General features: G+C 42.6%; 2 protein-coding genes and 1 pseudogene across 4 annotated transcripts; 1 reads left to right on the forward strand and 2 right to left on the reverse strand.

The window, feature by feature from the left end:
• The first annotated feature begins 17578 nt into the window (after positions 1-17578).
• MUS81 (Restriction endonuclease, type II-like superfamily protein) lies at positions 17579-38201 on the forward strand. Its single transcript, XM_087400419.1, has 14 exons — positions 17579-18110; positions 18195-18280; positions 18378-18456; positions 18523-18609; positions 18705-18830; positions 19064-19191; positions 19296-19618; positions 19707-19870; positions 25910-25967; positions 26074-26232; positions 27221-27300; positions 27403-27637; positions 27808-27894; positions 37903-38201. Exons 1-14 carry the CDS (start codon positions 17677-17679, stop codon positions 38026-38028), a joined length of 2172 nt encoding a protein of 723 aa, XP_087256545.1. The 5' UTR covers positions 17579-17676; the 3' UTR covers positions 38029-38201.
• Positions 38202-58148: 19947 nt separating this feature from the next.
• On the reverse strand, positions 58149-60865 carry LOC147882867 (aquaporin NIP6-1-like). 3 transcript variants are annotated; one of them, XM_087400655.1, is made up of 5 exons: positions 60386-60865; positions 59905-60045; positions 59565-59759; positions 59228-59289; positions 58149-58588 (listed from the first exon to the last, which is right to left on the reverse strand). In XM_087400655.1, exons 1-5 carry the CDS (start codon positions 60515-60517, stop codon positions 58429-58431), a joined length of 690 nt encoding a protein of 229 aa, XP_087256781.1. In that variant the 5' UTR covers positions 60518-60865; the 3' UTR covers positions 58149-58428. The 3 variants fall into 3 exon arrangements, with proteins under 3 accessions (XP_087256781.1, XP_087256780.1, XP_087256782.1); XM_087400654.1 differs by having other exon boundaries at positions 58156-58588; positions 59905-60129; XM_087400656.1 differs by lacking the exons at positions 58149-58588; positions 59228-59289 and adding an exon at positions 59319-59455 and having other exon boundaries at positions 59540-59759; positions 59905-60129.
• A 10129-nt stretch (positions 60866-70994) lies between these two features.
• The window catches only part of LOC147882868 (uncharacterized), a 3009-nt pseudogene continuing 1914 nt past the window's right edge, over positions 70995-72089 (reverse strand).

The following is a 72089-nucleotide window of genomic DNA, read 5'->3' on the forward strand; positions in this document are numbered from 1 at the left end:
TAAATCCCATGCTTGTTTTTAGTATATCCCAACAACCACCGCACTGGTTTCCCATTACAAATCCACACATCCTACAAATCCATTCATCTTATAATAATAGAAGCAAACCATGGTTGTTAATATCCTAGTGCAACCAACCACCACGTTGGTGATAACTTATCCTGCACTACTACCATGCTATCCCTACACTACGGCCGTGCTATCCTAAAATCTATTGCATAGTGCTATACTAAAACAGTGCCCTTTAGACTATTTATCCTTTCGTTAACCATTAGATTTCATCCCATGCTTGTTTTTAGTATATCCCAACAACCACTGCACTGGTTTCTCATAATGAATCCACACAAATCCATTCATCTTGTAATAATGGAAGCAAACCACCGCATTGGTGGTGGTTGTTAATATCCTAGTGCAACCAACCACTTTGTAGGCAATAACTTATCCTGCATTACTACCGTGCTATCCCTACATGATTGCCCTATTATCCCTACAATATTGCCATGCTATCCTAAAATTTATTGCACAGTGCTATACTAAAACAATGCCCTTTAGACTAGTTATCATTAACCATCAGATTTCAAACATCAAGCTACTTAAAACATTTAAGTACTAACATCAAAGCAGGCGATACAAAATCAGGTATTACGACGAGCACCATGAGAAAGTCCACAAGTCTAAGAAATGTCTACAAGATTTTTATTTTTTCAAAATACAGTGACATTTTGCGACTCAAGGAAATTCCAGACTCCCAACTATCTTATCAGCCTCTCTATAACAAGCATCTCCTAGCTCTTTAGGCTAGTCTAATGCACAATTGCAGACCTCTTCACACACTCAGATTACACACTGCTTGCTTGACTCTATCAATTTATATTCCCATAGTAACTCTTCCTTTCGTTGGGCGTCTGGTCTTTGCGCTCTATACATCTTTGTGCCTCTATCATGTCCTGCCAAAAGAAACCTACATCATGAGCTTGACAAGTACTTTAAAAGAGTAGGAAAAACAATAGCCAGGGAAATTAATATTCATCGTCTCTTCCAACTCCAAGTAATACACCCACCACTGAAGCATGTCCTCATTGCAACTATTTTCCTCCTTCTCCGGGTCTGTTTCTATGAGGATGCCATCCAACATCATTTTTAGATAGAACAAAAGAACTCCAAACTTATTTTGGTATGCCATATATTTGTTGTAGGTGGCTTGGTACTAGGTGGATCGGTGTACAGAGTTTTGGGGATAGATTTCATAATGGGCTCTTAGTTGTGTCTGCAATGCACTTAAATAGGGAGAGAGTTCATTGAGCCCGACCTTTTCGATCTTCAGTCTCATGTTAGTTTGTTAATCAAAATCTTTGAGCTCATTGAGCCCAACCTTCTCATTCTTCAATCTCATATTAGTTGTCTAATCAAAATCTTTTGCCTCACATTAATTGTCTAATCGAAATCTTTCATCTCACATTAGTTGACTAATCGAAATCTTTTAGTCTCACATAAGTGATCTAATCAAAATCTTTCATGTCACATTACTTGTCAAATCAAAATCTTTCATCTCATTATTATCACCACGCTGGCATGGATCAAAGGACACTATCTAGTCAAATAGCTGAGAAAACATTGCCCAAGTAAACTCTAGAGAAGATTAACAATTCAATAGATTACACACAAATTACATAGATTACATCTCAAAGACTCCTTTACTTCAAATTATGTCTCAAGGACTCCTTGTTGAGCTCCCTGATTGCAGGCTCAGCCCTCCTTGATCCTTTCTAGAATGGGGCTGGTTCCTTCCTGTAGGGGCCCGGCCCCTCCCTTCATGCTGCTTCCTCTTTCCTTGATTTGAACTTCCTAGTTGCAGGCTCAGCCCTTCTTGCTCCTTTCGTGAAGGGGGCTGGTTCCCCCCTTCAGGATTCTTTTCGTCACAGTCAGGCTCAGTCTTGGACTTCTTCAATTTGAGCTCCTTGTCTTTTTGTATCTTTTGCCTAAATGGCAAATTGAGCTACAGTATCTACTTTCTCATTGTAGATAGTTGTATAGCAAGTAGGCACATTTGATCTGTCCACGACCTGGGTAATGGCAAATGGCATTCTCTACTACAGCTAGATTTTGTATGCACAAACACCCCAAAGCAAAAGCATGCACAGGGTGGTAGCACACAGGCCATCAGATACAGTAGTCATCTATGATGGGGGTATGGTAGACCATGCATTTCAGACCCTATTGCATAGCAGGACAGGCATCCGATTTAACTATTGTGGCTGTCAATACCATAGTCTTTCTCTATACATGATGAAGTTGCTTCTTGATTCCTCTCTCCCTCATCCTAAAGCTACAGATGTTCTCCTTCATCTCCTCCACTTTTTTCTCACTCTGTGCAGCTTCATCTGAATGCCTCAGCATCTATTGAAGTTGCTTAAATTGCTCAAAAACGTCTTCATGGGCCGTTTCCAAGACTTCCACTCTAGTTTGGAAATCTCTCAGACGACAGACTGCTTTTCATAACTGTCGAAAGTCACAGCAAGCTCGTGCATAGCCCTATTGTAATCTTCTTGCAAGGTCTTGTAGCTTACTCTTTAGACTTCCAACAGTGTTTCGAAAAAAGAACCCTCATCATGGCTGCTGCAAATTGCTCCACCATGGCTACTACAACTTGCTCCATTGTGGCTACTCTCTACATCGTTCCTAGCCTAGAGAGCTACCTCGTTGTCTTCTCCACCCTAGCTACTCTCTGCCCATCCTTCTTGGCCTTAAAGCTCTCTCGCAGCTCCTGCATCACCTTTCTAGTTTTTTGCATTCTCCCTTTTCAGCTTCTCCATCATCTGGTCTTTTTCAATGTTCAATGTGTTCTGCATGTTGCAGAGCCATTTCTAAAGACCCTTCTTTTCGGCTCTCTGATCTTCAAGATCCTTTCACATCTTTTCCAGCTCCTTGTCTGCCATGTCCTCAACATTTCTCACTTCTTCAAGCCTATCTCAGAGCTCCTTCATGTGCTTCTCTACTTCTTCTCTTCTATGCCTTTCCAAATCGACCATTTTTGTAGCATCCTCATCTTGCTCTTGTGCTTGCAAGGCCCTCACTTGTGCCTCCTCTACCTTGGCTTTTGCACCTTCCTTGAGACTTTTCTCAAGTTATGTTGCATTGGTGGCTTTCTCTTGTAGAAAAGTCACCTTTTGAGACATCTGCTTATCGTATTGCTCAAAAATCCCTTTGAGGTAGATGCCATCAGGTGCATTCCAACTCCAATGGACTGAGATGACAATTGGGATTTGTCATCCACACAATTCTTTAGGTTGGTTAACATGCTCCTGGAGATCGCCCTTGAGAAAGATACATCTCGTCCTTTCAGTTGCTCTACTGCTACTTGAACCTGCCAGAACTTGCAAGTTCCTCTCATATTAGGAAAGAAGTGAATGGTCTTCTTCAGCACATCTTGGAATTCTATTGGCAAGATCAAAATCTTGACTCCACCATCTTTACTAATCTAAGCATTGGGGTATATGTCTAGAATATCCTATCTCTTCCAATGCTTCTCGAAAAAGTGTGCTTGCAAATTGCCTCTAGAAATTCCTAGAACATTTTCAATCATGCTTTCATTGATGGTAATCATCTGACCTTGATAGACTAGTTGCCCCTCCTTCACGTTCACCTCCTGTACCAACCTGGTGAAGTTTTGGAGAGCATCCAAATTGGGCTTTTGAAGAGCGAGAGAGGAGCTTCCATATGTCATGATTTCAAGATCAAGGGAGGAGGGGACTCTCACACTATGCTGCAGAGGGGGATGAAAGACTATGTGAGGAGCTCCCGGATTGTGCAGGGTCCATTATGAGAGGGGATAGAAGTTGCAGGAAGAGTGCAAGGGAGATAGAAATGGTCGAGAGGGATAGAAGATGAAACAATGAAGGAAATGGAATAGTGAAGGCTTGAGTTTGCAGTCGGATTGCAAGGGAGAAAGAAATGGTCGAGAGGAATAGAAGATGAAATAGTGAAGGAAATGGAATAGTGGAGGCTTGAGTTTGCAGTCCAAGGGAGAAAAAAATGGTTAAGAGGGATATTTGCTCTGCTTGTCCTCCCCAAAATCTAGGTAGTTGAAGTCACCTCCAACAACCCAAGAGTTAATGTCCATGAGGTTCTCAGTTAGCTATTGGAAAGCTGAAAGGAAAGCAAAGAGTGGACACAAACTCAGAATACTTGAATTACTTGGTTGTAGAATGAAGAAGAGTGAGGTCCTTAAGTAGGCACCTCATACATGCTCACTGACATCACTGATGACTTCAGAGCTCCACAATCATCTCCTCAATCTGCTCCTAGATTCTCTCAATCATCCTATGTGGCTCTCCACCACCTAACTGTGCTTGTGGGCACCTAACTGTGCCTTTAGCACTCACACATAGAAACATAAGGTGTGCCTGAGGCATACACCTTGAGATATCCCAACGGAAAGCTGAAAGGAAAGCAAAGAGTGGACACAAACTCAGAATACTTGCATTACTTGGTTGTAGAATGAAGAAGAGTGAGGTCCTTAAGTAGGCACCTCATACATGCTCACTGACATCACTGATGACTTCAGAGCTCCACAATCATCTCCTCAATCTGCTCCTAGATTCTCTCAATCATCCTATGTGGCTCTCCACCACCTAACTGTGCTTGTGGGCACCTAACTGTGCCTTTAGCACTCACACATAGAAACATAAGGTGTGCCTGAGGCATACACCTTGAGATATCCCAACAAACCCCCCCTCAAGGAAATGCCTCAGGCTATGTCAAGGATACATCTAGTCTCATAGTTTCTCATGCCATCTCATGGTGGTCAAGGATAAATCTATGGCTAGGTTCTCATGCTAGCAAGGGTTCCCTTGGGTGTAAGGTAAACAAAAAGGGATACAAAAAGACCTTCCAATGGTTATCTCCCCTGCATGTACATGCACACTACAATGTCTGCAGGAGGTACCATGGAACAAAACATACACATGGCCTACATCATAAGGTGACCAGAGGTGTTTACAAAACACAATAGTTTATTTTCATTCATTTTGGAGGACTATCCAGGCTGAGTACCTTGACATAAAAAGAGAGATCTGGAGCATACATAGAGATGTGTTTAAAATGCATAATCTTCAAAGGATGCCTCATCTTGTGGAGGCTCATTAACTGTAAGTAGATTTGCATTTTCTGTCTTTGCTTTGGCTCTGCAAAACTTCTCATTATGGTTGTTCTTGCCACAGTACTTGCATGGATTAACTTTGAAGCAGTCCTTTGAAAGGTGATTTGTCTTTCCACAGTGATTGCAAGGAGTATACTTGCCCTTCTGGAATTTCATAACATAAGCAGTGTCATTGCCTTTCCTTAGCTCCATATGCCTTTCTTCTTCTTAGAGAGCAGAGATAATGCCTTTAAGGTTAGGATTGGGAAGATTCTTCAAAGTGCTAACAATGTGATCAAATCCTTCAGGCATACTCTTAAGTAACACTGCCATAGCATCATCAGGAGTGATAGGAGAGTTGATAGAAGCTAATTGAGTCATAAGACTCCGCATATAGTTGACATGAGCTGCTAAAGTAGTACCACTTGCCATCTTTAATTTAAAGAAAGAGATTTTGTGTGATAGTTTAGAGATGTGAGAGCTTGCACCAAAAATCATGTCAAGCTTCTGCCAAGCTTCCGAAGGAGACTCCAAGTCAGAGATATGGTGTATATAATCATCACCTAGAGCAAGAGCAATTATACCATATGCTTTTTCTTCTCTAGCTGGATCCCTTGCCGGTCATGTCGGTGTTGAGGATTCTCCAGCATTGGAGGCTGTAGAAGAAGCGGTAGGAATAGGTTTGACAAGTCCCCATAAGTTCTCCCTCATCAATGCAAATTTTACCTTCATTTGCCATGTATGGAAGCCCTTTCCATTGAACTTCTCAAGATTAAATATGGTAGCCATGAGAGGGTCTAACCCAGATATTGGGCAGTGTCTATCTCTCTTACAAGGCAAAAATAACTGAAAGACTTCCAAAATATGAGCACTTGATGTAGCAAAGAGTAGTGACCAGATTTCAAACAATGATGCTTCTTCTTACATGCTTCATAGAAGTGGGTGAAATAAACACTTTCCAATCAAAACCAGGTCTAGCAAGTCAAAACAAAACTGAAGCAACACTTGTACTGAAGTTATTGAAAACTTCAAAAGACCAGAAATGCTAGAGTAGCATTTTATGTAGCATCATCTTTAAAAGCTTGTCAAAACTGTCAAAACTAGAGAGCTGAACTTGGAGGGCTTATAGCTCACTCTTCAAAGCAAAAGAAAGGGGGCTGTCTGAGGCAAAAGAAAGCTGGTATACCATAGTAGATCCTCTGGGAAGAAGAGGCGAAAAAACGCGTCAGGTCGCCTTCTCTTCCTTCAACAAAGTCAACTGGTTTTTCTCTGTTTTCTCCTTCAATATGCAGCCATTGCTGCTCAGATTTCAGCACAAGGTAGCCCAAGGTATGGAGAAGCTTGCCCTGAAAGGAATTAGAGAAAGAAGGACAGGCGCAGAGAAAACGCAGCAAGAAAAATCGAAGAAAATCGTACAATGGCGACCAGCAGAGGTGGAAATACGTCAATTCCTTGCAGCCAGAAATTTGCCCCAACAAGATGGATCTCTAGCTGGAAGGGCGTGGGAAATGGCTGAGAACCGGAGGAGAATAGGCTTAAGCAAATTTTGGGAAGAAGAGGGAGAGATGGTGAAGAAGAAGAAGAGGAAGAAGATGATGATGTGGCAGAAATGGGCTCAAGGGGGATCAAAGGGCTCTGATACCATGTTGGAAAGCTGAAAGGAAAGCAAAGAGTGGACACAAACTCAGAATACTTGCATTACTTGGTTGTAGAATGAAGAAGAGTGAGGTCCTTAAGTAGGCACCTCATACATGCTCACTGACATCACTGATGACTTCAGAGCTCCACAATCATCTCCTCAATCTACTCCTAGATTCTCTCAATCATCCTATGTGGCTCTCCACCACCTAACTGTGCTTGTGGGCACCTAACTGTGCCTTTAGCACTCACACATAGAAACATAAGGTGTGCCTGAGGCATACACCTTGAGATATCCCAACATTAGCCACCCTAGAAAGAAAAGCACTCTATCTAAAATAAAAGGCACACATGTTTAAGATCTTGACCTTGGAGGCATCCAATCATAAACAAATCCATAATACCCCCCTATGATAAGCTTAGATTGATCAAACCATCTAGGCCAAATCTTGGCAAATAGAAATGGAGACTCCTCTGCTGCTATCTACTAAGAGGGACCAAACTTTAGGGCCCCTCCCCAGAAGAAGCTAGCGTTGGCATCTAATAACCGGCTGGTGAGAACATGTGCTCCTAAGTCAAAATTGCCCATCCTACCATAGCCCTCTACAAGTTGTGGTGAAGTATCATATGCTATGGCTACTACTGTGCATGATCATGAAGCCTATGCACGTTCCAATTCACCATGGTCCAACTCATGGGGGGAGAGGGTTGGAGAAAAGGACCTCCTTTGGGTGGGAGCATGCACGACAATCATCAATTTCTATGACTTCAAGGGGGGTATGGAAGGGGAGTAGTCCTCATCCACATGACGATGCATTAAAGGATGGACATGCTTAATGCTTACCTTTAGTGCCCAATGCACCATGAATGAGACCTCTATACCAAGACAACTAGTGCACTAATGTAATGTCTAGTGTGTAACCTACACAAGCTAATCCTCCAACCTCAACCAAAGCATTGCTACTATGAGCCTAGTCCTCATCTACCCGTGGTAATCCACAACTCCTTCCTTGGGATCCCATGCATTCCTCCATCATGTGAAACCTATGGTCCCCAATCATAAGATCAAACAACACGAGGCTCCACTCGTCTCTTGTGGAGGTGAATTTGAAGCCCAATAAGGATGAGAAGAGGAGCCAACTATGCCCCATGGTCCCCCCATTCAGTACAGGATCAAAAGCATAACCTCCAGGGTGTGGGGGTAATCGTCCAAGACATTGAGTTAATTTCAAGGTCCATGCCTCCATAACTCATGTGGAAGGGGCTGTTTTGAACTAAGAAACTGAAAAAGCAAGACATCTACCATCAACTACTCCATAGGAGTTATATTCTATGGACTGAGGTAGGACTAGGAGGAAGAAGCTTGAGACTAGGAGGACGAAGCCTTAGCTTTGCATGTGGGTTAGTCATCAAAGACGGTTGCGAGTTTGGGAGGGGGCAAGTGGAGGAAGCAAAAGGGACTGTTGCAGCAATCGGTGGGGGAGGAGGGGAAGGTAGAGAGAAGGAGGGTGGAGGGTGGGAGCTAAGAGTGCTTAAGAGTAGTAGGCGAAAATGACTACATTGGCAGGGGTGAGAAGGTAGAGGAGATGAGGAAGGGGGCGAAGGGGGGAGGGGGGCAAAGGGAGATCCGAGGAGGTGGGGGGCATTGAGGAAGTGGGGGATGGGTATGAAGGTCCCTTTTGCAACTTGAGGTGGGGGGGATTGGCAAAGTGGGGGATTGGTATGATGGTCCCTGCAACTTACCCACTAAGCAAAATCCTGAGAGCTCTAGGCCACCGCCTCTAGTAGGTCTATTGGGAGATCAAAGAAAATCTCACTCTCAGGAGTCTGGGCACATCTGGAGCCACCTGTCTACTCCCCATGTTGCAGGGAAGCTAATATCCAATCTTCCACCCTCTATCTAAGTCTGGCTCACTGCCTATGATTCTTTTTGGCCCTCTTATTGGGCTTCTTTCTCTCCACCTTGATCCAAGCCCCATTGGAAGGCTCAACCCACCAAGGGGTTTGGAACTCATGCTACTATCTGGATGGATGTTGGGCACTGTCCATATGAAACTCCTTGTGTTTCTCATGACAAGCTTGAAAAGGAGGGGAAGCCCTACCGTATCCCCTAGTATAGGCCTGTGCCAAATGCCCCATCTATTTGCAATGAAGGCACTAACCTAGAAGCCCAAAACTCTCAACCCTCAGTTTGAGCTGCCCTCCTCCAATGTCTCAAGGAGGATCTCATCCAAAAGAGTCTCAAGGTCCTCCATTATCACCTTGAGACAAGGGACCCCATCATCTACCACAATCGAGGCTACTAAAATTGACGAGGACTCTAACATTGTGCCAAATTAGCCTCGATGAAGGTAAGGAAAGGTTCGTACTTTTTTGAGAGCCCCAAGAACTAGTGTCACTGGGAAATGTGATACATGATGCATCGAGTCCATGTCATTAACTATGAACCCATGACATGAAGGGATGAAGTAGACAAAGTGCACGCCAAGCGACCAACTTGTTGAGGAAAGCCCAAAAGAGCCAAGAAAAGGCTTGCAGCAAAGCAAAGAAGGCTTGATCCTTCGAACATTGCTCAAAAAAACCCCATAAACTAGGCCCAAAAGGAGCTTAGTTGGGGCTATTCCCAAACCAAGAGAGCAAAGAAAAGGTGCACCATGCACACCCAAGTCTACACTTGGAGCTGTTGGAGTTCCCAAAGAAATCTAAAAGTGCCAACAGCTTCAAGAAACTAGTCATGATTTAGAGTAGCTAGAATAGAACTTTTGAGACAAGCACAAACCCTTGAAAACTTCAAAGGTAGACGCTTTGAACTAACGGCAACCTCCAATAGACAATGGTGCACTAAAATTTTTTTTAAAAAGGTAAAAAAAGGGGTGGAATGAAGCAAGATTAAAGATGGAGTGAAGCAGGGAAGGGGCAAGGGTGGAGGCAAGTGGAAATAAGGGGGGCAAGGGGTAGCACAATGAGCAAAAGAGGAGTGATAGTAGACTATTTGACTTCCTACATTTAGTTCTTTTAGCATTCTTTAGCTAGACTTGTCTTATGAGATAGGGTTTGGTTGACACTCTTGATCACGTGTCCCTATTAGTTATCCCAAACGATCACATAGCATCACTTGGATGCTTAGTCTAACTTCTAGCATGTCAATTAGATCCTAGTGCCTTCATGCATCAATGAAATGCTACCTTTTCTTGTGATTCGACTCTATTTCTTAGGTGTTAACCATGATGCCTATCCTTTAAGGATTTTACAACTCACACATTCCCATGCTTAAGCAACAATCATCATGTCACATTTGACTAAATCTTTGGGAACCCTAGAATTTTGCACATTACCTTAGCATGTTTCCATGCCCAATTTTTCCTAAATCCTTTGGCAAATGTTTAGTGCCTCTTGAACTCTGCATTCCCAATGGTATCAATTATGTTAACCCATAACAAGTCAAAACACCAAGATAGGTAGAACATCTTTAAAAGCTTGGGCAAAACAAGCATAACTAATGGGATCATTAGAGATAGCCATAGGTCTTATCCCTTGATGTATCCCTCTTTCCTACCTAACATTAGGTGGTAGCCATACGTCATACCCATTTTTATGAGATCTCCATCTAACCTAGTCAGCTTGCCCCATTCTTTTGGACATGCCTTTTCATAGCAAGCTAGCATCCAATGATGCATCATATTTATCCATGGCATTAGAGGTCCCATATGCCCTAGTGACCATAGGTGGTACCACATGTGCATTATTCTTTTTCTTTGTTGTTCAATTGTTGGCAATCATTGCATCATGTCTTTGTATATCCAACAACACAAATATTCATGCCCCATATGATCCTTTAAAATACAATATAAATTCAATAGCTTAGTACTATTTGCTTTCTTATGCCAACAATTTAAGTAATAATTGCAAAATTTCATTGTGCAAGACTAGCTAAATTAAAAGAAATGAAAAAAAAGGGCGAAGCATCAAATGAAGCATTTAGAAACAAAACGCATTTAGATATGCCTTAAAAAAACTTTACCATGAAATAAAAGGAAAAGAATCATTGCAAAGGGATATACGTGTGGATACCATGTATACACTTTGCATTGTGTTGTCTTTTGGATTGTAACAAGACTTTCATCCTTTTCAATGGATAGGAAGGCTTGTATTCAAAACTTGATGATAGATGGATTATGAGATCAAGAAAAAGAATTCTTTGATGTATCGTTTTCATTGCATGTTGCCTTTGAAGTCTTGTACTCTTTGTAACAAATAGGAAGGCTTGTATACAACTTCATGATGTTAAATGATTTTATTATATTATCAAATCTTATACATAGCAACAAATAAGGAAGTTTGTTTGATGTCTTTAGAAACTTAAAAGACAATGAAGCCAAGCTGCTTGAAGAAAGGATTAAGAAGCACTAGCCATTCCCATAACTAGGGTTCCTAGAAAGATAGATTACCTCATATGCCACATTGTCAAAAGGAGTTTTGAATGCTTGTTACTAGTTATTATATTGTGAATTGTGTGTTGCTTGTACAATTATGTATTGCTTGTTTGATCATTATGTTCTTGTAATGACCAAATGTGAGATGATAGAAAGCAATTTCTTTTACTAAGCTCGATAAACGAGTAGCACATCTCAGCTATATAAGCTAACGTATGGTAATATGAGAATTTAAGCCATATAGTCTTTCAATGCTTTGGTGTGAAGGTTTACACATATAGCAATGTTTGCAGTAGCAGAGTGAAGCTTCATAATCATCACAAACTATATGAGTTATGTTATAGGGGTAATTTTGTGGTTTAGTTTTCTAAGAATCTTGTCTTTATAATGATTGTGATTGATGCCCTTTGCTTTCTTCTTCCACCAAGTAGCACATCTAGTATGCAACATGTTAGTGATGGAAAGTATGCATGCAATTATCTATAGTTCAACTTGAAGAGCAAGGTGTCTAAGGCCTAATCCTAATGACTAGTTTATTATTCTTATAACCTAATTACAACAGTGGGTCAAGAGTTTGCATGGGACATAAAGTCAAGTCTAAGCCATACTACAAGAATATACATGCGTTCGCATTGAGAATTGATAAAATTTTACTCAATACAATAAACATCACTAGTTTATCTAAAGAGGGGGAAAACTTTTTCCACCTTTCAACTTAATAAATTGATTAACTAATGAATGCCTCATTTTGAAGACCTAGTTGAAGTCTTGAACCTTGACCACCAAGGTGATTCCATCTTGAATAAGGGACATAATGATAGAAATCCATGCTTTCCACAACAAGAATGGTCTCATTGGGAGGAACTTAGAAACTAATATGTTCATGTCCTTCCCTTTATGTGCTTCAATTGAATCCAATTCCTATGCCACTTCAATAACCATAGGTGCTTAAAAGACTCAATCAACCTTAAGACCCAAGAAATCGATAGTTGTCTTTATTTTAGCACATGGGGATGGGGATGTAGCAATATGAACCCCATGATCACTACCTTGCACAACATTGCTTTCAATTTCCTTGCCTTTGTGTGTATATAATGTAAACCCCACATGCTTAGTCATGTTTACTTCTGAGTATAGTATTTGTTTGAAGAAGTGAATGCAAGTGTGTGTCTGTTTTTGAAAAGTCAACACACACACACACACACACGTCCGTGCACACATACACACACAACCAAATAATGATTGAATACATTTCCAGTTTCGGAGAGGTTCATAGAATATATTGCAAATTGATAACTTGCTTTTCCAAATGTGTAGAAACAATAAAGTTATAAAAAAACACACTCTATACTGATGGAGCTACTACATGATAGTCTTAAAACATTCATATTTGGTGATATCCATAGCTTCTAAAATTACTAGAAGACATTCAATCCACATATGTGACATTCTTTTTTAATAATCCAAGATTATATACCGTTTTTCTTTTCCGTGCACTTTGTTGCAATGAGGCCCATAAAAATGTCAAAGGTGACTACTTTTCTTGATTTGTAGCATCAAACCTGCTAGCATGCCATTTTACCTATGGCTGGAGAAGGCAAACCATGATTGTCACCTTTTTTTTAAATTTTCACATCCCTTATGCTTTGAAAAGTTAATGCTTTGATAAATATTGAATACATTACTCAGTCCTTTTCTCCCTCTCAGTGCTCTCATCATTTTTTCCTTTAAGTGTGCACTTTAGTGAATCCACAAAGGGTGCCTCAATCTATTGGACTTGGAATGGCCGGTAGTAGTAGGAGCCTCAAGCTATCGGGGAGCAATCTTACCAAACACAAGTGTGAGGAGAGCCTTTGCCAGCCTTGTGGAGAACAAACAGTATAAGTTGTTGGTGCACGAATCCAGAAAGCTTTAATGCAGCACCAAAAAAGACAATTGCTCAACAATCCATCATAACATCACATAACGTACGACAACTAAACAAGAACAAATCCATACAAAAGAAAGACGCCGCTATTTGATGTCAAATAATCAAATGAAGGAAGGAAGCGAAAAAGAAAAGTGTTCTTCTCAAGAAGACCTCACTCAAAAGTCCCACTGTCTGGTTCGATGTAGTCGCCAAAACCATTTACTCTAGCCATCGCAATAATCAAAAACTTTGCACAACTAACAATTGCAAATCCATCGCTCGTGCATGTTGGATTTATAGGCGGACAGTGACATGGTTCAATAGACGTTTTCCACGCCGAATTAATGAGCGTCGTCACACTCATCTTCTCCAAGATTGCACACATGCAAGCATAGACCTAACGCATGCAAACACAAATAAACTGCAACAAACGAAATCCCACCACAATCTGCTCAAAATATGCTCGCAATCATATGTTTAAGGGTTGATTATTCCCTGGCAAGCTATGAGCAATTAAGGGAAAGATGCCAACAGTTGCAGATTGAGACGGCCCTGCCTTTAGATGCTGCAAACGAAGCGCCCAACAGTGGAAGACGACACTCCTGCAGAGGGTGAAGAGCACACAATGGAGGGAAGCACACGTTGGTGTTGTGCGCATAATCAGAGCATGCACATGAGGCTACATTTCGTAGGACTTTGTTGCAGATTCCGCGTCAGCGGAGAGAGGAGGGTAGCAAATCAATCAGTGAATGCTTATCCATGCAACTGCAGCCAGAGAACTACGAGGTGCCACTTCACTCCAAGGGTGCGGTAGGCTGCCTAAGGGGAAAGGTGTATTGAATTACAAAATTTATAATAGGTCGATTTAAATTAACAATGTTTTAAATTGAAATGAAAAAAGTAAGTTGAGAATATGCTTTTTGCCTTTTTTGCATTTAAAAAGCAAAGATATGCTTTCACCCATGAGTTTTTACGCTATTTGAATAAAACCTTAATGATTGACATTAATTAAAATCAATCTAAGGGCTCATATTTGTAAGGGCTAAAATCAATCTAGGGGCTCATATTCGTTACACTTGGCTCAAGGAGATGGAAGAAAACCAAATAAAAGAGATTTTTGTAAGTTTTCAAAGTCAAGAAATGAAAATACCTGACTATAAAGTAAGTAGGCAATAGTAGGACCGAGCAAATGTCGTGTGTGTTTAAGTATTCCCTTCTTGCGAGTAGCTCAATAGAGAAACATATAAGAATTTAGAATATGCAAAAGAAAAATTCAACAAACAAGGTGACATTCAAAAAACACACACACACACACACACACACATATATAATATACTTTATATAACCGGTTACACATAGTGTGGGCGGGGAGGTGGCACGGGCCCTTCCCCATGCGACGAGATATCGTCGAGATTGAGTATCACGAATATGTAAGAGAATGACATGTTACCTAAATCTCAATGGATGTGTTTGTATTCAAAGTTAAGCATCCAGATTCGTGTACGCACCAAGTATATACGTCTACTTCACTTTCTAAAAAGATGCAAAAAACATGTCTGAAATGGAAACAATATTAAAATATGGTATTATTGAGCAACAAATCATTAGTATTGTAAGGATAGATTACAAGCAAGTGAGAGTGACCACAAGGGCAGGTTTGATGTGTTGCATTTATCGTTTCCTTCAAAGAGAGCTTGCAAGTAGTGGTCCTGTTGGAAAAGCACGATACTAGTTTTAAATGTGTATTACGTTCCTCGGACCCAATGCAGTTTTGATGAGAATGGAAAAGGATTGGGCATCACAAAAGTCCCTACTGCAGACCATCGAATACGTTTACCTTGAGAAATCCGGAGAGATGATGCTTACTTTTGTTGTTATGAGCTCCAAATCGCAGAAGAAGTCGGTTACTCCCACAGCGATGCCCTCCATCTCATCTGCGACGTTGATACATATGAAGCCATCCTCCGTCTCCTCACCTCAAAGACATGATCATATTCCTGCCCCGGTTGCTTCTTGACTTGGCACCGATGCTATCTTCATAAGAAAGATTAAAGCGGAGGTTATGCTATTCTTTCGTACGATGCCGACGTGTTGCAGGTTTCCACAAGCCTCAATCATTTTGGTGAGCTAGTGGTCTCCATTAGTTCAAACAGTAAAAAGATCCCCATAGGTTGCCTATCGTAAAGATCATCTCCATCTCCTCGAGTGTTTTACCCTTGCTATCGGAAAGATTTAATTGTCATGCAATTGGTTGTATTCGCATGAGACGGGATCATAGTTACGTAATGTCAAGTGGTTGCAACCTTAACATCACGGTTCTCGGCCTGTGCTGGGTGGCCTTCAACACCCGGCTTCTTATCTTCTTCAAAGACCATTTTGCCCTTGCTCTCCTACTGGGGTTCCGAGTTGAGGTACCTAAATCTAGATTTGCTCATTCTTAATCTCCACGAAGTCTATACGTTAATTACGCTAATGCTTCTTGATGGGTTTTTTGCAGCAATCCGTGAAGTGGCACTAGAGGAGATCAAGAAAGTTCTATTGCTTACTACTTCCTCCTCCTCCTTCTCCTCCTCTTAGAATGCAATCTAGTAGACTGTAGCCCAATTCTTTATCCTCACGACTGTGTGCCTACAGTCAGACAGATAGTGACAAAATTGAAGACGATGCGTAAGAGAGCAATAATGTCCGCCTTCCAATTGTGCAAGGCTTTAACGCAATTGGAATTGGAATTGCAATTGCAATTACAATACAATCCCAATGCAACTTCTAATAGAATTCGACATTCCCTTAACATTGCACAGGGCTCTTGCATTAAGCAGCCACAATGTCGCTAACCACTCTATTGACGAAGATGGAGCTCTAGAGCGATGCCTGTGGGGGAAGACCTTGGAAGTGATCATGTAGGTGATAGGGCGACGTAGGCACAGATGGCAACCACGGTGATGGTAGCGCCCAGTTCGGATGCATGTGACACAATTTGGCTCCTACGGATAGCATTGAATCGCCCTCTGCTGAGTTCAGTCCCAACTTGATGAAAGGCGTCGCTATAGTTATCAGACATGCCACTATTCCCGTAGCGCTCATGAGTAGTAGCTTTTTCTTGCTCGTGCGATCCAACAAGAACGTCGCCATGAAGACGAAGGCCAATTCACCACTCTCACCCGTGTTGTTGCTCCCAGCATCGCTATCTTACTTGTCACCCCTGCCTTTTGGAAGACCACTGGGTTGTAGTAGACCATGGCATCGATGCCTGACGCTTGCTGAAAGAAGTTGATTCGCAAAGCCACTAAGTACATCTAAAAGAGCACATTCTGAAGGAGGAAGGTCATGAGCAACTCGCTGCTGTCAACCTTGCCTCCCCCTTTCGTCCATGCTTCCCCCTTTTGTCCATGTTCTCCCATTCAACCTTGCTCTCCCTTTCTCTCTCCTCCAGCCCTCGTGTTGCTGTTCGTCTTCCCTTGCCTTCAGAGCCTTGCACGTTGTCCCGTATGTCGAGTTCCGTCGGTCGCCTCTCCTCGACAATTCTGGCCTTCAGCCATCTCCTACAATTCTGCCTCTTCAGTAGTCTCTATCTCAGGGCCTCAAGCTCGTCCTTGCTTGCCTACGTCCTCAAGAGCTTCCTCCGTAGTAGTCTCTTCCTGTCTCCCAGCTACGTCAAGAGGTTATCTTTAGTTTCCAAGCTTCCTCTCTAGACTCTTGCAGGAAAAGGTCTAGTTGCCTATCCCGAATAAAGTCTTGAAATCGGATCGCTTTAGTTTCCCAACATCGCCTTTCTCGATTGATGCCCTTCGTGCTCTCTGCGATGACTCTAATATTCAGTCTTCTTCTTCGAGCCTCCGCAAAGATCTCAATTAGGCCACAATCCTCACCTTGTTATATGATTCTCAATAGCACGGATTGTGTATTTACTTCATGGGACGAGTTCTCTTAGAACCTCCTACACTCACAGCGAAATTGAAGGTCCAACATATGGGAATGACTCAAATCTTCCCTTGCGTAGTTATAGGGAGAGCATTTTGTGACGATGAAGCTACGATGGCTCCACAACAGAAGCAACATTCTTGGAGAAATCCAAGCTAACACCTAAGAGTTGAAGTGCTCCTAATTGCATTAGCTTTTGATTTTTAAAGCTTGATGCTTTAGCCCAAGAAAGCTAGCACCTCTAATTTTGCATAAAACAATGTTACACCGTTGGATCTTTTTAAAATCCAAGTCTCTAATTGTGACACATGCCTCTAGGAGGACTCAAAGATCCAAAACATGCCTCTAGGCTGCCTACCGTAAAAAATTCATAATATTCATATTTTCTGCTTTCGGGAAACAAAGTCGATGTGCTAAGGCTCCCCCACCAAGGCAGGCAAAAAAAAAAAAAAAACGTTTTCTTGAGCCATTGGGATTTATTCGAATGTTTGAATCCTTCCCTCCTCATGAGCATTTTCGTGCTATTGCTATTGGCTATGGCGATGGCCAGCAGCATTATCTGTCTAGGGCAAAGCTATGGCGATGCATGATAGCTTCAAGTCCTCAGCCATGGCGATGCACAGGAGCACAATCCATCGATGTTGCAAGTCCTCAGCTATGGCGACGCAGAGGAGCCGAATCCATCGATAGTTGCAAGCTCTCCGCTATGGCGATGCAGAGGAGCACAATCCATCGATAGTTGCACGTCCCGCCCCAGCTATGGCGATGCAGGAGAACAGCATCCTTTTGTAAGACTTTCCTTGTTCTGCAAGCCCCCAGATATGGCCACGCAGCCCTTCAGCTCCCTCGATTGGGATCCTTCCTTGGATCCCCAGCTTCCTGCCATTGCAACTCGACCTGTTGCTTGCCCGGAAAACGAGCCCCTTGCCTTCTACATCTTGGAGAAGCGCGATGCTATCGTTGCCAAAGATGGCTACAAGGAGAAGCTCGATACTACCCTCACAAAGGCTCACAGGAATGTCTGTGATTGGAAGCATCCCATCTGCAGCCTGCGTGACGCCAGTAAAGTCCAGTGAGTGTCTTTGCTTGATCTCCTCAATGCCATTTTTCGATCATCAACGTGTTCCTGATTTTGGTGGAGCTGCTCAATCCGTAGTGGTATAGGTAATTGGATGCTCAAGCTGTTGAAAGGTTTCTTTCCGGAGAAAAATTCCGCTGATTGCGAGCCAAGCGATGACGCGCGCGAAGGCAAGTATCTAGTGACTTTGCAGGGCTTTTCATCGTTGTGTCCTGTGAACTACTTTTGAACCGGCTAAGTGATTCGTTTTTTGTCATGCAGCTACGAAGGGCAAGGCGAAGAAACGCTACATTCCTCAGAAAAGCTCAGCTCCATACGCAATTCTTCTCACATTGTATAGGTACGTTTCAATCGTTCTGTATTTATCATGATTTCTCCTTGGAATTCACGCATCTATCATGCATAGAGCTTTGAAGGAAGGCCACGAATTCATGAAGAAACAAGAGCTCATAGATGCAGCCGATGCCAGTGGGCTTTCAAGGATGCCGATCCAGTGAGTGCCTCGTATGTATAGCGGTATCTGATTTCTATGCAAAAAGGAGGAGGTAAGTGCGCTGCTACATCCTGACATTTGTGAACTCTGGTCAGGCCGAGCAGGTGTTCCGGATCGTCTGGACAATTCGGGCGTTCCACAAAAGATTGGTACTCTGGGTGGAACTCGATGAAGACACTTCTAACCAAGGGGCTAGTTGTCAGGTCAAGTTGTCCTGCAAAGTAAGTGATGTAATGACATTGTTAGTAATATTCTTCTAGAAATTTATGGTTCAACAAGTCCCCCCACAGCCTTTTCCTTCATGAGAAATTTTGTCATCTGTTCTCTGGAGGTGGAGCTCTTAAATGTTAGTCGCAGAGAACACTACATTGCGATGTTTGGAGGAATGCATTTGCTTGTGTGATCGATGTAAGCTCTTTACAGAGAATGTAAAATATATCTTTCTTATTCTCAGGTACATGCTGACGGAAGAAGGGAAATCAACAGCAGAAGAATGTTTACAAAGATCGGGCACTTTGACAGATACTGCAAAACCTGGCCCAACTGAGGGAATAAAGAAGACCTCTTATGAAGAGCCTTCTGGTAAGGGCGTTGGCATCCCTGTAGGAACTGGTGCCACTTTTACAAAGCACAATACATGCGTTGTCAAATTCATCTCAACCAGGTCAACGTCATGTGTTCTTCAGAATGTTTGTGGAGATTGGGCACTTTGATAGATGCTGCAAAACCTTGCCCCCAAAGTGAGGGAATGAAGACGTGCTCTTATGAAGACCTTTCTGCTAAGGGGTTTGACATCCAGAATGGAACTTACGCCACTTCTGCAAATCACAGTGCAAGTGTCCTGAACTTCCTTGCTGTTGAAGGTCTCAAGCAGGTTAATGTCAGGGTTTCTTCAGTATTACATTCCTGCAAGTCCCTCCACATACAGGATATTGCAGATGTTTCCTCAGATAGCGAAGAAGCAGGACATTTTGACAGGCTTACAAGCTCTGAGGAATATGCCTCCAAGGTTTGCAATAGCCAGTTTTCAAACATAGGCTGAGGTTGAGACTGAGCTTGAGTGTATCTCTGAACAGACTGCTTATTTTGTGACGTAGATGCAGGATCCCATCTGGTCCCCAACTAGGACTGGCACTGACACAGACCTCAAGTCAGCATGGTTACATCTACCACCATTGAATGCAGGTGACAGGTTCGCTGATGCGTATGATGTAATCATAGTTTTGGACGATCGTGAACGCTATATGAATATTGGAAAAGGGTAAGGTTACTGTTAGCTACCATCATTGTTGCTAAATGGCAAAGTAAGGGATTGAAACTGGTGGAACTCCTTTGCCTTACGATGAAGATTTTTACAATCTTTTTCAGCTTGTCCATGTAGAATTATACTGCTTGGGTTCTGCATGCCTTATTTCCACATTGTGCTGAATGTCTCCTTGATAGATATCATGAATCTGCAGTGCTACACTTCTCATATTATGTTATGGTATGGCTAGCATCCTTGCATATGTGATCGATGTGACACTATGCTGCAGTTACTTAAGATGGTTTTAAGAGCCTAAAGATACACACCTACAAATATTGTCATCACAGGTAGAGGAGTGGTGCATTTGGTAGCTTAAAAACCTTATCGTTTGGCAACAACAGTCTCAAAAGAGAAACCAAGTAAATGCATGCGTGAATATATCAAGGGCTTCCTCAAGCCTTTCATGATTCAGGGACCCGTGGAGTTGTGGAGTTCATCTTTTGAGCATGCCTTTCCTTGGCCTGGTGAAACAATTACAATTTATTTACAACTCAACTGCTAACCACAAGGTCACACATCTAGCATGAAGCCTAGGAGATCATGTAGGAGATGGAGAAATGGGTGCACATGCAGAGCAAGGAATCAAGGGTGTGTTCACATGCATTGGCGGAAAAACCTCCTAGTGAGGGAAAAAGTGCCCTAGACTACTAATCCTGGCTCACTAGCACTTTGAGATAGAGATATGAGGAGCAAGGAACAAGATAGTGAATATATCACATGGACATTAAAAAATGAGTACAATGTACCACAAGTAGGGTGTACCTTTGGGGTACATTCACACATACACACCCCTTAAGGGTGTGTTACACGTGCATTGGGGGGAAACCTCCTAGAGAGGGAAAAAGTGCTCTAGGTTACTAGCGCCAGTTCTCTAGCACCACGTAATAAGTCTACAAATCCCCCTTGGAGTCCCTGAATATGCAAGGATCATAAGCTTTCAAAAAGCTTTGAACTTTTCATGAGGAAAGACGACCTTGAATAAATCTGCCACAGCAGACCATGCTGATCTCCCATGCGTAGAGTCTTCCTGATATAGTGATAGTGCACCTCAATGTGCTTAGTGAGAGCATGGAGCACTGGGTTCCTTGCAACTGCCAATGCGCTCTAACCGTTCATGGAAATGGTAGTGCGCTTTCCCAAACCAAAATTAGCAAATAATGTTCTGAGCCAAACACATTCAACCGTAGTTGTGAAAGCTGTCCTGTACTCAGTCTCACAATTGGAGGTGCCCAGGGTAACAAAATTGAAAATACCCCAAGAACTAAGGGGAGCTACAACTTGGTTGTATGAAGAAGTTTTGATTGAACTATGAATGTAGCCTTGGAGAAGAAAATAGTTATAAGCGATGGCGTTGGACACAAAAATGGCTCTCTAGTTATATGTCGTATTCTTGGATGAATTCAAAGAATGGATGATCTTACTCATCGAATGCTGGAGATATCAACATCTTAATTTGCCACGTATGTTGCTTTAGGACCTGTATAGCTATTGAAGCTCTGGTCGCATCCCTAAAAGGTTCCAAGGGTGTATTTGTGACCTTAGAGAGCTGTAGGCCTGACATGGCCTTCCATTGTATCATCCACAATAAGTCCCTTTGTGAAAATCCACACTTTTCGAGAATGCAAATGTGTGCAATGCATGCAGGTGGGAGAGAGATGACGGATGAATGCAATGTGGTAGAGAGAATGCAATGTGAGATTCACAATGAAAGGGTGATACCCTTTCATTAATGTTCCTTGAGATCACTCAAGTTCCATCTTCCCATTTACACCTACCCTTAGCCTATGACCCATGCATCTACCATTCAATGCACCTTAATGCACCCTTCCCTTCCTATTGCCCCTAGGACCTAGACACGTGTGTGCACATTTTTATTAATAGAATAAGTATCACATGTCCAAATCCGATGCCGTCTGAAGCTGTGGCTCCAGCTCGACTAGTCCTATCTACTCAAATGATCCACCGCCATAACAAATCGGTCGGTGTCCATCATAAATACAAATACATGTTACACCATTGGCGTATAACATAATAATAATGTTTTAATGTCTACTAATCATAGATTAGTGATTTCTCTTGTCATGACACTCCCTCCTGCTTGAATGGGCAGAAGTCCTCTTTTGGATCCTCTCTTGTTTCTTTCTCTTGCGTACGCTTCTCTTTTACTTCTGCATTTGCATCTCCTCTTCATAATCTGCAAATAATCTTCTCTTGGTAGCACACGATCTCTTCTGAATCCGAACCTTAATCTCATCTTCAAGTTCTGGTTTCTCTTGATGCTAAATATTTAAAATGCAGAAGTACCACTGCAGTGCCTCTTCAGTATCTCTTCATGCTCAGAATCCTCTTGAATACTTAGCTGCTGAAATCTCTTTACAGTAACCTGCTCAATAAGCTTAAACACATTCTCAACAAATTGGTCAGTATTAAAACGATTCTCTCATCCAAATGTTTTCATTGAACTAGGTAGACCTTGGCTATGGATGATTTTGCGATGGAGAGCTACTTAGTCTATAGAAACTATAGACCTTCGATCTCTTTTTCCAACTCTTCTATTTCAGCCCTATTTATCTTATCAGACGCTCTACACGGAGGAGAAAAATATTTATTCTCTGTCCATACTCTACAATGAATATGCCTACTCTTTATTCAGTTCACACATCCATACACTAGTGTTGGCTGAATGGATAGCATTTACTCTTGGTTCTATGTTCATCGTAGAGTCTTGGGATGAGGAGGTAGAAGCCTCACCCTCTTGCTTGGATGCTTTACCTTTCCCTTTTACAGAATTGGTTTTGACAATTTTGGCTAATAGAGTAGGACATTTATGCCATGGATGCCTTGGCTTATGTTTCTTACATCCGAAACATTTTCCCTCCTTAATTAGCTTTTTCTTCTCATCGTTAGTCATGGAAGGAAATGGTATCCATGCAAGACGTGATTGGCTGTTAACATTTTGTACAATAGCTTTCTCATTCCTTTGTTGAAGGGTTTACGCGGATTCAATTTCCTCTCGGCTATTTCAGCCAGCTTAGTGAGGTCCTTAAGCGTGGTCGGGTTAAACATTTCAACCTCGTACCTTACTTTTGGGCTTAAGGCTGCTAAATACTTCTTTCTCCTATCTTCCTCACTCTTTTCGGGTAACTCTAGAGAGAGTTTCCAAAATCTGCATTACTCTCATTATCGAACTGCCTAAACCTCTCCCAATGAAAAGTTAGGTTCTCTTCATGCCTCGGTGGCTTGAAAGTGGCTTTTAGTTGCTCCACGAACTTAGCCCATTCATGAATAGGCTCTTTTCCTGTTTGTGACAAGGACCACCACATTAGAGCATCCTTCTGCAGATGCAATGTGGCAAGAGCAAGCTTCTCTTGCTCGGTCTTGTCTTGATGGGCAAACTATAGCTCAAAATGACGAATCCAATTGAGGATTTTGTCAGCCTCCCTTGCCCCATCATATTTTGGGAACTCAATTCTCTCTCGCGGTTGGAATTTGGACGTCTTAGAAGGGGTACTCAACTCTTCATCCCGGAAGTTTAAAGTCCTCTTAGTCCCTAATCTTGTCATAATGGACTGCTCAATCATATTGCTAAGCTGGAAAATCAGCTTATCAACAGGAGTCTCCTCTCTTTCTCTTGCACTTGGATTATGATCCATGTGTACTAGGCTTTGAGTTGAAGGTGTGAACTCATCACCTTGTTCTCGGTTGGTCTCATTTCTTCTTTCATTACGAAACGAGAACTCCCTATCAAGAGGTTCTTGAAGGAGAGAGTGTTGTAAATCTATTTGTGGGTTATCATACTCAAGATGTGTATAACTCTCACCTAATCCATTCTCTTCAAGAGGGGGTGAAGGTGTTCTTTCTCTCTCTCCTTGGGGTAATGGAGGAAAAGGAATAAGTTCATTGTTATATGTCCCTTCCCCTTCCATTTTTTCCTTTTAGTAATACAAGAGAGAAAATGTCTTGCTGTAATTAAAAAAAAAAAGAGGTTTATTTTACAGCAAAAGTCAAGTGTTGTGTTGAGAAGACACTTAAAATGACCTCCTTTCCCTTCTCTTTCAAGCTTTTCTTCTTGTATTTCTGCTGTAAACTGGTACGCTCCGTTTGGGCTACTTGTTTTGAGCGGATTGGAGCTCTAGATACCGGTATAGGGGGTACTTGATGGGTGGATCACCCCCTTAAAATCTTATTCCGATCTGACTTTCCGTTGGGGAGAACGGGGGATCCCTTTTCCTCATGGTTTAAGGCTTTTAAGGGTACATTCACATGGGGGGTGGGGGGTGGGGGGGGGATTCACCTCGTGAGGACACCCCGTTACCATTCAAGATCAGAAATTTTCAGAAAAATCCCTTGTCTCAGAACCTCGGAGATCGGTCGGTCGTGATTCTCTTCCGCAACTTCTCTTGCAACTTCCGTCATCCGCAACTGTCGCCCTCTTCTCGTCCCGCTCGTGGATCGTCACCACTCTGATACCAAATGTGAAAATCCACACTTTTCGAGAATGCACATGTGTGCAATGCATGCAGAATTTGAATGCCGATTGGCCCTCCAATGGGGAAGAGCGCCCTCGTGAGAGTACTTGTTTCTATTTCGACCTACATGCAAGGTGGGAGAGAGATGACGTATGAATGCAATGTGGTAGAGAGAATGCAACGTGAGATTCACAATGAAAGGGTGATACCCTTTCATTAATGTCCCTTGAGATCACTCAAGTTCCATCTTCCCATTTACACCTACTCTTAGCCTATGACCCATGCATCTACCATTCAATGCACCTTAATGCACCCTTCCCTTCCTATTGCCCCTAGGACCTAGACACGTGTGTGCACATTTTTATTAATAGAATAAGTATCACATGTCCAAATTCGATGCCGTCTGAAGGTGTGGCTCCAGCTCGACTAGTCCTATCTACTCAGATGATCCACCGCCATAACAAATCGGTCGGTGTCCATCATAAATACAAATACATGTTACACCATTGGCGTATAACATAATAATAATGTTTTAATGTCTACTAATCACAGATTAGTGTTTTCTCTTGTCATGACACCCTTCTCCTTTGTGCACGCAGCTAGCCTCAGTGGCTTGCAAGTGATTTCCAAATTTCTCCCCCCCCCCCCCCCGCCCCCCCTCCCGCCCTTGAGCGTAGCTAGCCATAGGGGCTTGCAAGTCTTGTGGGTTCTAAGTGGGTAGATTCCACCAATGTGTAGATTTCCCTCCCTTTTATGGGGGTAAATTCCACCAATGGGTAGATTCCCCTCCCTTTTTTGGGGGCGTGTAGATTTCTCTCCTTAATTCTTGAGGTGTGAAGTGTTACCATTTGTGCGGGGGAAGCTAGGCCCCCGAGCATGCATGCTTCAACCATGCATGCATGACTATGCCGTTCTTGTGTGCTATGTTGGGGCTACAACTTCTCTTGTTGCATCTTCTTTGCCTGTCCATTGCCACATGCCAAGCGCATGTGGACCTACTACTTTGCTGGTCTAACCTACCCCTTGGTTTATTGTGTGCTTGTTGCCAGCTATTGTTGCTCAGCTGTCTCTTATCTAGCTGCAGGCTTTCCATTGCATGTGTTGTGGTTCATGGCACCCTTCTCCTCTCTACAGTTTGTTGGATCTACCGCCACCACATGGCAAGCATAGGAGAGCACCCATGCCACACAATTATGGGTCAGCTTTGATACCATGTCAGCGATTCAAACATCTCTGATTTACCAGGTACGCTGGTCTAGGGCTACTTGCCTATATAGGTTGCTGGTCACCATTAACACTTTGGTGACATCCCTAAAAGGGACCTAGGGGGTATTTGTGACCTTAGAGCATTGCAAGTCATTTCCAATGTTCTAACAACGGAGTTGTCCAAATTGCTGGTAATGTCTGTCCTCTCCTTATGGCTATATAAAGATGATTTAGTGATCTTTGCAAGGGACAAATGTAATATGTTGCTGGCTTGTACTGAGGTTTTGTGGCTGTTTTATAATGATATTTTGATGTACAGGCATGCACGTGACAAATTTGCTGACCAATTAAAAGCCCAATTTCAAATTCAAGTTGAGGTAGGTGCCATTGAGTTGTATTGGCTGTATTGTTAAAGTACATTTGGATTGACTTTTTTCTATGGCTTTGGTTGAAAGCAATTTGTCCTATCAATGTGCTTGTCAGGTTCGGCACCTTCCAATAGGAGATACACTTTGGCTAGCAAGGCATAGGAAGAGTCAAGAAGAGTATGTACTGGATTTCATAGTTGAGAGGAAGCAGGTCAGCGATTTGTTACACTCGATAAGAGACACTCGATATAAGCAACAAAAGCTGTGCCTTCTGGTATGTTTTTAAACCGCACTTGCCTCCTTGCATTCTTGTTGTGATAAGCATTATTGTTTTCTTTTTAGTATCCTGCTGTGAGATCACCAAGAATGATTATTTTTGGGCTGATGGGAAATTTTGCTCGCTTGGCAACATGATTGAAAGTAGCCAATTGCTGAATTGGCCTCTAAATTTTCAGCTTGATCTGTTTTACTTATCATGTATGAATGTACTGCTTTTTTGGTCGATATCAAGACTGACAATGCAAACAAAAATGTTGTCTGCTGTGATGAGATTCTCTTGTTATTTGGTTAACCTGTGAGTAATAGATGATATAGAGAAAACCAAGGGTGTTTTTGAGATGAATGTTTTACGGGTTTTCTGACGCTACTAGTGTGGACAGAGAGAAATGTGATTTCCACATGGCATGTAAGTAGGTCATCCCATATTACTCGTATTTTTATGGACGGGAAATAAACATCACACATCTATCGTTGTGCATTTGTTTCATGCTTTAATGGTTACTGTAACAACTTCCATACAAAGTGGGTAATCCTCAATTGGGAAATGGCTTCTTTTGAAGCACCCTGACTTGATAGGTGGTTTGTTCATCACCAAGGGCTGTGAGTATTTATTCCTCCCCCAAGTAGTCCTCAATAAGTTTGTCTGACTAATCTTTTGTCTTCTTGCAATCATCCACAAAATTGTGTGTGCATGTGCGTGGAAAAAGTGTGCGCGCGTGCGTGTGCAATATTTATATGTATGTATGTAGGCCATACCCATTAGGCTAGGTTTAATCCCGTATACCCTTTAGGTCCTTGAAGATAGTGCAATTCACATCAACACTTTCTCTTAAATTGCATTAAATAACGAAGGGTGCTTCGCAAATATATTTTTGGAGTTCTTGAAATAAAAGTATTGCATTATGGTGCCAATAAGTGGTTGACATTTTCATGGTTGACCTTCTCGTATATTTGACTTTATGCTTTCATTCTGACTCATGCAGAGATGTGGTTTGCGGAAATTGATATATGTGGTTGAAGGGGATCCAAATGTCATGGATTCTGCAGAAAGCATAAAGACAGCGTACAGCTCCTTGTTTGGTCAAAAATTGCAACTGATTATTTTTGCTTGTCTAAGTAAGCTAGCAAGGCTATCAATGGACTCATATCAGGATGTCGAATACAGGTGTTTCACTACTGAAATTGCCGAAGGGTTTGATGTTCAAAGGACTCGTGATATTGTGGACACTATGAGGAAGTATGGTCAGTTAACTCATGCAATCTCTCTCTATTACAACGAGATAAGCAGTTGCCAAAAGGCCAAACAAGTCCCGTGCATGACGTATCAGCAGTTTCTGGACTATTGCAAGAGTCTTGAGAAAGAAAAAGTCAGTGATGTTTTTGGAGTGATGTTGATGCAGGTGAGAATCATGACAAGACATATGCAATCATATCTAGGCATGGTGCAGGCTATCTTATAATTAGATCCTGTTTTCAAATCTTTTTTTACTTAAGTGAATGTAAGATAGCGGATGCCATCTGACAACAGGCTGGCTCCCATTTTTGATCAGTTGTGGAAATGTGGTTGCAGGTAAAGCATGTAACAGAAAATATTGCACTTTCTATTTTGGAGAAGTATCCAACACCTCTGTCACTACTGTTGGCGTACTCCAGACTTGTGAGCTTGTCTTTGTCAAAACTTATATATTCTCTGTTCTGTTTAAGATGTCATGTATAGGCATGCTTTCATGGCAATTTTAACTAGAACAGCTGAATCTGGTGGTCTCATCCCTTGTATGTGCTGTGATATGCTGCACTATCATGTGGTAATGGTCAAAATTGATTGATCGCCACTCGACCCTTTTGGAGTATGGCGTCTCTTAAATGTGAAGCAGAGCCGCCTTCATGCTTTCAGTTTACACAAAATCTCGTATTATTGCTGTATATTGGGCATAATACTGTATTGTGCTGCTCACAGCTACTGTATCAATATTAGTCAGTGAAGTGCAGGGTTTTTTTGGGGGAATGATGCCTCTTGGGCAGGCCATAAATCATTGTATGGTAAGTTTTTGGCCTGCCCTGTGAAGGGAAGGTTTTAGTAATAAAATCATCAGTCTTGGTGCCCCCATGTTGTAGCTTGTAGAACTGACTCTAAAGCCTGTCCAGGTATTGGGGTGGCAGGAACCGTGATTGGATGTCTTTCACAAATTCCATCCCTCTGTAAAGAGGTGCCTCCTCGTCTGCATCATAGTGGTCCTTCTACCACTTGAGCCACTAGGTGACCGCCTCGCTTGTGAAGTGTATGGATGCTAGGATGCATCGTTCGTTGTTGTTTGTAGGCACAGCTGAAAAGTAACTTTCAAACAGGTTGAGCCACGAAGCCAGTACTAAAGGTTCTTGCTTACCGTTGTACCGAGTGAAGTTGAGCTTGCCAGGAAAATAATTTTTGACGGGCAGTTGGACTCTCTCCCTTTCCTCCCCATGTGTTGGACTAGAGAAATGAGGAGTTGCTAGTCCCGTTTTTCCTTCTTCTCCCAAGCACTATGCTCCCATTCTTCTTTCTCCTCTTGAGCGGTATGCTCTCTGAGCTCCCTGGCCTCCTGAGCCTCGCTGACACAACCCTAGTGCTCCTGTGTGACCTGACCTGCAAACAAACACCAGAAACTAATCATAGAACCATAAAGGAATTTGCAGGCTTGCTCACCACCCAACCATGGCATCCTAGACTGGGATGCCCCCTCCGAGCCACAGGCTGAGCTGCTGGCAAGTGGCACATCTCCCAACCATGATCCCATCCAACCTGGTGTCACATACCACCAGGTGGCGCCCTCAAGGAGCCTTGGATCGATTTGCTGGGCCTTGGGCTAATCTAGAGAGCAGGTGTGCGTCCACACTCAATCCAAGAGGACACTTGTTTTTGAGAAGTTGGAAACTACTCTAAGTATGAGTTCCTTAGATCATGCACAATTTGATGGCAGTACAGAGAAGATCAACCAATTGGTTGAAGATATGCTTCGGGCATATGTTTCTAAGAGACAGTCTTCACGGAAGATTATCTTCCCATGATCGAATTTGCTTATAATAGTGCAAAGCATTCGAGTACTGGTTACAGTCCTTTTATGCTTATGTACGGGTTTCAACCTAAGTCACCAGTTATGGTTGGATTCAAGGGAATTTAAAATGATGCTGTAAAGACATTCTTGTAGGACATGCAAGAAATGTTGCGTTTGGCAAGGAGTCTATTAGAAGTGCCTAAGATCGAGACAGATTTTATGCTATTTTACATGGTTCACCCAGATAGTTCTCTGAAGGAACGATGGTATATTTGCGTATTCCCAAGGAGTCCAAGAGCCTCAGTACTGGGTTAGTTCCGAAGTTATCCCCTAGATATTGTGGTCCGTTCAAAGTTATTAAAAGAATTGGACCAGTTGCATATAAACTAGAATTGCCTCCTGATGCTAAAGTGCATCCAGTGTTTCATGTCAGTAGACTGAAAGAGTTACTGGGTGCAGATGATCAGCTTGTTTCTCCTCAAGAAATAGTAGAAGTTACAGATTTGACTTTTATTCCACATGAGCGTGAGAGTATTCTTGAATTTCGTGAAAGACAGCTTTGTAATCGAACTATCACGGAATATAAGATCAAGTGGAAGGATCATGTTGAGGAGGATGCAACATGGGAGACATTACCGAACCTCCGGAGGACATTCCCAGGTTTTTTAGCGAACTCAAGAGTGAGTTCTTAGCGGAGGGGAAGTATGTCATGTGCACGGATTGTGTCTGACGTTCGGCTATTTATAGCCACCCAGGGCCCAAGTCTATATAAGGGGCCCAGGGGGCTCAGTTTTCAGTAGAGCAGGGCAGAGCAAGTTAGTGCTCCCATGTTGGTCAGAAATTGCTTGTAAACTTCGAGTCCTTGTCGTTGACTATGTCAGAAGGCAAACCATATAACTTAAACAAGTGGTCCACAAACTCGTGAGCCAATTGAATAGCTGATATGGTTGATCTAGTAGGTAAGAATCTAGCCATTTTTGTCAGACGGTCCACTATGACCCAAATGGAGTCATGATCCTTGCGCGTTCTAGGCAAACCGGTAATAAAATTCATGGAAATACTTTCCCATTTATTACTCGGGATTTGTAATGGCTGTAATAACCCCGCGCTTCTAAGGCGTTCTACCTTAGTAACCTTACAGACCTGGCAACCTACCACATAGTTTTCAATAAATGCACGCATCTTAGGCCAATAAAGATATGCTTCATAAGAGCCAGAGTCCTGTGTACTCCAGGATGTCCTACACTAAGTGCATCATGACACTCCCGAAGAATCTTGGATCGAAGATCCAACACATTGGGTACACAAATTTTATCATTACGGAACAGCAAGCCATTCCAAATCATCCAGTGACCTCCGGTTGCCTGTACAATAGGTGGCATCATCCTTGAGTCTTGGTCAATCATTGAGCTCCCATCCTGGACCTTCTACCAATACTGACTGAAATGACTATCAGTCGCGCAAAGCCCTCTCAAGGATTGAAATAGGTTAGAGGAAATGTTGGTAAACGATAAACTATTCACCATTTTAATTCGACTTAAGGCATCTGCAACACTATTCAAGGAACCTTTCCTATACCGAATCTCAAAATCAAAATCGTGCATCAACTCAGTCCATCTAGCCTTCCTACCCCTCAAATCATCCTCTTCGCACACATATCGTATTGACTGATGATCAGTCAACACGACAAATCTGGAACCATAGAGATAATGTCTCCAAACTTTGAGAGCATAGACCACTGCATAAAGTTCCTTCTCCATGGTAAGCCAACGATATTGCGTGTCATCTAGCTTCTTACTCTCAAAAGCTACAGGTCGGCCCTCTTGGAATAATGCTGCCCCAATCGCATAATCACTCGCATCAGCCTCTAAGACATAAGGCCGGGTACGATCGGGCAGTGCAAGAACAGGCGCACTCTTGATATAATTTTTCAAAATATCAAAAGCTTGGTTCAATTCGTCATTCCAAGTAATAGGCTGAGTAGACTTACGTCCACGACCCTTCAATATGTTGGTCAAGGGGACCGTGATTTTAGAATAATCACGAACTGATTTTCGTAAGAAGACAATGAATCCTAAGAAAGAAAACGAAGTTGCTTGACTGTCTCAAGAATAGGCCAACTCAAAACCTTCTGAATTCGATCTTCATCAATGCTAAGCCCTTCCCTAGAGATCTGCTGCCCTAAGTAAATGATCTCCTTCATAAGGAAGTCACATTTACTGATCTTAGCATACAACTGATTCTGTCTTAACAAAAGTAAGACAATCTTGAGGTGACTAATATGGTCCTCAAGAGTCTTGCTGTAAACTAAGATGTCATGCAAGAACACAACCACAAACTTGCCGAAGTAATCTCGGAACAAGTCATTCATCATTTGTTGGAAGGTTGCGGGAGCATTGGTTAAGCCAACAGGTAGTACGAGAAACTCGTAATGGCCATATCTAGTCCGAAAGGCTGTCCTTTCAACATGCTTCACATAAATACGTATCCGGTGATAACCAGTATGCAAATCAAATTTAGTGAAGTACTTTGCTCTTGCTAATTTGTCTATCAAGTCATTAGCACGAGGGAGAGGATACCTATTCTTGATTGTTACTTTATTTAATCTTTTATAATCCACACACATTCTCCAAGACCCATCTTTCTTTCTCAGAAGAATGGGAGCACCCCAGGGTGATTTACTTGGGCGTATATACCCCAACTTCAAATACTCTTGAAGTTGCTGAGCTAACTCATCCTTCTCAAACTGACTCATCCTATAAGGAGGTATACTTACAAGCTGAGCGTCTGGGACCAAATCTATGCGATGGTCAATTGCCCTCTGGAGGTAAACCTGCCGGCAGTTGTTCGAGAAATACATCTTTGAATTCAGCTAACAACTTCTTTAGTTCCATATGTTCTAGCACACTTAATTCATTTGAAGAAGAAACATATGCAACAAATGAAGAAGGTGAATCAAAACACACTGAAACACATCATAAGAAGTAGTTTGTATCATATTATGTACTTGAATTGCATTTACAAGAAGTCCCTTTGAGGGATGAATGTCATCACATTGTATGGTAATCTAGGTGTCCTGGTGCAAAAGAGAAAGAGTATGAGATTTTTATCCAAATTGGACATCATGGTTTTAAACCATTCGATGCCCAATAGTAAGTCATAACGTAGCACTGTAAAACGTCATCGTAGGCTTGAATCCGGATTGGAAGTCGATCCACCTTGCGATCCTAAAACTGCTTCCCAGTTGGAAGCTGTACCTCGTAGGTATGATCACTAGGTGTTGTGGTCAGGCCTCAAATGAGTTCAACACATTTTGTCGCAAGCATGGGATCAAGCGACAACTCACCACAGCACATACTTCTCAGCAAAACGGGGTAGTCGAGAGGAAGCATAGAACCACCACGGAGATAGGACTTGCTATGCTCCGAGGGAGGAACCTTTCTAAAGCTTATTGAAGTGAAGCTATCAATACAGCCGTACACATTCTCAACAGGACCAAGACGAAGGCCGTCAAGGACAAGACTCCATATGAGGCATTTTATGGCAAGAAGCCCTCTATCACTCATCTTCGCATTTTTGGTTTTAACACATGGGTGCATGTGCACAAGGAAGACAGGACCAAGCTTGATTCCCGGAGCAAAAAATGTATCTTTGTTGGGTATAGCGAAGAATCCAAGGCCTATTGACTCTTTGACCCAGTAAAGAAGTAGATCCTTATCAGTCGGGATGTTGTCTTTGAGGAAAAGAAACCTGAACCCTAGGAGGAGCCTCAGATTGAGGAGAAAGAGATTGTTCAACCCCCTAAGCCACCCCGCCCCAGGTTGACCATCCAAGAGGTGGCAAAGTCGGAAGCTGATGTTCCACCAGGTACTGAGGAAGAGCAGGCTGTTCCAGAAGCAGTTCAAGTTCCTCCTCCCACTGAGAAGCAGAAGAGGTTGCCCCAATGGTACCTAAGAACATTGGAAGACTCTCGGGTCACCGAAATACTTGAGAGTAGGAGTTCTGGATTGCGTCGGTCCCAACGTCTTCAGAAGACCCCATCCGTGAATTTTGCGTTAGTGGCTCAGCTTGAAGAGCCAAGGACCTTCGAGGAGGCGAAGGACAATCCAGACTGGCAGGCTGCCATGCAGGCACAGATGAATGCTATCCTGAAGAACAATACTTGGGACTTAGTGGCTAGGCCCTCGCGACGGAAAGTCATCGGCACTAAGTGGGTATACAAACTTAAATACAAATCAGACGACAGCTTGGATAAGTACAAAGCAAGGTTAGTGGTCAAAGGTTTTGCTCAAATTGAAGGCATGGATTTTGATGAAACTTTTGCTTCCACAGCTCGCATGGTTACTATCCGGACAGTGATTGTCCTTGCTGCCCAATTCCAGTGGCCTATTTTTCAAATGGACGTGAAGTCCGCATTCCTTAATGGAACCTTGGAGGAGGAGGTATACGTAGAGCAGCCACTGGGCTTTCAAGATCCAGGGTTCCCATTAAAGGTCTGCAGGTTGAAGAAGGCGTTATACGGACTGAAACAAGCCCCCAGAGCTTGGTACCAAAGGATTGATGTATTCTTTCAGAAGATAGGGCTAAGTCAGAGCCCTTTTGAGGCAAACCTCTACTTGTTCATTGAGAAGGGGTTGCGATTGGTACTCATCCTCTATGTTGATGATCTTATCTTGACCTGATATTTGTTATGCAGTTGGGCTATTATGCCAGTTCTCTGCTTCTCCCAGGAAGAGTAATTGGGATTGCGTTTTACGGGTATTGAGGTATCTAAAGGGTACTTGCACCTATGGGATCGCCTATATATAAGGCATCGAACTAGGCGGGTTCTGTGATAGTGATTGGGCGGGTGATGCTAACACCAGAAGATCAACAATAGGGTATTGCTTCTTACTTGCATCTGGTGCCATCTCTTGGTTGAGTAAGAAGCAACCCACAGTGGCCCTTTCATCTACAGAGGCAGAGTACAGAGCCGCGTGTACAGCAGCTTGTGAGACATTGCGGTTGAGGTGGATTCTGGAGGACATGGACGTGTGTCAGGAGAGCGCAACAGTGCTGATGTGCGACAATCAGAGTTGCATAGCTATTGCCAAGAATCCAGTGTACCATGCGCTGACCAAGCACATTGAAGTTCATTACCACTTTGTTCGAGAACTCATCATCAACAACGTGATCGAGCTCATGTACTGCCCAACCGCCAACTTCTTGTCCGACCTCTTCACGAAGGCACTCCCTGGAGAACAGATGGAGCACCTCATCAGACGTATGGGGATTGGCCCACAGTTGTGACATTGAGGGGGGGTGTTAGATTCTCACTGTGCCCACCTGTGAGCCCCCAATTTGAGGGGACAAGGGGCAGTGAGAGATAGGAGGGTGCTGGTACTGCTCCCTTGGAGCCATTTTCTGCCCACCATCCGGTGGATGAATATACTCTCTCTCTCCATCTATTCCGTCTATATTTCTGAATGTGTGTGTTTGTTGCATTTGTGATCATCTATCTGAGTTGAGTGTGTGAGAGTTGGAGAGATCTTGGGTGGAGGATTGAGTGATTCATTCCCTCCTATTTTCTAACACATCAGTGCAAGACCGTCTGCTACGCCACCCGTTAGCCTGGAACAGCGATCATCATGCAGGTTCCTTCCTCACCTTGATCGATTTCCAGATGCAGGCGAATGAACATGCAGCACAGCTAGCAGACCCGTCGAGCTTGTAGGCGTTGTTCTCCAACTTCGTATTTCGCTCCTTACCTTCTCCACTCAACCCACGTAAGTTTGCTGGCCTACTTGCTTAGCCTAGCCAATGCTAGGCTCAATGATCGTTCCTACCAGCTACACAGCTTTCAGCCTCACGACTATAGCCAAGGCGTCCAAATCGCAAGGATCTGTACCAAAACGGCCTCCTAGATCTGATTTGCTATCTAATCAGCCGCTCCTACCTTTCAAGCGGAATTCCCTATTCGAAATCTTCTTCCTACATCTACCAGGCCCTACATGCGCTAATCGTGAAGTCCTCACAACCCACTCAATCTTTCTTTCATCCCTAACGTCAAATTCAACAATACAAAGCAGGAAAACTTTCCAAACAGCTTAAGGCTGATTCATACCTCCAAGAAGCTTCATCCAAACCTCTTTCCTACAGAAATTGCTCCACAGGAGTGGCTCTGATACCAACTGACACGACCCCAGTGCTCCTGTGTGACCTGACCTGCAAACAAACACCAGAAACTAATCATAGAACCATAAAGGAATCTGTAGGCTTGCTCACCACCCAACCATGGCATCCTAGATTGGGATGCCCCCTCCGAGCCACAGGCTGAGCTGCTGGCAATTGGCACATCTCCCAACCATGATCCCATCTAACCTGGTGTCCCATACCACCAGGTGGTGCCCTCAAGGAGACTTGGATTGATCTGCTGGGCCTTGGGCTAATCTAGAGAGCATATGTGCGTCCACACTCAATCCAGGATCCAAACCAACAGGGGAGAACTGACTTGCTCTACCTTGCTCTACTGAAAACTAAGCCCCTTGGGCCCCTTATATAGACTTGGACCTCGGGCGGCTATAAATAGCCGAAACCCTAACTCGTGCCATTTGCCCTTGCAACCCAACTTGAGAATCACCTGCCTAGCCCCTAGCCTCCCCAGGCTACCTCAGCCAGTCTTGTATGCCTAGGGCACACGTCAGACACAATCCGTGCACATGACACTCGCGATCTCGAAGTTCCTTGGCTTCCTGAGCCTCTTGATCTGTGAGTTCGTTGGCTTCCAGAGCCTCACTATCATGTTCTTCTTTCGCCTTCCAAGCTGCTTTGTCGTGTTCTCACGATCATCCTGCATTTCTTAGAGCTTAACCATGCGGTTGAAGAAACTCTCGGACTGTTGTTGTTGCATCCGCATCACGGTCTGCACCATGACCATCATGGTATGCATTGGAGCTTTTGCAGGATTCTGTGGTGATAGGGTTTGGGAAGCGGATCCCTCATCCCCGCCTATGTTGGACTTCTCACTTGTACTCATGGTGTCCTTTCCGGATCTTGTCTGTACCATAAAGCAATGGGCCTGTCCCTAAATTGACCCTCCCTATCTCAGGAAAGAAAATTTGAAGCTCTGATACCATTGTAACGAGGAGATAGCCTAACTCACTCTCTCCTCTGCTCACTACTATTTGAACTGAAAGAATGATGCACTCAAAACGCAAGTGGAATTGTGGAATGAGTGAGAATCAGAGGGAGATAATATAGTGGGCCTCCAAAGAGGGAAAATAATAATTGAACAATGTCTGGCCTAGAGGGCTGAATAAGGGACAAGTATTGTACAAAAGGAGAACCCTCACGACAAAAGATAATAGGCGACTGCTGTACCGGACTGTACCGGGCTGAGGACACTGGAGGGATGGAAGGGGCTGCTGGGTTGCTGCAGACTCTCCTGCCATCCCAAAGGCTGCTGCTGGCTGAGGCTAGAAGCTCTGAGAGGTGGATGATGAATGAGGGCCAACGGCTGCCCTTTTATAGGCCCTTTGGGTCTTAAACTGCCATGTGGCAGTCTGGATGCTGCTTTTGACGTGGTGACTGTTTTGCCTGCCTGCGTGGCACTGTCCTGCTACCTCTTGTGTGGCAGCTGATGTGGCTGCAACAGGAAGCATGGCCACGGGCTGCGGATGCCTGTGACAGGATCTTAACTCAGATGTCTTTCAGCCAGTCTTAAGCATTCTTCATTTCAGGCAAGGGCTTTCTGTCTTTCATGCTCACTCGTCTTTCAGACTGCTATGCAAATTATTTGTGAGGAATTGGGGTTTCCTCAAGGCTGTTCCTTGGATCTGGAACCAAGTGCTATAAGGAATGTATAAAAGCCAGCAGTTACATGTAGAAACATGGGCGAATTGAAGGCAATAATATATCTTGGAATTGTTAGAGAAGTGTACAAAGTTAAGCTTGACATGCTGAAACCCCTCACATGAGGGCACAGGCATAGTAGCTAATCCCTACTATGCGTGATGGAGTTTATGGTTTTCAATTTTATGAGTGACTCTCGTGAGATTGAAACTGCACTATGTTGTGTTTTTAGAGGATGAGTTTGGGAATGTTCCTGGATTCATCTAGGTATATGCTGAAACCCCTCACATGAGGGCACAGGCAAGCCTTGTATGTGAACATATAATGATTGTACATGCGCTAGAAACCCTTGCATGTGACTTAAACATGCTTCTGATCTAGAATGATCTGGGTATCTCTATCCTTCTTATTTTACAAATGTGAACTTCTAGAAGAACCTGTCATAGAATTCTAGCGGACTGTACACTCATCTAGAAGGGTTTGAACATTTTGGTTTTGATAAGAGTACCTTGCAGAGGTAAGTGCCCTACTCATGTATTGTAACTTTTAACAAAATATTATTGATAACACGTCACTTAACAGGAATGTAGTTTTTTGTTTTCTCCTTGTTTCATGCTGCACTCTGTTTATCATAGGATTCAGAAAACCAGCAATAACAAAGTATGATGGAGATTAAAAAAAAAAAATAGAGACCATGTGGCATGAGGTTGTAGGAGATGAAGTCTTTATTTTCAACTAGAATTTAAATGTGTTTCTTGCATGACCTCTCGTTTACATGCTCATTCCTTTCTTGTGTTCTGCAGGAGGGCAATTTAAAAGCCCAAGAACAGCTCCTAAAAGGCATGCCCATTCTGAATGAGAACAAAGAGATTACTAGTGTTGTCAGCAAAAAGGTCTTTCAGTTTGTTTGTTCACCTGAGACACAGTGAGTAGTAGGTATGGACAATGGAACTGGTTCGGAAGCAAGCAAGTGCAATTAGCATTCTACAACATTCTTTTGTTACAGTACAATTCTGGTCTTTTTTGCAAGTTGATTCAAGGACCATTTTAGGTATTCTCAGTACTGCATTGGAAACTGTTATGTGGTGTACCGTGCTTAGTGCTGCCTGTACCATTTACGAGAGAGAGCGCAAGTCCTTGTTCCGTAAAGGCATGTAAGCCCTTGCTTCGGTCAAGGCACAAGTCCTCTCTTCTTCATCTTCAATTCAGTTCAGAAAGCTCCTCATTCCAAGCTATGGAGATAGAGATATGTTCGTTTCACTATTGACGTTTATTTCTTCCAGAGATTTCATTCTGTTTTTTGCACAAGTGGTTCTGGAAAGGTTCCTCACCGTCCTTCTCAACTCAGAAGCAGGACATTCACGGCTTCTACGAGGACGGGTGAGTAACCTCAGCTCCTACTCCAATAGCCGCCTTCATCAACGAGTCCATTCCAAGAAGGTCGAGACGCAAACAGTGCAGTCAACAAGCACAGCCTTTTCGCACGCTTTGCACCTGTTTTTGGCTAAGAAGCGCAAACTTGGCCAAGGGTACAGAAGCTCCATCAAGGAGCATAAAATTCTCTCGCGTCCCATCGCTATCTTCTGGGACATCGAGAATTGCAGCGTCCCACTTGAAGTTCACGCTGAGGATGTCGCAGCAAACATACGCACTGTCCTCAGCTCTTGCCCGAATTTGAAAAAGGGGAGCGTGACAATATTTTCTACTTATGGCGACCTCGACCGTTTTCCTTGTAGAGTGAGAGGAGGATGCCGGAGGACAGGGATCAATCTGATTGATGTTCCGAGCGGCAAAAAGGAAGGATCTGACAAAGCAATATTGGTGGATATGTTCTTGTTTGAACGCGAGAATTCATCTCCCGAGCAATCGGCTCCTCCAGCGACCTTCAACGGAAGCCTCCTCACGCCTCTGCTTCTAATTCCGTTGACAGAATCACGAGAAGATTTCGTTTGTCCCTGGGTCAAATGAACTTGGGTTACTTTAACCATCTATTTGGATAGTATTGGACCATGCTTGAGTTAGGTTAGCTACATGTGGACTATGGTTGAGTTAGTGAAGTGCCATGTGGTAGCTAACCTTACCTTGCCACATTATCATGCCGCGTAGACATGCCAAGTCAGCATGCTACATGGCAATGCCACATCATTAGTGCCTTGTAGGCAACACTTGCCTCTTTACAGGGACACCTTTGTAACAGCTCGTGCACCCAGTAACCACCTAGGCACAGTGCCTTATAAGCTCATAGTTCACATAGCATGTGACCAAAAGTGCCACATCACCAGTGTGACACCTCATCATTTTTACCCTCTCTTGTGATCAAAATTTGGCTATCCTTCCGAGCATCGTATCTTTTGATCTAAAGGCTCCAAAATAGAAAATTGCTTGCCAACTCGCGCTCTATGCACTTGTCACCTTAGATTTCACATCTGACATTTCCACGGTCAGCATCATTAAATCTTCATCATCAGAATCACATCTTGATCCACTCTAGCATACCCAGCACTTAAAATGAATCAAGATGAAATTCATTTGCTACATTTTGTGCTTCGACGTGTAGTCTAGCTATAGACTAGGATCGCCATAGAGGATATCCAACTTCACCAAGCAAAGTAAGCCATTGCTACATTACGTGAGTAGTTTCCATCGACGTTAGTCCATTCAGCTCTATCATCGGTGTACACATTCACACACTGATACTAGCGTAGTCCCTTGGCATTCGATAGTTCAGCACTTCAGTGTGACACTTGGCAGAGATCTTCCTCGGAGTCAGGATTGTTGCATTCTTCTTGCACGTACATATGCCACCCATGTACAATCATTTTCATTGACTCTTTTTTGGCATTAGTTCCTTGCACATATCCATGAGCCTTGTACAGCCTCTTCACTACACTCAACACTTAGTTGTTATCGGTTACTTATAGGCTTGATCCTTAGCATATTGTAGTTCTTCCACCATGACTTGGTTTCGATCGTTTAGCGGCTTCCTAAGTGGTAGCTCTTTCACAGTGTTCTGATGGGTAGACACTCGTCGGCACATGGGTAAGCCTCTTGCACAGAGCACTAGACCGCCTCTACCATGGAGTTATACACATCACACAATTGATGATACATTGGTCATGAGTTACATCAACATTTGGCACCTCAGATACCTCAAGGATGCCATATGCTTTTTTAGTGACATTTCAGGCTTTTAGGCCTTTATACTATCAGCTCCTTGATAAGCCTATGACAGATGCTACATCTCATGCTGATGGATGTTTAGCCATGCACTTATTAGACGACCCTTAGTTCATGAAAGTTGAACATATAGGTTTGACAGGTTGTCGTATCTTGTCACTTTTATGGGCCTCTTCTTTAGTAGAATAGTGTATCATACTTGTACCTTCGGCTTCATATTTTCAGGCCTTGGATCACTCTGTCCATATCAACTATGTGGTCTTCTTCGACGTCACATCATATGACAGAGATTACTACTCTATTGCAACATACCTTTGCCATTGCTATCAGTTCTTTTGGGTTGGTGACATCCATGTTTGTCACAACCTGTCGACGAATCACATCTCCATCACTACATCAACTAGCTTCACATCCGGATACCTCGTCCACGGTGACTTATAACATGTTCAACCTTAACATGTTCAGCACGCAATCATACACACCATTCTTCACGTAGTCATCTTTCGATGGATTAATCTTTGATCTAGGTAGACTTTACTTTTTGCATATTTCCTTTTTGCATGTTGCCTTCTTTTCCCTTCGGCCTATCTTATGGGTTTCATTCTCTGAGGCGAAGGGTGACCCACAACTTAAGAGGGGGAAATCCATGTTATGTTCATAAGTTGTACTCATTGTACATGCTTTTGCTATGAAGTTACTATGCTCACATATGTACATACTACTTTGATTTCTTTTCAATTTTGGATGCTATCATATGTACCAAACGAAATCCACGAAAAGGTCTTGTAGATGCATGCTTTACTTACCTAGTGTAATTTAAGAGGGGGTGTTGAGGATGGTGTAAATTGCACCATATCTCTAAGTAAACTCTAATCTTAACCCTAAGGGATTCACATGTATATCCTCATGTTCATGTTCAATACAACTTAGTGTACAAGCAGCTATATCGTGTGCACTCCTCTCTCTCTCTCTCTCTCTCTCTCTCTCTCTCTCTCTCTCTCTCTCTCTCACTTCCGTTATCATCATGATTTTTCCTATTTAACATTGCCTATAAAGGTAGGATTTGTATCACCAATCTTGTACGTATAGGCATTTTTGCACAAGACCTAGAACGTTTCGTGTCTTTTGTGAAAGGAATATGTAACAAATTGGTGACTTTGACCACCCAAAAAGCATTTAATAGAGAATTGCCTTATGGTTGACTTTTTTGAGAGGGCAATAATGAGTCCCATGCAAACTCTTGACTCGCTATTGCAATCAGGGTAATAACAAGTTGAATAAGAGTTGACTTCTCTAACAACCTAAAGCAGGGCAATAAAGCATAAGGCAATTTGTTTTGACTTCTTTTTCAATGTGTCTTGACTTCTCTTTCAAACTCTAATCCTAACTCTAAGGGGTTCACATGTATATCTTCATGTTCATGTTCAATACAACTTAGTGTACAGGTAGCTATATCGTGTGCACTTCTCTCTCTCTCCCTCTCACTTTCGCTATCATTATGATTTTTCCTCTTTAAGATTGCCCATATAGGTAGGATTTGTATCACCAATCTTATACATATAGGCGTTTCTCCACAGACCTAGAACATTTCGTGTCTTTTGTGAAAGGAATATGTAACAAATGGGTGACTTTGACCACCCAAAAAGCATTTAATAGAAAATTGCCTTGTGGTTGACTTTTTTGAGAGGGCAATAACAAGAATAAGCTCGTTATTGTCCTCTCACCTTTTACGTGTGTGTAGAAAACATTTACAACACCCCTTTCAATAGTGAAGAGTAGACAAATTTGAAGTAGGAGAGAGAAATGTTTAATAGATAAACTTTGAAATAAACATCCATAAAAAATGAAGTGGCATCATTAAAGGGTGAACAGTTTTTTCTAAAAGAGAAAATGTGAGTAATAGAGTTTTAATAAATCGTTGGCAATATCACTTTTATTCAAGAGGGGAGTTTGCCTACTTGCCACCATCCAACAAGCAAAATAGTGAGAACTAGTTTTAACTTTTGTTGGGAAGACAGGTGTCATTAATACCTCCCTTGTTACGTTTATCAAGCTTAAGGAGCAAAAGTAGTGAACCATTGTAAAAAAGAAAGTTTAATGCACATTTAATGAAAATACTAGGGAAAAAGGTTAGCATGAACAGTCTAAAGGATAAGGAGAAAAAATAATGAATTTTAGTGGAGAAAAAGGGTTTAATTTAAAAACAAAATGTTTTAGAAGTAAAGGAGGTAATAATCTAAAGTTGTAATCTAAAAAGGATAAATCTAAGCAAGGCAGAGTCATATAAAGGACTAAGAAAAAAATATTTTAAAAGAGAATAATGGGAAAAAAAATATTTAACCATAGATTAATCGAAAGTAAAAGAAGAGTAAAGTAAGGAGTTTTAAAAACCTAACTATGAGGGGAAATAACGTAAAAAGAAAAGGGAAATTAAAAATAAACAATGTAGCTAAGTGGGGAAGATAATGTGGAATTTAATATACAATGAGAAGGGAAAAGCATATATAAAGAGAGCCAGAGTAATGTAAAAGGAGAGGGGCAAGGGATAAATAGGGAGAAGGAGAAGAAGGGGGGGGGGGGGGGTTGGTTAATAATCAAGGGAGAGATGAAAGGAAAAATACGGGACTTGAGAGTATATGGCAGGGCAAGAGGTCGCTGACGGGGGAATCAAGAGTTGCGGGTGCACAGAGATCGAGCAAGAGACACGAAAGTACACGAAAAGGCTACAGAGGAGCAATGTACTTTGGGGAGGTGCTGACAGTGATGCAGTAGAGGCTGCAACAGTAGAGGTGGGGAGAGACATGCATAGAGGCTTGCTTTGGGGAGTGGGCGAGTGAGTAGGGCACAATAAGGCATAGAAGCTTTGAGGCAGTAAGGGCACACATGCTTGGGAATCTTCGGGAATGAGGCAAGGCGTAGGGGGCGTTGGGGAGGGGGTTAATTTATAGGCAGGTATAGGCTAGTCGGGGTTGGGGGAGTCGGGGAGGACCGCGAAGCGAGGTGCAGACAAGGTGGCGCGCATGGGGATTTTGGGGTTTGTCTTTAATAATTAGGGAAGAATAGGGGAAATAGAGGAAGATTAGGGAAAGGTAGGGAAAAATAGGGGAGATAGGGGGAAATTAGGGGAAGATCAGGGAAGATAGGGAAAATTAAGGGTAAAAAAGGGAGAAATTAGGAAAAATAGGGAAAATAGTAGAAATAGGGCAAATTAGGGGAGAATAGAAAAATTAGGGGAGAATAGGGGAACTTAAGAAAAAAGGGGGGAATTAGGGAAAAATAGGAGAATTAATTTTGGAAAAGGCTAAGGAAAATTAAGTTAATTAAAATAGTAAGAAATAAAAGGAAAATTTAGGATAGTAGTGGGGGGGTTGGAAGGGAGAGAAATAGAACAAAAGGCAAAATAGAAGAAAATAAAGGAATGAAGGAAAAATTAGGAGATATAAGGGAAATATAGGGAAAAATAGGGGAAAAATGGGCGGGTAATAGGAAAAAGGGAGGGAAAATTAGGAAAAATAGGGGAGATTAGGGGAAGGTAGGGAAAATTAGGGGAAGATAGGGGAGAATAGGGGAAAATTAGGGGAAATTAGGGAAAATAGGGATAATAGGGGAAGCTAGGGAAGGTTATGGGAAATTAGGAAAAAATTGGGGAAAATTAGAAAAAGTAGAGGTAAAAAAGGAAAAAATTAGGGGAAAAGTAGGTAAAATCAGGGGAAATTAAGTAAGAAGGGAGGGTTTTGATTAATAAAAAGGAATTTAGGGAGAATAAAAATTAGAAATTTTAGAGAAAAAAAGAAGAAAAAATTTTAAAGGAAAAGGGAAATGAGGGGAGTAAAAAAGGAAAAAATTAAAGGAAATAAAAAGGAAACTAGTCATATAAAGGAAGGATGGAAGAGAGGTGAGATAAGGATAGTGAATTAAAGAAGTTAAGGAAAAAAGGTTAAGGGGAACATTAAAGATTAAAAGAGGGGGGGGGGGGAATGGAAAAATGTAAAGTAAATGTAAAGGGGGGAATGAATAGGAAGTGTGTGTGTGTGTGTGTATACCCACCTTTCCCAAGTAGAGTACATCACACAAGGTGAGACAGCAAGTCATCACCGAGTGTGATGACCTATTGTCTACCCGAAAAGGGAAGAAGTGTGTGTAAATTTAGTTTAAGATGTGGAAAGGAGTTTGAGGCAATGTAGTTGTGAATAATTTTACTGATTCTATGGGGGAGGAAGCCGTTGTCTTTGCAAATGTCAATAAGTAATGAGATATGAAAAAAGGCATCAAATTCATCAGAACATGAGTAAAGGATAGGGAGAATGAAGGTTAGGTAGACTTTGTATGATGAAGAAAAAGGTCGGTTGCTATGGCAGCAGATAAGAGAGATGGTGGAAAAATTGAGGAGTTTTTTCTTCCAAACAAATGTAGAAGAAAAATCTCCCAAAAAAGGGGGGGAAAGAGAGATGCGAGTGTTTAAAAAGGTGTAGGAGAGTCCTATGAGATTTTGGTTGGTGTTGATAAAGGAGGAGGTTAGGCTACATTTGAGGGAGATGATGTGAACTGGGTAGATGGTAAGGGGTTCATCCTCATTGAGAGGTCTGGAGGGGTCAAGGAAATTAGTATAATGAGGGGGTTGTTGATGAAGAGGATGTCGTCGACATACCTAAAGGAGGGGCCTTCATTTCAATGTGTCTGGAGGGGAGTAGTAGTACATATGAAGCGAAGTTCTTTAGTTCCTTTCCTTCAAGGGGTTGAGGAGGCTAGACTGGAGAGGGTCTCAAAAGAAGCTTTGTCCTCATGCGAGAGGAGGTCAAGGTTGATGAAGGAATGAAAGGTGTTGTTGGGAGGAGCAAGGCCAGCGGGGATGTGGAGGGGGAAGGCACCATTGAGGATGAGTATGTCGTTGGCGAGGCTGGGGATAATGGAGTGATACTCATTAAGAGTATTAGTATTACTGAGGTCAATTGCGGAAAGATTATCAGCAACTCTTTGAAGTCTTGCTAGAGCGCCATCAATTTTAGAGCGAGAGAATTTCAGAAGTTTAACCCAATCATTGAAGGAGAGGGTTTTGATGAGTAAAGGGGAGTTTTTTGCCAAAGTGTTGAGATCGTGAGTCCTAATAAAAGAAAATAACTCAAAAACATGGAAGCAAGAGAGTATCGCCTAAGGAGTGGGAGAGGGAGCAGGAAGTGGGTTGTTGAGGGTCTTTGACTGGAGCGAGACATCCCAAGAATGTTTCTGAAAAGGAGGGGAGAAAAAGAGAAAAACCAAGTTAGATCAGAGAGTCAAAAACCCAAATAACGGCCTTCATGATTTAAAGGTCCTATGTGTAAGAAAACAATACAACGTCTATCCTCAATAGATAACAGGATCTCGTATGTAAGAGAGAAAAGTAGATAGTATGGAGAATAAAAAATTTGATTACTGTAAAACTGATACAATAGATAGCGCTGCCTCCCAACCGTGCGCTCCTGTGTGAGGAGCTTCAATGGCATGCTGGAAACAGTAGAGGACGGAGGCCGGATGCTAAGGAATCAGGATTGATGTAGCCAGTGATGAAATGGGCTTCACGGGCTTGCTCTTATATAGCCACCAGTTGTAGTCGGTTAGACCCAATTGGGTGACCGACCCAGTCCACCTAAAACGGCCGATTGGGGGTCAGTCCCAAAATAGGCCACCGACCACAGGATAGAACCGGTGCGCAAAATAGAGCAACTATCCTACGGTCTCCATTCGGCCCAGAGCCATCCGGGATCATCTGGGGCTCCAAACGGGCCCCGTAACCCGAGAGTGGGTTGCCCCAAGAAATGCTCCATCTACCCTCTGTGCGGTCAGTCATGGGATGCCTTCCCGCACTTGCATGCAGCCTAGTTGGCAGTGTGCCAACTCTGTCCAGCCATTAGGCCACTCATGGCCCCCATCTAGTGTCCAAACCAGGACCTACCGGTGAATAACTGAGCTATTCAAATGCCTTCTCCTCATATGGGGGGTTTACAAGTAGAGTTAGCTGGTTCCCGCGTAGTTACACGAGAGTGGAGCATTGATATCTAACACCCCCCTCAATGTCCACTTGCAAGTGACCTTACTTTTTCGGGCCAATGCCAAGTCGATGAAGATGCCTCTCCAGCAAGTCTCTTCCAAGAGCCTTCGTGAAGATGTCCGCAGCATTCTCTGTAGTCGGACAGTACACCAAGTCGACCTCTCCATCCATGATGAGCTCGCGTACAAAGTGATATTGAATCTCAATGTGTTTTGTGCGAGCGTGGAACACAGGGTTCTTTGCAATCGCCATGCAACTCTGATTGTCACATGATAACTGCGTAGGCTTGTTTCTGCATATTGCACCCATGTCCCCTAAAATCCTCCTCAACCATACGGCCTTGCAAGAAGCAAAGCATGCTGATTTGTACTCAGCCTCGGTAGAAGAGAGAGCAACTGTGGGTTGCTTCTTGCTGACCCATGACACAACTCCAGATCCAAGTGAGAAACAGTAACCTGTCACTGATCTCCTGTTGTCCACGTCTTTTGCCCAATCCGAGTCACAGAATCCGGTCAAGATGTTGCCCTTGGTATAGGTGATGCCATAATCAAGTGTGGCTTTGATGTATTTCAGCACCCGCATCCCTGCCCTCCAATGGTTCTCTCGGGGCTTATTGGAAACCTGCTTAGTACACCAGTCGCAAAGCTGATGTCCGGCCGCATGTTGCACAAGTAAATCAAGCTGCCCACAAGCCTTCTGTACTTGGCTTCGTCCACTAGTGGTGATGAATCCTCGTTTGAGAGCTTCACGTCAACCTCCATAGGGTGCCAACTGTCTTGCACTCAGCCATGCCAGATGCCTTCAATATCTCTCCAGCATACTTCACCTGTGAGATGAAGATCTGTTTTGGCTCTTGCCAAACTTCAATCCCCAAATAGAAATGCATCAGTCCAAGGTCTCTGTCATTTCAAACTCTCTTCCTAGCAAATGCTTTGTCTGCGAGATCTTCTCTTCATGGTTTCCTGTTATGACAAGGTCATGCACATAAAGGACCACGATTATACACCTGCCTCCTTCTCTGAAGATATACAAATTTGCATCAGATGGTCTCCTCCTGAATCCATTTTGTAGAAAGTAGGCATCAATCCACTAGTACCATGCTCGTGGGGCCTGTTTTAGCCCGTAAAGTGCCTTCTTCAGTTTACAGACTTTACCTTCTGAACCCGGGATCTCAAAACACTGCAAATTGTGGTTAGTCGAGTTGTGGGATCAAAGATAATTAAAACAATGTACCTGTGCAAATCCTTTTGCCATGAGCCGAGCCTTGTACTTATCCAACGTGCGATCGGACTTGTACTTGGTCTTGTACACCCACTTGGTGCTGATTACCTTGCATTTTGGTGGTCGATCCACAAGGTCCCAGGTGTTGTTCCTCATTATGGAGCCATACTCCGACTGCATAGCCTCCATCCACCTATCATCACCCTATGCCTCTTCAAGATACTTGGGATCATCAGCATGGATCACCTCTGTCATCAAAGCATAGTTGACCAAGTGTTCCTGCGCCCTTCTTTGCTCCTCTAATCTCTTGGGTGTTTGGATGGTTCCTCCTCAATGGCTAGAGGTTCTCTGCCATCCAAAAAATGCTTTACCCACTTCGGGAATGGCTGTTGCCGTTGTGGTTCTGCAGGCTCTTCTTCCTCTTCTTTATCTTGATTCTTCCCAAGCACAGTTGGGGGAGTTTGGTCTGCTGTTGGTGGTTGTATTGGATGGATATCCTAGTCCTGGTTGTCTGGCAAGGAAGCATCCTCCTCCAATTGATGTGGCTGTTCAGAGAAGACCACACATCGCGACTTACTATTACCTTCTTGGTAACAGGGTTATAGAGACTATAACCCTTCGCCTCTTCACTGTAGCCTAAGAAAATGCACTTCCGGCTCTTCGATTCCCATATGGTCGTATTAGCATCAGGGACATGCACAAAACAGTCACATCCAAAAACTCTGAAATGCGCAGTTGAAGGTTTCTTACCAGAAAAGGCCTGCAGTGGAGTCATCCCGTTCACAACCTTCGTGTAGCTATGATTCAGAATGTAACTGCCGTGTTACATGCTTCAGTCCAGAAAGTCTTTGGCAAATCTTTCCCTTTAATCATACTCCTGCCCATTTCACAGATGACGCGCATCTTGCGTTCTGCTACTCCATTTTGCTGTGATGTATGTGGCGGGGGTTTCTTCCTCTTGATCCTGTGACTTTTGCAGTAACTTTCGAATTCACTTGATGTGAACTCTCCACCTCTGTCTGATCTCAACTTCTTCACCTTCCTCCCCGATTCTTTCTCGACCATTACATGCTATTCTTTGAACTTACTAAAAGCCTCATCTTTAGTCTTTAGGAAGTATATCCATATCCTTCTACTGTAGTCGTCGATCAGCGTCATGAAGTAGTAGGAACCACCCAAAGCTTCCGTCTCCATCTTTCCGTAGAGGTCTATGTGAACGAGCTCTAGAGGAGCCTTTGCCCTGCTGGCCTCTTTAGGAAAGGGCTGCCGATGCTGCTTATCCATTATGCAAGCTTCACATACATCGGGCAGATCTGTAATTTCTGGTAGGTCTGCAATCATTCCACTTTTATGCATCTCCTTTAAAGAACCAAGGTTTAGATGACCAAACCTCTCATGCCACAGGTTAGTGTTCTTCACATCCGCTCGAGCACTGAAAGCTGAGAGTTCGTAGATGTTGTTGCGCCATGTACCTTTACCAACGACCTTCCCTTGAAGATCCAAAATCTGTGTGCCATTCTTATCGAAGTGAACTTTGAGGTCTCGATCCGTGATCATAGAAACGGTGGACAACAAGTTCCTCTTGATATCTTGTACATAAAGAACATCGGACAACTGTTTTACAACTCCATCTAACTTGAGAGCAATCGTATCTTTTCCTTTTGCTAGACATTTTGCATCATTGCCGACTGCTACCAGGATGTCATTCCCTACCGGCTGTAGAGAGGTCTGTCGCGGTCTCTGCTGCATCACTATTTGAAGTTAGCACCTCCCCAAAGTACATTGTATACCAATCCTTCTGACTGGTCATGTGGCGCGATGCACCATTGTCAATAATCCAAGGTTCATTTGTAGGTACATGAACTGCCTCCATGCAAATCTCCTCAATTGCTATGAATAACTCTACTAGTATTGCCTGCGCGCTGTTGTTGGACTCTTTCTTTACTCCGTTATTCTTATATGCAATCTTCTTTCGGCACTCATTCTGCTTGTGCCCTACCTTGTTGCAATAGAAGCACTTGATCTTCTTCTTTCTCTTTTTATCGTCAGAAGAAGATGGGTTACCAGAGTCCTTACCCTTACCTTTCTTTGATCCAGCGTAGAAAGCCGAATCTTCTCCAGTCCTCGTCTTTTGACGCATTTCCTCCTCCAGAAGCATCGCACTAAAGTCCTCAAAGTTGAGGGGTGAATTTCTGTTTTGCATATTCAGCGCTGTAGCAAGACCGTTGTACTTTGGTGTGAGAATCCGTATGCATCTTCGTGCTAGATTCTCGCTGGTGATGGTGATGCCAATCGTAGTCATCTGATCACGTAGATTCTTCACCCTGGTGATGAACTTCTTCGCTGCTTTAGAATGAGACAATTTCTTGTTCGCGAGTTGAGTCTCCAGATTTTGAATCCGCTTCTGATTCGTGGTCTCATACTAATTTTTCAAGACCATCCATGCCTCCTCCGCTGTGGTGACATGTTGAATTAATGCCATGACAGAGTCACTTATACTGCAGACAATAGAACACAGTGCATCTGCATTTCTTCTTGTCCATGCAAGAATCTCATCTGCAGTTGGTACTATCTATCGTCCTGCATTGGCTGGATCCAGTCTCGCAACCGGCTTCACATCCACCCTAGTAGCAGTATCACAAAGCTCGTATGCGCTTAGGATGGTCTTCATCTTGAACTTCCAGAGTGGATAGTTAGTGCCGTCCAACTTTTCGCTTTCGCCGAACAGTGGGATTCGCAGTCTTGTGGGCTAGGCCATCTCTCACAATCTACTCGCAAACAGAAACACACTACCAAATCTTCTTGCTAGAGTCCAGGCTTTGATACCATGTAAGAAAACAATACAACATCTGTGCTCAACAGATAACAGGATCTCATATGCAAGAGACAAAAGCAGATAGTATGGAGAATAAAAAATTGGATTACTGTAAAACTGATACAATAGATGGCGCTGCCTCCCAGCCGTGCGCTCTTGTGTGAGGAGCTTTGATGGCATGCTGGAAACAGTAGAGGACGGAGGCTGGATGCTAAGGAATCAGGGTTGCTGTAGCCAGTGATGAAATGGGCTTCATGGGCTTGCTCTTATATAGCCACCAATCGTAGTCGGTTAGACCCAATTGGGTGACCGACCCAGTCCGCCCAAAATGGCCGATTGGGGGTCGGTTCGGAAATAGGTCACTGACCACACGATAGAACCGGTGCGCAAAATAGAGCAACTATCCTACGGTCTCCATTTGGCCCAGAGCCATTGGGGATCATCTGGGGCTCCAAACGGGCCTTGCAACCCGAGAGTGGGCTGCCCCGAGAAATGCTATGTCTACCCTTTGTACGGTCAGTCATGGGATGCCTTCCCGCACTTGCATGTAGCCTAGTTGGCAGTGTGCCAACTCCATCCAGCCATTAGGCCACTCATGGCCCCCATTTGGTGTCCAAACCAGGACCTACCGGATAACCGAGCTACTCAAATGCCTTCTTCTCATATGGGGGGCTTACAAGTAGAGTTAGCTGGTTCCCGCATAGTTACACGAGAGTGGACTATTGATATCTAACACTATGTGCAACCATCCAAAGTTGCAGGGGAAAGCGTGTGTGTGTAGAAGACATTTACAATACCCCTTTCCATAGTGAAGACTAGACAAATTTGGAGTAGGAAAGAGAAACTTTTAATAGATAAACTTTGAAATAAACATCCAAAAAAAATGAAGTAGCATCATTAAAGGATGAACAGTTTTTTCTAAAAGAGGAAATGTGAGTAGTAGAGCTTTGATAAGTCATTGGTAGCATCACTTTTATTCAAGAGGGAAGTCTGCCTACCTCCCACCATCCAAAAGCAAAATAGTGAGAACTAGTCTTTACTTTTGTTGGGAAGACAAGTGTCATCAACACCCCTCCCTTGTTATCGGAGTCACAATAAAATTAATGCTAAGCCATACGTTTATCAAGCTTAAGGAGCAAAAGTAGTCAACCATTGTAAAAAAGAAAGTTTAATGCACCAGTTGAGATTCTTGATTTGGACCTTCCTCTATTACCATGAATGCTAAATTTGTTGCTGCCCTTTGCCTTGGTGACTAAATTCCAATATGTACCATGGGATAATCCAGTAATATTGCGATATGCCTTATTGCAAATCTTTTTTCCATTTATGAGAGGTTTTACCTTTTGTCTTGAACTTAGCCTTTTATTGCCATTCTGAAGAAAGCAAGAGAGACTTGTGAGAAGGTATTCATTTCTTTTGCTTCCTCTTCTTTGCCACACATGTCCTCTACATTCCCTGATGTCTGCAAGATCAATGAAGTGCATACATCTTTGCTTGCAACATAGATATCCTAATGCATTTAACATGTTCTCCTCCTTCATTACTCTCTTCCTCTTTGGTTGCTTTTGTGGATCTGCCTAGAGAGGGCTTTACAAAGTATTTTATAGCAATAAATGTGGGAAATAGCCTAGAAGGTTTTACAAGGCTTAAATATTTGTACAAATGTAAGAAAATTAGCCAATAAAGCTTTACAATGAAATAAAATGCCCACTCTAGTGATAAAGCTCTAATCTTCCTGATGACATGTAATCTGTCCATCCATTGATATCTATCCACTGATACCCAACTGATGCAATCTACCTACTAAAAACTATTCCATTGATATCCACTTATGCATCCCACTGATACTCGTTAACTCCCTCGGCCTCTTCCCAATTTTATGATACGTTCAAACATGTAGGAGGACAAGTGGAGGGTTGGCACAAGGAATCTTGCCACTCATCCTACTTTTCCATTATTTAACTTGCATTCTTGGACTTTCTACACCCCCCCCCCACATGGGCCTATCCTACATGGAGGGAATAATCCAATATAATATCCATCTCCACCTATTTTATATTACTTCTTCCATGGTCCTTGGGCCATATTTGACTAAATGCAGGCATGGGACCACCTAGGTGGAGGGGTGGTACATGGAGGACCCATGCCACCTTATCATTTTAGATTATTACTACCATGGATTATGTACAACACACCCTATGGGTCCTCTTATGTGGAAAGGTGGCACATGGCCATGCCCTGCCACCTCAACCCTGGGCCTTATGCACACCATACTTTATTATACTATTGCCACACATACAAGCACACATACATATTTATGCCTTTTACTTTGGTCAAATTTATCCATAACAATTCCCCCCCCAGGCAGGGAATGCATAGCATTTCCATGCGTGGGACCATCATGCACAAAGAAGGTCTTGAGATAACGCTTGTTGATCACCTTCTTGCCATATGGCTCATGTAGCTCCTGAACTTGTACAGACCCATTGCTACGTTCCTTGAAGACTTTGTATGGACCAGTCCACAGTGGCAGGAACTTCTTGTCCATTTGGTGGTCCAATCTGTTATCAAAGCATAGCACAACATCCCCCTCAGCAAAGTGTCTTTCCCATCCCTTGCGAATTTTAGCATCTAAGCGGGCCTTTTGTCGATTCTTTTGGATCTCTGTTTGATGTAGTGCAAGGTTTCGGGTTTCATCTAACTTCTCAAGTTGTACCAACCTGGCCTCTACATGTTGATCTTCTGTCATCCTCTGTTCTTGTGCCAATCTCAAGGCCGGAATCTCTATCTCTAGGGGTAAAATTGCCTCAGTACCGTACACCAACTCAAAAGGAGTGTGACCTGTAGACATTTTATGAGTGATGTTGTAAGCCCACACAGCTTCAATGACCTTCTGATCCCACTGGCTCCTATTCCCTGTGGCCATTTTTCCCATGGATTTACAAAGGAGGCATGCATTGAAGTCTTGCTTTCATGAAATATATTTTTATTCACACATAAAAACTTGCCTACCACCACTAAAGGCTCACTTCTAGTCATATAAATTCCTCCTAGCGAAGACCTTATCATTATCATGTGCATCTATGTGTGTATGTGTGTGTGTGTGTGTTTGTGTGTTCTATTAATAGACTTAGAACATTATAGAAGCTTGTAGCATGCATCCCTCTAGCCTATGGCTCACAAAAAAAAAGCATCTAATTTATTAGTTCTCTAGACTCTACCTTGTAAAAGATTCCTTAACAAATTGCCACATGTGCAACCTATAAAAGACAAAAGACCACTGCATCCAAGTTTTGCTTTGCCCATAGTGTAGTGGCAAAAAAAGATCTGTTTAATTTGACTTCTTGATGTATGTGGGCCAACATACTCCCATTTTCACTTTATACACACAATCTAAAGAAATAATTTAGTTCTTAGGTGCTTCATCATTGTTTAGTTATCGCTTTAAATTAATGTTGGGGTAGCTCAATGTTTTGATTTTGGAGTAAGTTTGTCGAGCCGCTTTTGGTTAGGGCTTAGTCCAAATAAGGTGCAAAAGTATAATGTGGATGCTTAAAAGTAGCATAATGAATAAGGCGCTTAAAAATATAATGTGGATGCTTAAAAGGACCACTTCTTATTAGAGCCAAATAAGGTGCAAAAATATAATGTGGACATGCTTAAAAGTGGCATAATGAATATCATAATACATTTTTCTAAAAAAAAAAGAACTTGATGGTGAATAAGATAGAAAATTAGTTACTGTTTTGCAACTATCAACACTTTAGTCACAATATAGTCTTCTTTGTATAGCAATTCGGGAGCAATTCCAATGTTTATCTTGGGCAATCCGGTATAGTCTTTCTACTAGCTTTTCTTTTCAATTTGAAAACAACTTCATGTATATATGAACTTATGTCATAATCTTAGCATATACATGGTGATGGGAACATGCACTTTACTAAGAGACTCATATTATGATGAATCCATAGATTGCACACCAATATTGAAACATATGGATTCACACCAATATTGAAACATTATTAATGTTTTTTACATTAATTCTTCAATATAAGAAAAGGGGGCTAATCGATGGTAATTCCAATGCTTTTATGCTTCAAATATTTTTAAAAAAAGAAAACCTATTCATCGGTATTATCATTAAAAAAGTAACATCAATCTTGTGCCTAATTTAAAAAAAAGGGGGAATTTGCATAAATTTTATTGAATGAGGAATGTTTAATTGTTTGTACAATATGCAAGCACTTCTACAAGGACTCATTTGGATGCCCTTTGCAAAAATTTTAAAATATTACAATGTATTGGAAATAATATATATTACATGCCCTAAGGTGGGGAAGACTTGACTTTATCAATTAGACCAATTGTCTCAATCAAATTTTGTCAAAGCTCCTTATCACATCCATACACCTTATGTCTTCCTTGCTTTTGCAGCCTCCAAAACTTCCTTGCGCTGTGATTTTCTCGATCATGGGCCTTATTAGTTGGTGCTGTCTAGTTGTAAAAACTAGCTATTATAATCAATCTAGGTATTAAATATGTGAATCTTAGTATAGTCAAGATTTAGGGTCCTCTATTCTCACCTCTAGTCCCTAATACAGTCCTTTCCCCTCAAATACAAGTTCTTGAAGGACCTAGTCTTTCCATTTCTTTATTTTAATGAGTAGCTGACAAAGATACCAAACCTCATCTAAAAGGAATTTGAATACATATATGCAATGTAATTAACGTAGATATCCATAAGATGGTAACCTTGAACATTCAAAGACCAAGCTTTGATTTTCTATTTTTGACTTTGGCTAGGATCATCCCTGATTGGAAAGATTTCAAAGATAAATTTTTGGCCAAATTTGGGGCTATGGACATAGAAGCTCTAGGAAAATGGATAGTTTCTCATCCTTTGAGAAAACTTTGCAAATAATTTGCAAATTTTCATGTGCATTCAATTACCTTGAATCCCAAAAATGCATGCTTGGGGTACCATATGGAGCACCCCTTGGTCATGTGTTATCAGATATTTTGTTTATTTGCAGAATGTTCACCTCATATGCGAACTCCCCACTCCTATAAATTGCCTCACTTGCAAAGTCTTTTAGGAGTAGTCGTCTATTATCAACAATGTATTCAATACTACACTGCTTTAATGTTTTCTTTGAGCTAGGTGAGGACAAAAGACCTTGGGCAGCATCAAATTTGAGTTGATATCAAGTGAAGATCTATACAAGGTTGATCTAATCACTAGTTGGTATAAAGAAATCACAAACTTAGTAGAGGATTCTCCTAATGGGTACAATTAAATCAAAAGTAAAATTTGATAGTTCGACCAAAAATGTTCAATATTATAAGTGGAATGCTTTGCAAAAATTCATGAGCTACCTATCAAAGGTGTATCAACTCAAACAAAATTCCCTTAATTCTACAAGAGTTCCACAATTCGTCCTGGAATGGCCATTTTACAGGTTAGAACACCACATAGAAGATCCTCCTAGAGGAATATTGGTGGCTAATGCTCATAAAGCATTTTTGTGATATGTGAAGACCTATGGACCATGTTAGGGAATCCATAGAAGTGAAGCTAGCATTCAACCTCTATTCTAACTTGACCCCCTCCCTTTTGAAACCAAGACTTATTTTGTTGGTCCTATATCATCATCTTTCTCTAAAAAGTTACATTCTTGTCCCATTCTAGTTCGCTAAACATACTACAAAGACTATATTGTACCAAAAGTGTTGATAGTTGGAAAACAATACCGAAATTTCCATCTTTTCACAATCAAGTTTTTCTGTTTGAGTGAGATTTATCATAATATGTAGTATGCTACTTTTAACCATCCACATTATATTTTTGCACTTGATTTGGCTATTACCAACACCTGCATAGTGATCCATGTAAAGACTAAGTCCGAACCAAAAGTGGCTCAACAAATTGACTAAGTTATACTCTAGCCCAACATTTATTTAAGGAGATAACTAAACAAAAATGAATCACCTAAGAATTAAATTATTTCTTAAGATTTTGCATACATGGTGAAAATACAAGCAATTTGGCCTAGATACATCAAGAAGTCAAAATAGAACAAACCTTTTTTAATGCTATTACAAACCACTATGGGTAAAGCTTAAGTTCTATAAAAGTGCAAGTCTTTTGTCTTTTATAGGCAATACATGTATCAAGTTGTTAAGGATCTTTTTTAGACTTTCGACAGATAGAGTTTAAAAAGTACTGGATGCATTTTTGTTGTGAACCATAAGCTAGAGGGATGCATGCTACAAGTTTCTATAATGCTCTATAACTAAGACAAACATTTAAAGCTTTGTGTGTGTGTGCGTGTGCGCACGTGCATGCGTGTGTGGAGAGAGAGAGAGAGAGAGAGAGAGAGAGAGAGAGAGAGAGAGAGAGAGAGAGAGAGAGAGATGCACATGATAATGATAAGGACGTGGCTAGGGACATATATGACTAGAAGTCAACCTTTAGTGGTGTGATATGCAAGTTCTAATGTGTGAAAAAGAATCTATTCCATGAAATACCACTGCCATGTACATGAAAGAGACTTGAGAATATGGACCTTAGGTGTCCAAAAAGACTTAATAAGTTGTGTGATGTCCCAACAATATTGCATGGGGATCACCATTGCGCTAGACAAAGAGCCTACAACCTTGGATAAAGAAACTTGTGATGTGTCCCATCACAAGGGACTCAACCCCACAACCTTTAAATAAAGAGAATCTAGTGGATTTGGGTTGAGAACCCCATTTCTAAGAAAGGTGAAAGACCTTTTTTAATTGACATGGGTAGAAAGGAGACAAGAAAGAGAGAGAGAGAGAGAGATGCACATGATAATGATAAGGACGTGGCTAGCCTCAAGGGATTTATATGACTAGAAGTGAGCCTTTAGTGGCATGATATGCAAGTTCTAATGTGTGAAAAAGAATCTATTCCATGAAATACAACACTTCAATGCACACGAAAGAGACTTGAGAATATGGACCTTAGGTGTCCAAAAAGCTATGTGATGTCCCAATAATATTGTATGGAGATCACCATTGTACTAAACAAAGAGCCGACAACCTTGGATAAAGAGACTTGTTCACAAGGGACTGAGCCCCACAACCTTTAGATAAAGGGACTAGTGGATTTGGGTTGAGAAACCCATTTCTATTATAATTGACATGGGCAGAAAGGAGGCAACAGAGAGAGAGAGATGCACATGATAATGATAAGGATGTGGCTAGCCTCAAGGGATTTAGATGACTAGAAGTGAGCCTTTAGTGGCGTGATATGCAAGTTCTAATGTGTGAGAGAATCTATTCCATGAAATACAACACTTCAATGCACACGAAAGAGACTTGAGAATATGGACCTTAGGTGTCCAAAAAGCTATGTGATGTCCCAATAATATTGTATGGAGATCACCATTGCACTAGACAAAGAGCCCACAACCTTGGATAAAGAGACTTGTTCACAAGGGACTGAGCCCCACAACCTTTAGATAAAGAGACTAGTGGATTTAGGTTGAGAACCCCATTTCTAAGAAAGGTGAAAGATCTTTTATAATTGACATGGGCAGAAAGAAGGCAACACAAAGAGAGAGAGAGAGAGAGAGAGAGAGAGAGATGCACATGATAATGAGAAGGACGTGGCTAGCCTCAAGGGATTTATATGACTAGAAGTGAGCCTTTAGTCGTGTGATATGCAAGTTCTAATGTGTGAAAAAGAATCTATTCCATGAAATACAACACTTCAATGCTCATGAAAGAGACTTAAGAATATGGACCTTAGGTGTCCAAAAAGTAATAATATTGTATGGAGATCACCATTGCACTAAATAAAGAGCCCACAACCTTGGATAAAGAGACTTGTTCACAAGGGACTGAGCCCCACAACCTTTAGATAAAGAGACTAGTGGATTTGGGTTGAGAACCCCATTTCTAAGAAAGGTGAAAGACCTTTTATAATTGACATAGGCAAAAAGGAAGGCAAGAGAGAGAGAGAGAGAGAGAGAGAGAGAGAGAGAGAGAGAGAGAGAGAGAGAGAGAGGTGACTAAAAGATAATTGGTTGGGTTCTCACAATAACATACAAGGTCTGCATGTTAGGTTTTTAATTCTATTTTGATAAGGGTATAAGCCGTGGCCCCTACTAGGGCTCCGCTCACAGGTCCAAGGATGTACACCCACAAGCCATCATAGTCACAAGCTGCTATTGCCGGTCCTATGCTTCGTATGGGGTTCATAGATGCTCCAGAGATGTCTCTGCACACATAAAAGGCGATGATGAGTGGTAGTTATGAAGTCATGAAAGAACTAGACCCAAAGTTAAATACTTTTAACTTGGTATTTTAAGGTTAGATGATGGTTACCTTATCTACTTGGCTAAGCTCAATTCCAATGGGTACAAATTTGAGTTATTTAGGGTCTTAGCACATGGGAAGTAGGACATGGGGATGGGAAAAGGTGGTCCCATCTATATTCAAATGTTTTCCCATGGGATCATATCACTTCATGTGTTTAGGAGGTAGGGACAAGGAGAGATGTCATTATCCCAATATCTCAAGAGGGGGATACTTTAGGATGGGAGTTATTCCCACTCTATATTATGGGTATTCCATTCTAAATCCATGAAGAAAAGGTGCTTATTGCCATTCTAAGCCAGAAGAAAAGGTGCTTATTGCCATTCTAAGCGATTCGCTAGCTGGCATTCAATGTAGCAAATCACTTTTGGCACGCAAACCTAAAAAATGCCACGAAGCTTGATATAGGATACACACTTCACAAAACCTATCAAGGATACACACTTCACAAAACCGTCTACTATTGCTTAATTGGCTCAAATGGCTCAGTCCAATGCTAAGTTGCCATTGTATGAGGGAGGGACTATGGTTTTGTTCTTACCCCGCTACCAGGTTGTTCAACACCACTGTTGCACCCACCGCTACTCCTGCAAGCTCGCCCACCTGAACATTGATTCACACGCAGATCAGCTTTGCCGTTCCACAGCCGTTCGCCTATACGATGTTATGATACATTCTTAACTTTGCGGCACGACTCTCCGATCAGAGCATGTCGCCATGCCAGCGATTCTCATTTCCTGCTCCTGGTACAAACACGATCGAGCGATGTCTGCACGCGCCCATTTGTTATGTGGGTTTCGTCTATATCACGTAGCGGCGCGTCTGAGCGAAGCGAATTTGAATTTGGACGCACAAGAAAATAATGGCAGGGAACTAACTGCGCTGGTGTCCGTTGAGACCGCAGTCACCACGAACATGAGGATGACAGTGAGAATGAACTCCACCATGAGAGATTGCCACACGCTTCCGGATGGCACAGTAACGCCCCCCCGATGATAGGGGTCGAAGATTAGTTTGAGAACGAATGACGCTGAGATCGATCCCGCCAGTTGGGCTCCAATATAGAGAGGAACCTAAAAGACAAAGCAGATCCTGCTGAATCACTGGGGAGAGGCGAGTCTTTGTGAGATCAGCCTGCTAAATTGAACTTAGATGTGGTCAATAAGTCTAGCGACTTGAGCGCACAACAAAGTCAGTATGGCGACAGATATAAGATACCTGAAACCATGGGAAATGCTTGAATGCTGCGAATGCTAATGTGACCGCAGGATTCACATGTGCTCCTGATATATGCCCTGTGGAGAAGATCACCAGCATGACCGCCAAGCCCGCTGCTGTAGCAATGCCCAAATAAGTGACCTGCCCATTCATTTTGGCGTTCATCATGCTCGATCCAGCGGCCCCAAACAGGAGTATGAATGTCCCAATGAATTCAGCGGCAACCTTCATAGAAGAAGCACAGTGACGACTACATCAAAGCTGTCATTTCGTAGGAAGCACGACTCTGGCACAAGCAAACAAACTCCCTGCTACCTGATCGCAAATCTGCGACTTGGATACTCTCGTACAAAAGAAACCCCTACAAAGTTTATGCTCTGGAGCCTGGACGAAGATTCGTTAAGAGCTCCACGACCGGCCAAATCTTCGAAAACCGTGATTAAAAACATTACGCTTGCACAGATTGCGCAGGGTAATTTACCTTCTTCGCCACATCACGGGATGCGGGAGAGGAAAGGATGGAGCTGCGAGGGCGATAAGAGGCCCAAGTGCGTTGGCGGGCATGGCCATCTTCAAGGAGGAGGGGGGCGTTGGAGGAGAGATCTGGCTCCATGGATTCGGGGCATCAGCAACAGATTGCTAAGAGCAACTGGGAAAGGCTGTTGGATGTGAGAGGCAACAAACGTATTTGTGAACTTACGGAATCTGCCGCAAGGTCAACATGATAAAGAGCTGGTGGCCAAACTTAGACGTAATAATCTGTCCCAACGTCAACAGCCAAACTCAGACGTAATGCTGGTTTGGAGGACTCAACCTGAAAGATCGGCTTTGGGGATTGTGTTGTTCACGCAACGCACGGCCAGTCACGGCGGTCGAGAGACAGCGTGTTCTTCCTCCTTGGCTACGACATGTGGAGGAGAGATCTGCCCACCGAGTCAGATGACTCAGATCTCTCGTCCAACGGCATAGAGCCTCGGGAACAACAGTTTTTAACTGCGTGTTTGACGATTTCAAAGTTTTGGGAACCCGCCTGGTCACCAAGGAAGGGCCTTAGCACATGGATGGGGCTAGCATCGGTTTAGGATGTTAATCTTTTTGTCATCATTAGAGGGCTTCCCCGCTCCCCATGAACAGAAAAGGTTGGCTCAGCTGTGAGCTTTGGCAGTCCACTGCTAGACTGGGAACTCCGGTCAGTATTCATCTCCCCTTCTTTGGTGTCCATCGATGATGATCGTAGCATTGTTCATTTGTTGCAGTGGAGACCTGCAAAGTAGGTTCCATCTGGTGAAACTTGGAATCTCAGTCCACCAGCAGACACACGAAGACATCACTTACCCTCATCCCTCACCTGCTCACTCGGCGGCCTCCCCAGCCTTAGCCTCCACGCGGGGAGGTCCTCTTACTCCCATCCTAGACCAAGTGGTCTAGGATGGATTTAGAATGGGAGTAGCCACTTTTTCTCCCATCTTGGATTATGGCCATGGCCTTTAGACCCTGGTAACCATAATGGGTTCCCCGACATCATGCCATGTGTCCTCTTCCACCTCAACCCATCCCTGGGATCATGGATGGGAATAGGAGCATGGGACCACCTTTTTTCATTCCCATCCTATTTCTTCCCACGTGCTAAGCCCCTCCTCCACCTTCTCTGGCATAGCGGTCGATGTGTAGTTCACATGACCGGTTTTCAAGTGCTATAAAAAAGGCTGCCATTAAATTACGCAAGCGTTGGATTGGTGGGGTGGATAGCCCAGCTATACCGTGTTAGGTGGCGGGGGTTCAAGCTCTAATCAACACAATTCGCGGGTTAATCGAGTGGGCGACCCCCTCATGCTAGATGGTTTTTGTTCTCCTCACAGCCTGGGCCCATGTTTTTGATTTGTCCACATAGGATGACAATCCTTGCCATCCATTTTAATGGGCATCCAGGAACCCTGCCTAAGGTAGGGCTGATCATCCTCTCTGTCAATGGTTGCAATTGCTAGAGTTTTAATCTCTACCGCTGGATCAATGAACTTCTGTAATGGTAAAAGCCAAAGTATAAATTGATCAAACATATCATGAAATTGATTGGCACGTGCCATGGCCAGCCTATGTTGCTATACATATCAATAAATCTATAATAAAGTGAATACTTGCCTGCCATGTGTGCTGGTACCACCTATAGACTCCAACACACGTGCTGGCTCTGCCTATCTCGCCTGCCATATGTACCTATCCTTGCCCACCACTTGTCAAATCCCGCTCCCCCAATCAATAATTGTGTTGATAATTGGCAGCGGTCATCAACAACGGGCTGGAACCAATGAAACTGGCTCCCGACCTACTGGTTGATCATTGGTTTCTCACTTTCATCTCTATAGCCGCCTCCCGCAGCCGATTCACTACTCCTATTTCCTTGGCCATAGTGTTGTTAGAGCAGAACAATAACAAAATCTAGGTGCCCTTAGTCGTACTTTCTCATGCACTAGCTAGTTTTTGCTATTGTACAAAACTTCCCGTATGTCATCTTGCTAACATTTTTATTTTAAAATTTCCCCTTACCATGTCAATCCCCCCTGATTAACCATAAGTGGAGATATGGTTGTTGTGCTTGGTTCAATTGCCATGTTGCATGCAATGTTTATAAGTACCCCCTATATAAACATTTCATGCCCCCATGCGGATCTCATGAGGCTTTGCTTTCATTGTGTTGAGTTTATGACATCCAACACTCTTGATGAGGCAGCATACATCGGCACCTCTTGCTTATTGGTCTCTATATTGTGGGAGGAAAGAGTTTTCCATGAGATGTTTGGATATAAGTGCCTATAGAGATTACCGGCTCAATGTCTGGTTATCTCCACCTTGTTAATGGTGCTAGGGAAATGTCAATTCTAGGGGATCCTCAATTATCTCAACTTAGAAATACTCCTATAAAGCTGGTCTCCCCCTAGTTCCTGTAGTGAACTCTTGATTTGGGTTAAGTGAAACTGGTGCAATGATGTTGCCTCTCGCACATCCTAAAGGATTACCACACATATCTCACAATTATTATCAAGGGTTAAGATTGAGTTTGATGGTTAAACTCACATAGTACGATAGACCAATTGTGGATGGTCCACCAAATTACATTTTGTATTGTTGCCATTTGATCTTAGAATCATATTATGCACGTTGCACCTTGTTATGTTTGTATTTCTTGCCGTCCTTTCCTCAAAATTGATTACTTTCGTCCTCCATTTCTAAAGTATCTCTATTCCCCCTCCCTTAAAAAGAAAGATTTCCTCTCAACCTAGAAACATATGTTCTCAATGTTGAATTTCTAAATTATCTCAATCCCCCCACCTTCAAAGAAGAAGGTTTTTCCACACAAACTAGAAAAAATAATACTTGCAACATGAGACCAAAAAGCAAAAGGAAAGCATATCTCACAAAGATGGCCCCACTATTTGGATACCCAAGGATAGCTACCAACATCAAGGTGAAAATGCAAAAGCTATAGAAGTGCACTCTTCTTGCTTGGACATCGAAAAGGAAAAGATAGATACCAATATTAAGGTGATAAATGCTTCCAACATTAAGGAGTGCCATTAAGGTGATAAATGTTATATAGAAATACCCCCTCCTTTCCTAGCTAAAGTCCTATGAGTCTTTGGGATTATCCTTGTACAACATAGATTAGTATCCTTGGACATAGAAAAGGAAAGGACATCAATAGAACCCCCCTCCCTCTCGTGTCCCTTGCACCCTCCATCCCTATGTGTGTGTGTGTGTGTGCATGCGTGCACGCACGTGCATATGTGTGAGTATGCGTGCCCAGAGAGAGAGAGATTAAAGTTGTTGAAAGGAAAGTCATTGAAAACTAAGCCCTTTGTTGAGTGGCCTTTAGGTCTTCTCATGTACCTTGTGTCATAATCTTCCCCACTCCCCATATGTGACTCTCATGTACCTTGCGTCATAATATTCCCCACTCCCCATATGCGACTCTCATGGTAGACATACTCCCCCATGCCACACACACACACACACACACACATATACCTCCTCAACATCTACCTTCTCATTCCTCCCCACATGTACCTCTTTGTCCTTCTTTACCCCACATGTACCTCCTCGTCCTTCTTTACCCCACATCTACCTTCTCATTCCTCCCCACATGTACCTCCTAGCCCTATTAGTTTCTATGTCTTTTCCTCTCGAAACACTTTCTATTCATAATAAGTTTATGGGTGACAAATAAGGTTTTCAACATCATATCCTCCTTTGTCCCATGAAATTATTAAAGCTTGACATCTCTCTCTCTCTCTCTCTCTCTCTCTCTCTCTCTCTCTCTCCCCACCCCTTGGGGACCCCCATGATTTTAGGGTGTCCCATGAGATTATTAAAGCTTGACATCTCTCTCTTTCTCTCCACACACACACACACACTTAAGAAAGCTATAGAAGTGCACTCTTCTTGCTTGGACATCAAAAAGGAAAAGATAGCAACCAATATTAAGGTGATAAATGCTTCCAACATTCAGGAGTGCCATTAAGGTGATAAATTGTATATAGAAATACCACCTCCTTTCCTAGCTATAAAGTCCTATGAGTCTTTGGGATTATCCTTGTATGACATAGATAAGTATCCTTGGACATAGAAAAGGAAAGGACATCAATAGAACCCCCCTCCCTCTTGTGTCCCTTGCACCCTCCATCCGTGTGTGTGTGTGTGTGTGCATGCATGCACGCATGTGCATGTGTGTGTGAGTATGCGTGCTGAGAGAGAGAGAGAGGGAGAGACATAATGGGCCCTACATGTAGGAGTAACAAATGCAATTATGCAAGCTTTAAAGGAAAGCATGACAGTTACAACCTTTTGTAAGATGGATCCATGAAAAGTCTTTATTATCTTTTGTTGTAAAGAAGGTATCACGTTAAGAAATAAAGAACTTTTTGAAATTCACTTGAATACATCATGAAAATCAAGGCCAAACGAAGAGGCATCCTTCTCTACCACAAAATGAAGCAACCCCTAACTTGAATTCCTCCATGATGGACTCAACTAGCTTCCTACCTTTATTAAATTTATTGAAAGGAAAGTCATTGAAAACTAAGCCCTTTGTTGAGTGGCCTTTAGGTCTTGTCATGTACCTTGTGTCATAATCTTCCCCACTCCCCATATGTGACTTTCATGTACCTTGCGTCATAATCTTCCCCACTCCCCATATGCGACTCTCATGGTAGACATACTCCCCCACGCCACACACACACACACACACACATAATACCTCCTCAACATCTACCTTCTCATTCCTCCCCACATGTACCTCTTTGTCCTTCTTTACCCCACATGTACCTCCTCGTCCTTCTTTTTATATTAGTTTCTATGTCCTCTCATGCACAATTGTCAAAACCTTCTCCACTGCCCCCATATGTAACTCTTACTAAGGCTTTGTGATACTCTCATGAGCCAAGCATCATAATATTCCCACTCCTCACATGTGACTCTCATCATAGACATAATCCCCCACATACATACCTCCTATTCCTCCTCACATGTACCTCCTAGCCCTCTTAGTTTCTTTGTCTTTTCCTCTCGAAACACTTTCTATTCATAATAAGTTTATGGGTGACAAATAAGGTTTTCAACATCACATCCTCCTTTGTCTCATGAAATTATTAAAGCTTGACATCTCTCTCTCTCTCTCTCTCTCTCTCTCTCTCTCTCTCTCTTTTCTCTCTCCCCCTCCCCTTGGGGACCCCCATGATTTTAGAGTGTCCCATGAGATTATTAAAGCTTTACATCTCTCTCTTTCTCTCCACACACACACACACACACACACACACTTAAGAAAGCTATAGAAGTGCACTCTTCTTGCTTGGACATCGAAAAGGAAAAGATAGCTACCAATATTAAGGTGATAAATACTTCCAACATTAAGGAATGCCGTTAAGGTGATAAATGGTATATAGAAATACCCCCTCCTTTCCTAGCTATAAAGTCCTACGAGTCTTTGGGATTATCCTTGTACAACATAGATAAGTATCCAAGGCTATAAAGTCCTATGAGTCTTTGGGATTATCCTTGTACAACATAGATAAGTATCCTTGGACATAGAAAAGGAAAGGACATCAATAGAACCCCCCTCCCTCTCGTGTCCCTTGCACCCTCCATCCCTGTGTGTGTGTGTGTGTGCATGCGTGCATGCACGTGCATGTGTGTGTGAGTATGGGTGCCCAGACAGAGAGAGGGAGAGACATAACGGGGCCTACGTGTAGGAGTAACAAATGCAATTATGCAAGCTTTAAAGGAAAGCATGACTACTACAACCTTTTGTAAAGATGGACCCATGAAAAGTCTTTATTATCTTTTGTTGTAAAGAAGGTATCACGTTAAGAAATAAAGCACTTTTTGAAATCGACTTGAATACATCATGAAGATCAAGGCCAAACGAAGAGGCATCCTTCTCTACCACAAAATAAAGCAACCCCTAACTTGAATTCCTCCATGATGGACTCAACTAGCTTCCTACCTTTATTAAAGTTATTGAAAGGAAAGTCATTGAAAACTAAGCCCTTTGCTGAGTGGCCTTTAGGTCTTCTCATGTACCTTGTGTCATAATCTTCTCCACTCCCCATATGTGACTCTCATGTACCTTGCATCATAATCTTCCCCACTCCCCATATGAGACTCTCATGGTAGACATACTCCCCCATGCCACACACACACACACATATACTTCCTCAACATCTACCTTCTCATTCCTCCCCACATGTACCTCTTTGTCCTTCTTTACCCCACATGTACTTCCTCGTCCTTCTTTTTATATTAGTTTCTATGTCCTCATGCACAATTGTCAAAACCTTCTCCACTGCCCCCATATGTAACTCTTACTAAGGCTTTGTGATACTCTCATGAGCCAAGCATCATAATCTTCCCACTCCTCACATGTGACTCTCATCATAGACATAATCCCCCACATACATACCTCCCATTCCTCCCCACATGTACCTCCTAGCCCTGTTAGTTTCTTTGTCGTTTCCTCTCGAAGCACTTTCTATTCATAATAAGTTTATGGGTGACAAAGAAGGTTTTCAACATCACATCCTCCTTTGTCCCATGAAATTATTAAAGCTTGACATCTCTCTCTCTCTCTCTCTCTCTCTCTCTCTCCCCTCTGCTTGGGGACCCCCATGATTTTAGGTTGTCCCATGAAATTATTAAAGCTTGACATCTCTCTCTTTCTCTCCACACACACACACACACACACACACACACACACACACACCTCCCTTTGGGGATCCCCATGATTCTAAGATGTCCCACGAAATTATTAAAGCTTTATCTCTCTCTCTCTCTCTCTCTCTCTCTCTCCACACACACACACACACACACACACACACACACACACACACACACACACACATGCACGTGCGTGCGCGTGCGTGCACACACACACACACACACACACACACTTCTTATTCATTTTCTCATTTATATTTACTTTACATTTTTTCCTCTACCCCCCCCCCCGCCCGACCCCCCTCCCTTCTTTTTCCTTCTTCTTCTTTTTCTTAATTCCTCTCTCCCCTTACATTTACACTCTTAGTCCTTTCTCTCTCATTTACACTCCCTAATTTCCCTAGTTTCCCCTAATTTGCCTCTATTTTCTCCTATCCTCTGTGTGTGTGTGTGTGTGTGTCTCTCTCTCTCTCTCTCTCTCTCTCTCTCTCTGTCTATCTGTCTGTCTGTCTGTCTCTCTCTCCCTCCCTCTCTTTTCTCTCTCCTCTCTCCGCTCTCCAATCCCTCTTTTCTCTCCCCTCTCTCCACTCGCTCTTTTCTCTCTCCTCTCACCAATCCCTTTTCTCTCTCTCCTCCCTCCACCCTCTCTTTTCTCTCTCCTCTCTCCAATCCCCCCTTTTTTTCTCTTCTCTCTCCACCTTCTCTTTTCTCTTTCCACCTTCCCTCTTCTCTCTATTTACCCTCTTCTCTCCCTATATACCCCCTTCCCTTTATTCATCCCTCTACCTCCTTTTCTCTCTCTCTCTCTCTCTCTCTCTCTTTGTTGCGATTCCCTCTCTCTCTACTTACCTCCCTTTTTACTCTCTCCCCTCTCCCTCTCTTCTCTCTAACTTCCCCCTCCTTTCTTCTCTCTTTTCCTTTTTTCTATGTTAAGCCTTTATTAATTACACCCCTTTCCTTTCCTTTCTATGTTAAACCCTTATTACTCCCTAACTAAACCCCTTTCCTGTCCCCCTATTTACACCCTAACTAAACCCCTTTCCTTTTCCCCTATTTACACCCTAACTAGTCTCTAACTAACCCCCATTTTCCCCTTTTTTTTTGCCCTAACCTCTCCCTAACCTCTCCCTAACTAACCCCCCTAGACCCAACCCCAAACCCCCTAGTCTCCCTACCTTCTTTCCCCTCCACCCCGACTCCCTACCTCCCAATTGACTACCTTCTCCCCCCCCTTCATTCCTATTTAAACTCCCTATCACACTCACTTTTCTCCATAGCCTCGTCATGGCTGCTATTGCCCCCTTGCTCACACTATTTGTGCTCCCACTGCCTTCCTCAGAGCTTTAGTGTCTGCCACTGCATTCTTTGCTCTGCCCGTGCGAACCTTATACATCCAATTCCATTGTCTACACTTGCTGCTTCTTTATCTCCCCCCTTGCTCAGCATGTGCTGCCCGCTGCCACCTTTGCTATTGCCATCCATGGTCATTATCACCTATACTACCCCTCAAAAGATTGCTCTTCAATGTGCCGGCGCTCCCCCACTTGGACCTCTGTTAGTGTTGCGACTACTTGCCTTGCTACCATGCTCCAAAACTCCTTTTCACTCCACTGCATGGTTGCAGATAAACTCTCGGCCTTGACTACTGCACAACTAGCCTCACTGCCACAATCCAAAACTCCTTTCACTCCACTGCATGGTTGCAGGAAACTGTGCCCTTCATACTATCCTTTGTATTGCTTTTGGTTAGAGGAGAACACCCCTTAAGTCCTCTTGGTTTTCCCTTCCTTTTCCTAGCTAAACATTTTTGCACGTGTCCCACGACTTTGTCCCTTCCTTTACCTAATTTAGTATGGTCATACCCCCCTAGTTTCTCTCCTCTAATTTGCTCCTGTTTTACATGCACTCCCCCCGCCCCCCCCCTTGGTATTTAAATTATTTCCCTTCTTTCCCTACTAATTGAATCTCCCCTTCTATTCTTTTTACTAGTTCTTTCTCCCCTTTCTATTTACATACCTTTAACTTTCCCTCCTCTCAATTTTAGAATCCCCTCTTCTAGTTAATTACATCTAGTTCCCCCTCTCTATTTTGATTTAACCCCTCTCACTATAACTAAAAACTCCTTACCTTACTTCTTGCTATTCCATGGCACCTTAATTCTCAATTAATTTCTTTGGTTTTTTAAAACTATGGTTTGCTCCCAAATTTTTCTTCTTTGCTTACACTTTTTAAAGATCTTTTCCTCCTTTTTTAACCCCTTCAAACCACCTCTATTTTTTTAAAATTCCTATTAAATTAAATCCCTTCTATGTCTCACTTATTTCAATTTTGTATTAACCCCCTTTTTTACAAAAGCGCATTATTCTTACCTCTTAAAAATTTAGGCTGATAGTGCTAAACATTGCTTTATATTAAACCAAAACTTTTTTTACAAAAGCCAAAAGAACTCTAGTACAAAGAAATAGAAGAACCCTATATGTGGGTCTCAAACCAAACTCAGCTAACTAAGGTGGCATACTAACTGAGCCACGAACTAGAGTACATAAGGATGGCTGTCATCTAGCTATTATTCATGGGCGGTGTACCAACTGCATCTGCAGCTAACAATTCGGTGACATAAATGCACAACGGTCACCCTGGCATATCATGAGTGGAGCTCGATATCTCAACAAAGTGGTCATGAGATGTTTACTTTCTGTGATGGTTACTCTGGGTTTTATCAAATCAGAATTGCCGAAGAAGATGTGCTTAAAACCATATTGCCACACCCTAGGGGACATTTGCATTCAAATTAATGCCATTTGGCCTCACCAACGCTCCTGCTACCTCTCAAAGATTTATGAAGATGGTGTTTGCTCCTTATTTGGGGGATTTCTTGCAAGTGTTTTTAGATGATTTCTGTATATTCCCATCACGTAAGGAGCATGTCATGAAGATTAGGTTGGCCTTCCAAAGGGTCAATGATGCGAATGGCAATCTCAACCTTGAGAAATGCACCATTGGAGCCACTCAAGGGAGGTTACTGAGACATATTGTCTCATTTGAGGGCGTCAAGCCTAACCCCGAGAAGGTATAAGCTATCCTCAAGCTCTCACCACCAACAACCAAACGTCAGGCCCGGGGGATTCACTCTTCATTAAAGGGGGATGTCACTTGTGTGCATGAACTTCAAGAAAACCCCCTATTTAAGATCCATGTAGGATTATAAAACACCCCTATTTAAGCTTATAAGGTACAAGAAAAACTCTAGTGTGCCCCCCCTTTCCTTAAACCTACGTCAAGACGGCTATCCTATTTTGTCAAACAATAAGACTATAAGATGGCCATCATATTTTGTCAAACATCCATCTGTCATCCGCACACCCTCCGCACACTTGTTACCATACATGGTTAGCATGGCGGTTCTTGATTCAAGCCTAATAATGATGATAACAACATTTGTTAAAGTTACATCTATCAAAATAGATGTTCTTGATTCATGCCTAATAGTGATGATAAGAGCACTCATTTGTTGGCATTACATCCATTACATGCTAATCACCTACATCGACATGCTAACCAAGGCAACATTATACCATTTTGCATATGTATTGACTGTACATCTACAAAGAGTATACATATCCACCAATGTATTTCCATACGTAAAGCTCTTGAAATACTATCAAGATGTCTTTTCAAGTAAGCCTAGCCTCCTTCCTTGCCCAATACATATTCTCCAAGTATGTTGGAGGAACAGATATGAGGTATGATGATCCTTTTAATGGACAAGGCTATAAGTGGCATAGCCTGGGCATCCCTTACTCCCATCTCCTCTAATCCTCAATGGGAGTAACAGGTGTAGCTGGCCTTATCAAAGCTAGCTGCATATCATATGCATTACCTCCTTACAAAGGTGTAGCAGAAGCAATAACTAGATCTACAAGACAAGCCTCATCACCTCTAACATAGCCCCATATACTCTTACCAACTAACACATTATTCACCATAAAACTCCACATGGAATACTTGGTTCCATCCAATTTATCCTCCCAGGCCAAAACTTCAAACATGTCTCCTGAATTTAGATTCAGATTTTGATTCTGAACCATCTTAGATGTATGCATAAACTGCCCACTGATTCACATGCTGTGAATGGTATTGCACCAACAAAATCACATTAACCCACTAGCCAATGCTTGGCTAAACAATGCACAAACCTCACTGAACTTCCAATACAGACCTATACTTGCAAAACATGAACTAATTTGAATGTTGTATTGCCAAATACAGAGGTAAACAGCTCCAAATCCTTTCCCATAATTGGCAACAGTCTCTAAACCTGCTCAGAATAGTGTAGACAGCAACTACATTCACTGTTATTGGGGTGGACAAGCTAGAAATAGGCTCCAACAACCTCTTCTCCTTCAAAGGTGGTCTATAATCTCCAGAATAGACAAAATACTGTCCCAAAAGTGGACATCCAAGTCAGGAACAACAGCAATAGTGGCAGCCAGGTAGAAACCTTAAGGAGCTTTGTCACCATTTGGCATACATGTGTAGGGCATATGTATTAATGTGTTGTAGAATTGACATCACTTGCAAAGAGCATATGTATCCACAAATGCATTTCATGCATAAATCTTGTACTTCTTGTGGATATGTAGAGGTGAAATAGATTCTACATACATAACTGATATATTAACCATTTGGATCAACTCACTATCCATTTATATGTTGACCATGTCACTATCTTTCTATTTCCATTTGGCATAAATGTGCATTACTAATACATGTGATGCTTAATATCACCTACAAAGAGCATACATAGCCATCCATGCTTTCCATAAATAGATGTCATGACATATTTATTGTGCTTTTGTCGATGAAGCACATTCAACATACATACCAACCATTTTGATCGACCCTTTGTCCATTTACAAGTTGACCATGTGTAGCATCTCTCTATCCCCATTTGGCATACATGAAACTCGTGAAATCCT

This window comes from Dipteris shenzhenensis, chromosome 29 (assembly GCF_047967505.1).
Source record: "Dipteris shenzhenensis isolate YYH24624 ecotype China chromosome 29, Dip_SZ_1.0, whole genome shotgun sequence".
Taxonomy (NCBI): Eukaryota; Viridiplantae; Streptophyta; class Polypodiopsida; order Gleicheniales; family Dipteridaceae; genus Dipteris; species Dipteris shenzhenensis.

Excerpts from the sequence above, each read along its gene's own strand:
- MUS81 (XM_087400419.1), top strand. The coding sequence starts at position 17,677 with ATGTTGCAAGTCCTCAGCTATGGCGACGCAGAGGAGCCGAATCCATCG. Across the intron at positions 18,457-18,522 it reads ATTCTTCTCACATTGTATAG|AGCTTTGAAGGAAGGCCACG; the intron begins GTACGTTTCAAT and ends TATCATGCATAG. Across the intron at positions 27,638-27,807 it reads TTGGAGTGATGTTGATGCAG|GTAAAGCATGTAACAGAAAA; the intron begins GTGAGAATCATG and ends ATGTGGTTGCAG.
- LOC147882867 (XM_087400654.1), bottom strand. The coding sequence starts at position 60,517 with ATGGAGCCAGATCTCTCCTCCAACGCCCCCCTCCTCCTTGAAGATGGC. Across the intron at positions 60,130-60,385 it reads CCCGTGATGTGGCGAAGAAG|GTTGCCGCTGAATTCATTGG; the intron begins GTAAATTACCCT and ends TCTTCTATGAAG. Across the intron at positions 59,290-59,564 it reads TCTCAACGGACACCAGCGCA|GTGGGCGAGCTTGCAGGAGT; the intron begins GTTAGTTCCCTG and ends ATCAATGTTCAG.